Raw genomic sequence first — 72089 nt, 5'->3', positions numbered from 1 at the left:
GTGCATGCGGTTTACTTTTTAATACATTTACTAACAAACACTATTATTCTCTAGGTTTAACTTTACACTCTTTACACATTGCTTTAATACAGGTCAAACAGATGTTTTACATGTCGTGTTTAGATAGCGTTATTGTTCTTGTATACTTGTAGGTTAACATAGCCGATTCAAGTAATCCCCTGATCCCGAGGCCAACAAAGGACAAGGTCTACATGACCCTAACATGTAGCCTGCAGGCAGGTTGGACATTAACTTTCCTACAGAGGTTGAAGAGGTTAAAGCAAGAACAAGAGAACACAGGTCGGCCATTTTAGGCCACAGGGTGACTTTGCACGATAAAATAGAATGGCGGCTTTAACCTAAAATGGAGGCTTGATTCACTTAAGGTCACGACCTTGCAATACAGATTTCCTCGCAAAGCGACTGGGCATAGGCCAACATATACAATGAGGATGAAACAATATTATATCAGTTTTAACAAACCCTCCTTTTGGCCTATGCCAAGCGCTAAACTACCTACAATCACTTTGCGACTAACTCCACATTCCAACGTCTATGCACCCCGAATCATTGTCAGACATATCTATTGCCATTAGATCAGACACTAGAGTTTCTTACAACACATTCTCCTTGGAAACCTTATCTGGGGAGTATATTTTATGCCCTAATACACTTGTTGCTTGCGCGGAACACCCCCCTACTACTGAACATATACCAGGGAGACACTGTATACAACAACAAAGGAACAGAAAACTACCCAAGATAATCAGCAGGGCCGAAAACAACTTCCATCCCAACGACCGTAGGAGGTCCCAAAACCATGCACTAAGTTCCCAGTTTCCCTCAGGAACATGCACTTCTGAACTAAGAACATGTAGATTTTGGATAGCCCTAAAGATCGTTGGAGAGGAGTCTGGTACGTAAACGCAGCAAGCGGACCCCACTAATTTACATACTCCTCCACGCTCAGCCAGAATGGCATCTAATGCCATCTGGTTCTGAAGAGCTACTAATCTTATCGCTTTCTGTTCTAACGTCATATTATAGAGTATGTCAGTGGTCCGGTTGATGGTTCTCTCCAATACTCTCGCTAGTCCCCTGATATCTTCTGAATTCGTAATTTGCCCAAAAAATTGCACAAAGTATTTCATGATGTCTCCTAGAGTTTGCGCTGGAGTATCCCCTGTCACACCTCGTCGTGGACGAGTCTTCGAAATTTCTGCAGTACTGGCAATAAATACCCCAGGTAATAGTATCCCTAAATAGCAGGTTCCTTGCCAATCCCTGGACAACCATGGAAATGCCACATTACCGCAAACAAAATAGACAGGTTCACCTACGTACAGAGGTCTGTTTTCACTAGTCAAATTCGCAACGTTGGCGCATTTTCTAAAATTACCCATTGACTGTGTTCCATTCCTCTGTATGCAGAAGGATACTGAATCGGGGCTATGGTTAACAGAATAAGATGGAGGCATGGCATCCTTATTGCCTATAGGAGCCATTTTGAAAGAGATCAAAGACTGAAAAGGACGAGACAATCTATCAGAGGGCCTAACAGAAGCAACGTTTGGCTTACTTCTATTTGCAAAAAGCGAGCATCCCAGGGGCATCAAAACATGTTTTTCAAAACTATTCAAATTTGTAACATCAAAGTTCCCTGAGATGCTGTCATTCCATCGGCCAAAGAATAGTGCTCTAAGAGAAGCGTAACAGGCAGTTTTCAAAGGTAAAGGATGAATATACCAACCTAGCCCCTTATCCCCATGTTGCGGTAGATGTGAACAGATCCAGCAATTGGTTCTATTTAAATTGCATGAGTGGCATTCATGATTAACATAAGGGTATTATTCTGATAGTTCTGTCTATGTGAAGAATCTCTAGGCGATAAAGTATGCAATTGCACGGAAGGAGTGGGGATAGCAGATACATTTTCAATAGGAAAAAAGTCCTCTAGCGGATATGCTTCCTCCAGATACCATAACCCAAAACCAATAGTTACTAAAAACCCAGTTATTATTACAAAAAGGCAACAATACACTTTCGGGGTCCCATTACATGCTTGATCATTGTCTCTGCTAGTCACATATTTATCTAAAAGTTCGGTACGCGCGGTAGCGGGTGCAGACATCATAGTCTGCAATCGAAAAAACACCAATTGTTCATTTGCTGGCGGCTCCAGTCGCACGTCTTCTTAATGTCTTTCCCACAACCCTTAGCCAACAAAATCCTTTCGTACAGTCGGGCCAAAACGCAAGCTCTCAAATGATTTCCTCAATCGCACAGTCAAACCGTGCTGTACGTCTATTTTCTTGGACATAAATCATATTTCACAATTTCTGGTGCCGAAGGATCGGATAACAATATGTCATCACTTCCCACTGTAGGTGGCGAGTGAACGGAAATGGGATCAGAAAATGATTGATCCGGAAGTACCACTGTTGGAGAGTGTGGAGACAAGATGGCCATTTTGTCTGGCCTTATGAATTCTGGAACGGCCTCCGGTACTCTCTTGTCAGTTGTTCCTGTTTCAGGCACGTTGGTTACAGCAGTGGAAAGGGATTCTGTGTCTTCTGTATCGTATGGCACGGGCTGCGGAATCCGTTTGGTGTGTGTCGCGTGGATCCAGTTCTTTTGCCCCGCTACCCGCACAGCAGTCTGGGTGACTAGCAGGACCTGGTAGGGACCCCTCCACCGAGGTGCAAGGCAAGACGACCTCTCGAAAACTTTTGTGAGGATCCAGTCCCCCGGTCGTAGACTGTGACCAGGACCCTAGTAACGTACAGGTAATGCCTCTCGCACCTGGTGATAAATTGAAAACCGATTTTTAGTCAACTGGTTACAGTAATCTGAAAGAAGCACATTCTCTATATCCCGCAACAAGCGACTTTTTGGCATACCCCAAATATTACCAGGCCTTTCCATTACCACCTCAAAGGGAGAGAGCCCAGTCTTAGTTTGAGGGGTTGGTCTCATCGACAGCAACACGATCGGTAAGGCGTCCGGCCATTTTAACCTGGTGCCAGCACACGTCTTAGCGAGCTTGTTCTTTAGAATGCCGTTATGCCTCTCCACTAATCCGGCACTTTGGGCATGTCTGGCCGAATGGAACCGTTTATCAATCTGTAATCCTTCGCATATTTGTAGGATTACAGCAGCGATAAAGTGTGGCCCATTATCCGACCAGATGACTCTCGGCAGCCCGATCCTAGTAAAAAACTCTTTGAACAGAGTTTTTGCCGTGGTTATGGCCGTTGCATCTCTAACAGGGAAGGCCTCAACCCACTTACTAAAAGCACAAATGACAACCAACACATATTTAAGATTGTTGCAACGTTCCATTTCAATAAAATCAAAGTGGATAACCTCAAACGGAACAGAAGGTGGAGCGAAACTTCCTCTAGGAGTCTAGGTACCTTTTCCTACATTATGCTGCAAGCAGACCATGCACCCTTGGACAAAGCGCTCTGCAATTTTGAAAATATTATCATTGGCCCATACACTGTGTAGCATTTAGTCAAATTACGCGCGCAGACATGTGTCGGACCATGAGCCATCATGACCATCATTGTAATGTAGGCGTCAGGGAGTAACCATTTTCCTTCAACATTGTCCACCCAACACCCATCATCATCCAATCTTCCTGCACCCTCGACCCATTTCTTGGTTTCCTCTATAGTAGCATCTGCTTGAATGTCTTTTACAGAATCGATACTTTCACCAAAAGTGCAAATATTTACAGTTTCTCTTACAGCATACATTTCTGAACTAAAATCAGTGGCAGTTTGCTTAGCTATCTGATCAGTGAAAGCATTCCCTTTTCCTATATCATCTGTAACCTTTTGATGTGCTGCACATTTTACAATAGCTAACTAAACAGGGAGTGCGAGCGCTGAAAGTAATTGCACTATTAAAGTGCCATGCTGGATTTTCGTGCCATGTGAGGTCAAGAAACCTCGTTCTTTCCAAAGTCTACTGAAGTTGTAAACCACCCCAAAGGCATACTGACTGTCGGTATATATATTTACTGTAAGCCCTTCCGAAATTTCCCAAACTCGAGTTAACGCTATAATTTCTGCGGCCTGCGCGGAATTATGCATAATTCTTTTGATTTCCACAATCGAGATTAAAGTAGTGACGGCATAAGCAGCCGTGGATGTACCATTCGAAAGTTTAAAACAAGAGCCATCACAAAATAGCTCTACTTGTGGGCTATTCAAAGGCGTGTCTTTCAGATCGATTCTACCTTTAGTCTCTTGTCCTGTCGCATAAAGGCAATCTTGTGACGTTTCGTCAACATCAACAGTATCTTGCGGGACAGGTAAAAGTTCAGCCGGATTTAATACACAACACCTCTGAATTTAAATGTGGGGAGCAAACAAGATCAATTCGTATCTTGTCAATCGTGCGGAAGTGAGGTGTTGCGTTTGAGTTCTATTCAATAAAATATCTATATAGTGAGGTACCATTAGGGTAAATGCATGACCCAGGACCATTCCCTCACTCTGTTTTACAGATGCAGCAGCAGCAGCGACAGCTCTCAAACATCTCGGCAAAGCGCATGTAACAGGGTCACGGGTGGATGAGAAATAGCTGCACAGTCTATTCTTCCCTCCATGTTCCTGCGTTAACACAGCCAAAGCACATCCATAAGGTTCATGCACATACAACACGAAGGCCTTTTCATAATTTGGAGTTCCTAAAACCGGCGCCGAACACAGCGCGGTTTTGAGCAAGTCAAATGCTTTCTGGTGTCCCAAAGTCCATGGTAATGGCAAAGAAATGCCCTTCTTTGTCAAAGCCAGCATTGGTTTAATCATTAACGAAAAGTTAGGGATCCACAATCTACAGTAAGAAGCCATACCTATCAGGGCTCTAACTTCCTTCTGCGTATTTGGGACAGACATGCCAGAAATAGTTTTTATTCATTCAGGTGTCAACCGTCTTCCCTCCTTTGACAGGAGATTGCCTAAATAGGCAACCTCCTGACAACAATATTGGAATTTTTTGAGTGAATCTTTGTGGCCATGTTTTGCTAGATGACAAAGCAACAACATGGTGCCTTCTTTACAGGCACTCTCAGGATCAGCAGCCAAGAGGAGATCATCTACAGACTGTAGTAACGTGCAAGTAGTAGGCAACTTGAGAGTATCGAGCTGCTCTTTTAATGCCCTACTATAAATACTTGGACTCTCAGTGTACCCTTGTGGTGCACGAGTGAATGTGAACGAGCGTCCACCTAGGGTAAACGCGAACAAATATCTACTATCCTTGTGTATGGGAATACTGAAAAACACGTTTTTGATGTCAACAATGCTAAAATGAGTTGCAGAAGCTGGAATCATGGTTAGTATCGTTGTAACATCAGGTACAATAGGAAATTGAGGAGCCACAATTTTGTTAATAGCACGTAAAACAATTATAAACCGAAAGGGAATCGCATTATCACCTTTTTTGTATGCTGGCAAAATCGGGCTGTTACACAAACTACCCGTAATTTCCTCAATTACTCCACGATGTACAAAATCAGAGACTATACATTTCAAAGCCTGTTCGCCTTCAACTGAGATCTTATATTGTGGGATGCGAGGCAATTTAACTCCATGTTTCAGAATAATTCTAACAGGTTCAATTTGAAGAATGCCCACATCATTATCATCAATTGCCCATAAGCATTCCGGAATATTACTGAATTCTGGTGGTAAAGGTCGAGTCAAAAACTGAGAGGCGAGTGATTGCTGAGGTGAAATATGTTAACCGAACTCCGTCCAGAGAACAATGTATTACTGCATGCAATTCCTTCAACAAATGTAACCACAGTAAATTCTCCCCACAGTTTGTGGTAAGTAGAAATGGACACTGCTCCGTGAAGGGACCCAGTGTTATCGGTACCGGCAAAGAGACCCGACAAACTACAGGTGTGCCTGAAAACACTAAGGAAACGTTGGACTGCCCTGACAGGGGAATATTGGGAACCCGTGAATATCAATGGAACATTTCTGTGCTCCCGTATCTATTAAAAATAGATGCTTCCTATTTCCCATCGCCATCTCAATTTAGGGGCCTTTCTGATGAACGGGAATAGGCGTCGGTTCCAAATCCTGCTTCGGGCAATCCTAGCGAAACAGAATATCGTCAAAAGGAAGCTCTTCAGAGAGGTACGCGGCAGAAGGGTGATCAAAAATGTTTCTATTATCCACATTCGAAACTTGATTATCCTGTGAAGGAGGTTGCTGTGATTCTGGTGCAAGCTGACCTCTGCCAGGGCCCCCTGCACCTGGGCGACCTCTGGATCGTCTACCCATGTTCCCAAATGACCTTTGCTGCAAGGTCGGACATTGTGCATGCCAGTGACCTTCCTGTTGACAATAGGCACACTGGTTAATGGTTACCGGAGCCAGGGGCGTACTTTCCTGTGGAACGTACTGACCTCTAAATTGATTTCCCCTCTCTAGGGTTTCTAACAATCTGTTGTAATAGGACTTTTGTTTTCAGGTCACCCTTTTTATTTCAAGTTTTTCCTTTTCATTATTCACACGATTTTCATAGTACTGAGCCATGTGCAGTACTTCTGATTGAGACTTCGCCTGCCAAGCGCTTTCGGAAGACATAATCTGTAACTAGATGTCAGGCAGCAATCCACGTACAAATTTGTCGACAAACAGCCTTTTCCCTGACTCTGTGCCTAAGTCTTGTCCACTGAAATCTGAAAATACCTGTTCAAACCGATTGAAGAAATCGGTAGCACCCTCAGACTTTCCTTGGACACAGGCCGTAAGCTTGTCCCAAATGATTCTTTTTTCAGGAACTATAGTTTTTAATTTTACAATAATCCTATCAGGCAAAGTTAATATCACTTGAGGTGGTCGCTCGCCAGCTGGTCTTTCTCTGTCGAGCCTAACCATGTTATCCCCTGTATCTCCTAACCTAGGTACATCATCTACAGTCCTAATCTGTTTCCACAAATCAACTGGCAGGAGTACGGGAAATAATAAATCAATATCACTTAAGGTGAATACCGATGATTGTAAAACCAACTCTATTTCTTTATAGAACCCCGTCGGATTCTTTCTTATATCGTTAATAGATTGCTTTATGGTGTTCACTTCCTGTCTTGAAAACGGGACGTGAACAAACTGTGATACGTAATGTGCAGGAATGTCCACCGTGAGTATTCCTTGTGCAGCATCGGCCGCAATCTCAACGTTTGGGACAAATGTCGGAGGGACCTCTCTCATAGGCAACTGAGTAGTAGGGAGCTTCGAACGCTTAGTAAGCAACAGAGCCAAATCAAGCGGTAAGGCAGTTGAAGAAGTATCAATCGAAAAGGCTCTCTTATAAACACTCAACAATTCTGCGGGACAACAAATCTTTCTTTTTACACACTCATTCTGCAGGTATTCTACCATAACCTGTATCACTTTCTTTTGCATTTCTAACGTATACTGACCATATGTGTCATATACTTCATCTGGAGTTATCGACATATCCGAAATCCATCTTATCGCATCCTTTATACAAATTCGCGCTTCCTCACCTTTTAATTCACGGCGAGGAGAAAACCGTTTCTGTAAGAACATAGTGCCTAAACTATCACCATCTGCTTCTTCATTCTGTAACTCTTCAAACTCCTTCCTATACACAAAAATCCTCTCGACATGCTCATATACTTTCTCCGCAGTATCTCTGGACAACGCTAAGGCGTTCAAATCCCGTAACCCTTGTGGGAGATCTACATCGTTTAATCTATTCCACATTATACTCAAATGAATCCCTAATCCTTCAATAAAAACATTTTTCTCAGGAATACCTTTTAAATTTTCGAGTGTGGAAAAAACATCAGCTTGTTCACCCTTCTCCATACAATATTTAGCCCAAGCAATCGATTCATTCTTTTTATCTGGGGACACAGTATTACGAGTTACAACCCTTGATCCCGCTCCCTGGTCTACTACAGGCGATGCGGAATCACTTGGAAGAGGAAGAGTAGGCACATTCTGGATATCAACAGGTGGAGGCAAGGGGGCAGGCAAAGGAGCGACGGCTGGAAGAACAACAGGAAGAACAACAAGGAGGACCGGAGGAACTATAGGAGGAGGAATAACAACGGGAAGGGGCAAAGCGCCAGGAGGAGGGACATACGGAGGTGGCGCGGAGGCATCGGGCCTTCGTTCATGCAAAAGTTTATTAATCAATTCATCTGACGTATGAAAATCTTTTGAAGGGTACATTTTTTGAATGCCTAATTGAAACGCTCTGTCCGTGTTCCTAACTGACTCCAATTGTTTATTTTGATCATATAACCGTGCCTTTTCGACACTTGTCATATGTCGACGCATATGTTTCTCTCTACTCTTTTGTTGCTGCAAAGCTTCTGTTTTCCAACTGTGCAATGCGTCAAATGCTGCAGGTCTAGCCTTTTTCTTTACCAATACAGACTCTAGATATTCTATACAAGGGATTTCAAAGCTACCATTGGCTGGCCACCGAAGATTAGAGTTATGTCTGGTCTGTCTGTGCCAAATGTCATTAAATGCTATACTACCAAAGCCTTTCTTACAGTACATAGTGCATGCCGGCGACCCCTCCTGTGGTGCGGGATGGCTATCTTCCAAAGATTGTCTGTCGCTGTGGAATAATGCCCTAAAGCAGGCAGACAATTTCCCAGGCATATCAGAGTTCTGGTGTTACCTGGTCAAATAATTGTGCTTGCGAGTACAATGCGCCAAATTCAAATTGTCAGGGTTAAATTAAGAATCGGGTCACGATTCACCTGACCAAAGGACTGGGAGGCCCGATCGGGTTACTAAGGACAATTCTAAGGACCCACGTGTCTGGTGATTTCGGCAAATTTACCCACCTCGATATATGGACCCTCGTCAAGACGTCGTCTCGGGCTACAGCTCACCGTTCAGGGATCGGATCGTGCTGTTCTGTCGAGGAACTCACTTCTCGTCCAGAGGGGCCATTTCTGTTGGCACCATCCGATCCCGGTCCGATAGCCGAGCCAACCTTCAACGAGACAAGGGGCCTCATCACGACCTCAGCGGTAACGCCGGCGGCATTAGCACGGGCGCTATTAGCGCGACCGCCATAGCCCCCGGCGCTAATAGCGCGGGATCTCGAGTTGGGCGGACTTGGAAGTCCACATTCCCCATTGAGCCCATTCGGGAATGCCCCATTCCCCATTGGGCTCCATGGGGAAATTTCGCGCTCATACAGCCGGCGGATTTCCCGCCGGCGGTATGAGCGTGAATTCTCGGCGGATTTCACACCAGCTCAGAGCTGGGTTGAAATGCGCCAAGGCCCTGATTCGGCGGACCCTTAAATCCGGCGCTAATACCGCTACTGCCGGATTTAAGGGTTACCGCCGAGGTCGTAATGAGGCCCAAAGTCAATCTTGAGGGTCCCTATTCGGGCACCATCTGTGGAATCAGAAAATACAATATTAAGGCTTTAACACCATGCAAAGAGAAATACACTGACACAGGCTTGTAAAGATTCCCAGAATCTTTATTGCAATTCTGTACAGTTTACAAAACAAAGTACACAAATAGCTATTTGGGCGTCAATACATCACAGAGACCATCAGCAGGGTACAATGTGAGCAGTGAACAGGAATTGCTAGCTGGACATCAGCATATTTATACAGTTTTTTATAACGATGTCCAGCCTCCTACAAGTTAATCATGTACTGGGCTAGGGTTGCGCCAGGTTCGTTCCTAATTTACATATCTCGTGCATGCGGTTTACATTTTAATACATTTACTAACAAACACTATTATTCTCTAGGTTTAACTTTACACTCTTTATACATTGCTTTAATACAGGTCAAGCAGATGTTTCGCATGTCGTGTTTAGATAGCGTCATTGTTCTTGTATACTTGTAGGTTAACATCGCCGATTCAAGTAATCCCCTGGTCCCGAGGTCAACAAAGGACAAGGTCTACATGACCCTAACATGTAGCCTGCAGGCAGGTTGGACTTTCACTTTCCTACAGAGGTTGAAGAGGTTAAAGCAAGAACAAGAGAACACAGGTCGGCCATTTTAGGCCACAGGGTGACTTTGCACGATAAACTAAAATGGTGGCTTTAACCTAAAATGGAGGCTTGATTCACTTAAGGTCACGACCTTGCAATACGGATTTCCTCGCAAAGCGACTGGGTATAGGCCAACATATACAATGAGGACGAAACAATATTATATCAGTTTTAACAGTGCAAGTCATGAAACGTTGGTATGGAATTCTTTACTCTTCCTCAATAATACAGCAACACTGTGCTTCTCCTGACTTGCGTGGAACTCAGGGTGGCAACAGTAAAGACAGACACAAGTGATCACGATTCAAGGGTGTTTATTTAAACAATATACAGGTTAAAAAAACTCCTAATCTAAACCTAAATCTAAGATGCGAGCAAGCGTTGACCATCAAATGAAAAATAAGGCAGTCCTTGTGGCGTCTTGTCAAAGTAAAAAGGGCCTATACTAAAAAAAATACTATTGCCAAATCCTTACAACTAATTATAGAAAGAGTGCGGGATAGGGGTTTCAATAGAGAAGTGTTCAAAATAATAAGTCAGGATGTGATTGCCAGGGGTCTCCCTTCCCCAGGGTTTTAAGCACAGGACAAGATGGATCTCCTGAGCACAGCACACACTCAAGCTTTTCCAGCACGTATGGCAAGATCCTGCGAGGGAGAAAAAACATAGGGCCTCATTCCGAGGTGGGCGGTAAGGGATACCGGGTACCGGTAAGGAGACCGGTGCTGGTAATCCCTTACCGCCCAATTGCGTTTTCTCTTAGCGGGAACAGCAAGGGACATGTAGTCGGACCACACATCCCTTATGGGTCCTGTTAGGGGACCAGGGCGCTAATTACGGGCCTGCTGTTAGCAGGCCCGTAATTAGTGCCTTCCCCATTCCCATTGAGCCTTATGGGGGCTCAAATGGCAATGGGGAATGGCATTTGGAATGGGGCATTACCGGGTCCGCCTAGGACGGAATGTTTCGGTAAGCCCCCACTCCATCAGACCGGACCCGGACACGATTTTATAGGCAGCAATGGCGCTAATAGCGCCATGGCTACCTCCAAAGTCGTAATGAGGCCCATAATGTATAAAGTCCCCTTTTTTATGCCTTAAACGCCTCTTCAGCTCAATGAGACCATGTGACCCATTGAACCAAATTCGCCATTGTTAACAGTCACGAAATCTCAGAAGAAACACAGGAGTAATTCTGGGCAAGGTACCTCTGGTTGAAGGTATAGGGTTTGTTTTTTTCTTTCTCCCTTAAAATTGATTAAATAATCAATATTGTGTTACAAATGTAACCAGTACATAAGAACACTGGCAATTAAAATGCACTAGATGTAGGTGGAACACAGCACATCATAAGTAGGAAAGATTATCCACAGAAGTGAAAAGGTTGTGTGAAGGTGTTTGAATAGCATATAGATCTGATACAGGCCACACATGAATATGAATTGCCGGTCATTAATTTCTTGGTGTTTGTTCCTCCCTGTGGTCGTAGATACATATTGCCTATAGGCGGAGTTCCCGGGCTGGCCACTGGCACTTTGATAGTCTAGCAAAACTGTTTGTCATGGTATCTTGCGAGCTACATTCCCACCTGTCTAATATGAGTTGCTAAGAGTGAAAGGATAAACCTTATCACCGGGTACAGTGCCACCCGGTCATGGGAGGACAATAAGAATGGCATGGCATCCCACCTGATGGAGATTCCTGCGTCCAGCAGGAGGTTTCATCCACGTCATCCTGTCCAGTCCGTAGTGAGTGCACATGAAGAAGTGTTTCACATCCTCCCGCCTGCTCTCTCCGTCCGCAGCTCTGCCGAGACCATGATTTGGAATTGCTTGCTTTGCAACATGGGGATATGTCCCTATTAGCATATTTGGCCAAATTCAACCAGTTGGTGGCCAAAACTGGTTGGCCTGATGAGAATAAGAGGGCCCTGTTTTACAAGGATTTCACGGAATCATTGAAGGACGTCCTAGCTACGGTATCCGTAGTACCTACCACCTTTCCAGAGCTTTTGGATTTGGTTCTCCAGATTGATGCACGCAAAGCAGAATGAAAGGGGGAAAAGAGAAACACCACACCCATGCCGGTTCCTATAAATATTCCTTCTGCCGGCAGTGGAGAACCAATCCAAATAGGGGCAGTCTGTGGTCCTTTGTCATCAGAAGAAAGGGAACATGGTAAGAAGAGCAACCTGTGTTTTCAATGTGGTTCCTCTGAACATTATTTATGGGCATGTCCTAAGAAACCCAAGAAACAGGGAAATGCCAGGGCACGGAAATAGAGGGAGCCCCTTTGCCGAGAAATAAGAACCAGGGCTCCTATTTTTCAGTTCCGTTTGTAGTACCTGCCACACTTGCTTTTCCTTCTAGAAAGCCTTGGTCCATTGAGGCTGGTTTGGATTCCGGGGCTACAGGGAATTACATTGATGCACAGTATGTGCTTGAGTGGAATATCCCGGTTAAACCCAAGGATCACCCCGAATTGGTCAATGCGGTAGATGGTACCACACTGCTGTCAGGTTTGGTCACGGAACACACCATTGACCTATAGGGCCTCATCACGAGTTGGGCTGTATTCCCGGCTGTAATACAGCCGACTGTAATAGCCCTAACACCGACCAGTCCGGTGGTATTACCACCGGATCACGAGTTGGGCCTTAACGGTAAATCCCCATTCCTGATTGGGTCCATTGGATCCAATGGGGAATTTTCGGCGCTCATTATGCGGGCTAATACAGCCGGCAGTAATACAGCCAAAAACAGGGATTTTCACCTCCGGAAAAAAGCTGGAGGTAGAACAGTCGATTTAGCGCCCAACTCGTGATAGGGCCAGCCCTTAAATGCGGCTGTAATACCGTTACCACCGCATTTAAGGGCTACAGCCAAACTCGTGATCAGGCCTGTTGATACAGGACATACAGAGCTTATCAGATTTGATGTTATTGCCGCACCACAGTTTAAAATTATCCTGGGTTTACCATGGTTGGTTCTGCATAACCCACTTGTTGACTGGCAAACAGGCATACTGGTATTCACGTCTGGTTACTGCCTTGCATATTGTATGTCCTCGAATAACAAACCATTGAGTCCATGTCATGCATTAATGGACTCTGCCATGGTGGTTGGCGGAATTTCGACAATCTCCCTTCCTAAGGAATACGAAACATATAAAGATGTTTTTTGACGAAGCTGAGGCAGGGGTTCTCCCACCACATCGCCTATATGACTGTCCCATTGACTTAGTGGAGGGGGCCAAGATTCCATCTGGGCGTCTTTATTCACTTACACAAAAAGAAACAAATTGCTCAAGGAATATTTGGATAAAGCTTTGGATAGTGGATTCATACGTCCTTCTCGTTCCCCAGCCGCTTCGCCTCTCTTCTTCCTTCCAAAGAAGGAAGAAGATTTACGGCCATGTATCAATTACTGTGAACTGAATGCGATTACTATACGTAACCAATACCCAATACTACTGAAATAGGTGCTATTGGATCAGTTGGGTTAATCTACTCTTTTTAAATAATTGGACTCTCAGGGTGCTTATAATCTCGTAAGAATGAGAAAAGGGGACGAGTGGAAAACAGCATTCAAGACAAAATATGGCCTGTTCGCATATCTCGTCATGCCATTCGGCCTTTGTAATGCCCCCGCAACCTATGAGAATTGTATCAATGATGTGTTCAGTGACATGCTAGACCAACACGTCATTGTGTACTTGGACGACATTTTGATTCACTCAGCCTCTTACGAGGAACACGCAAAGCATGTGTCAACAGTATTGCAACATCTATGTGACAATCATCTCTATGCAAAACTGAAAGTGTTTGTTCCATGTGACACAAGTCAAATTCTTAGGCTATGATATCACTAATGTTGGAATTAAAATGAGTGATTCTAAAGTAAGAGCAGTACTGGACTGGTCAACCCCTGCCTTGCAGTCATTTCTGGGATTTGCTCATTTTTATCAACAGTTTATCCATTCTGTTTCTGAAACAGTGGCTCCTCTAACAGCGTTAACCATTAACAAACGTGCCTTTGTATGGATCACAGTAGCCCAACAGGCCTTTGATGCTTTGAAATCTGCTTTCACGACTGCCCCAGTACTTCAACACCCTGATCCTGAACGGCCGTACTATGTTGAAGCCAATGCTTCGGACATGGCAGTAGGGGCAGTTTTGTCTCAGTTGTGTGTTGACTCAGGCCTTTTGTATCCAGTAGCTTATCACTTACGGAAACACACGCAATACGAACAAAATGATACTATAACAGAGCGTCAGTTATTGGCCGTGAGGGACGCTTTTCTTGTCTGGAGGCACCACCTTCTTGGAACAGCCACTCCAGTACAAGTCTATATGGATCATAGAAATCTACTTGCTTTGCATTCAGTGAAATGTACTATGGCTCATCATGCCAGATGGCACAAGTTTTTTTTCTATGTTCAATTTTGTTCTAACCTTTCGACCTGGTTCATTGCATTCTAAAGCAGATGCGTTGACAAGAATGCTTGGGTCTTAGCTGCCACGTACTTGGGAGACTAATATACTTATTCCCAACCAGGTGGTGTGTGACCGCACGTTACACCCCTCATTAAAGTCATGTATCCAAAAATGGGTGGCTAAGGAACCAGCTGAAATAAAAGAATATAATATGGACATCATCCGGTCTCTGCCCTACGACCAAGGACGAGTATACATTCCAGATGCGGTTACTAGACGCATCACCATGAAATGGTGTCATGATTCGACTATGGCTGCTCATCCTGGTCGACGCAAGACTGTAGAGCTATTGAAACGTTGGTGATGGTGGCCTTCACTACGTGAAACATAGCCCTGTATCTCACTTCTTGTTCTATTTGTGCGCAGTGTAAGGGGACCACGTCTAAACCCATGGGTCTCCTACAACCACTTCCTGTCTCGAGACTTACATGGGCCATGGTTTCTATGGACTTTATCATGGAGTAACCGCTGGATAAAGTTTATGACACGATTTGGGTTGTAATTGACTACTTCTCCAAATATGCCATGTTTATTCCTTGCCAATGCTTACCTATGGCTCCTCTTCTAGTAGACCTGTTGCTGCACCATGTGTTTTGTTTCTTTGGGCTTCCCGACATTATCATATCAGACTGGGGTGCGCAATTCACCTCCCGTTTTTGAAAGCATTTTACGACCTCCATGGGTATTTTATGAAAGATTTTCAAGTGCTTACCATCCACAAATGGACAGACAGACCGAGTGTTTGAATGCTACGTTGAAGCAGTTCTTGTGATGTCTCACTTTAAAAAAAATCAGGAGACATGGTTTTCGGTCCTTGTTCATGCTGAGTTTGCCTATAATAACTCGGTGCATGCCTCCACAGGTTTTACACCTTTCTTTGTCTTGTATGGCCAACATCCCAGAACGCTGCCTTTAGATCTGGTTCCCGCTTCAGATAATCCTGTGGTACATGGATGTCTTTGTGATCTCTCTGTTTTGCATGAGGCTGTTAGACTACATCTGACAGAGGCAGAAGACCAGGTCAAGATGTATGCCGATCAACATTGGAAAGAGGCTCCATCAATCTCCCTGGTGCTAAAGTATGGTTGTCCACAAAGAATCTCTGTATTCCAGGACAACGATGCATGTTGCCTCATTTCGTGGGTCCCTACGTGGTTAAGGAAATCATCAATCCTTGAAGCGGTCAAACTTGAGCTGCCCCTCTGTTAGGAAAGATTTCATATTGTAGGTAATTGTCCTTCCATGTGGCAACCCCCAAACTTTTTGCTGTTGTTTTACACCCTGATCTAGACATTGCCAGAGAAGCGCAGCCTTCCGCCGCACTCCTCTGGGCTTTCGCTCCATTCTTACGGGGAAACTGACATGCCCTTAAGACAGTCAGTACCGGGAAACATTGTTTTCCGTAGTTCTTTTCTCATCTTGCAGCTTTCGCGCAACATGACACAAGAGTGCACCGTAACTTACATTACCGCGCTCTTGGGTCTCTAGTCATTCTACACACCCTAGAAACTGTTGATGGATTTATAACGAACTGTGCAAGTATGTCACGGACGGGACTGGTGGCAGCAATCGTTTCTTTGTGTTTTGAACTCCCTTTTGCCCTGTTAACCGCACTTCTCGCGTTAGGCCAAAATGGGTGGCCTGGCTTCCAAAATGTCCTTGCCACGAGGTTCTTTGTCCTGTCCGTTGACCGTCTTGCCCCTTCACCTTCCCCAGGTCGAGCCAACCCGGGGCCATCCTTATTTGGGCATGTACTTTCCCGCGAAACACAGATGCTTTTGCAGGCTTCTGCATGCCTTGTGTGTACCTCCAGGATGTGGGCTGGGATGTCTGGTCCCAATACACATCCTGGTGCCAGAGAGTCTAGTGTGTCTTGAATGCCTGGGACCACCATGGTCCGTGATAGGTCCATGTATGGTGTGAGTGTTTTGTGAGCAGATCTCCCACTGGGTCCTCTCCATTTTGGCGCGAAGGGAACTCTGGATAAGAGGAGGCTGGAAACACCACTACCATGTCGATCTCCTGAGTTCTCACGAACGACGGATAAAGGAGCCAAGTATCCTGCAACTAAGAGGCTGAACCGAGGAATCGCTGGTGACGCGCTGAAGGACTGCTCCTCTGCACTGCTGTCGCCCTGTGACACCATTCTGCCTCTGATCGAACGAGAAGGCCTGTACTGGTACTTCAACCATTTGGAATAGTGGGAACAACTATTCTCGACATCTTCATCATCTCCTGCACGTAAGCCTTCGGAAGCGTCCCTGGGCCATCCAGTGGACTGACCAGCCTACCCAGGAGCCTTGCTCTGTCACCACCGTCAGGTTGCTGTTGTATTCCAAGTCCTTGGCACTCTCACACGATTCGTACACTTGGCATTCCCAGGTCTGAAGTGAGAAGTGTGCATTAGGCTGAAATACACATGGTATTGCTGCGTTGCCCTGCTGTGGTAACAATCTGTGTGGGTTCACTGCGTTTGGGACATCCTCAAATCTCACTTCTGCTGCGCGGAATCTACACGACGCCGAGACGTCCCCTGCTCGTATCTGAACCTGCCAGCACTGAAACTGACGCGGGAAGCCTGGGTCTGCCTGCATCGGGGACCGGTGAGTAGCAACGCTAGGAACCGGTCACCCTCCTGCAGTAGCCTTAGCTTTTCCTTGCTGTGTTAAACAGCACGCCTTTCTCGCACTCGCGCTCTGCTTCTGCCCACAAGTGGAGGCCGCGCTTCAGTAGCGGAGATCTGTTCGTCCTCATTTGTTCACCGCTCTGAACTGCCTGATTTCCTTGAAGAGACTCCCCTTGGCCCATTGGCACCAGCGTGTGCAGGTACTTTTGAGCACAAGGCTCCACTCTTCGTAGGGCTCAGACTTCCTTCTAGTTATGTGGCCTTTGAAGGCGAACTTGGTCTAACGATTACTTGCACTGACTGTTTTCCTCCCCATCTAGGTGGTCTGCATATTTCGTGCTTCTAACTCTTTAGACCCTTCGGTAATTGTATATATATTGTATTTGATTGTGATGTGTTGGTTTACTTGAGTTTTACCGTGATTCTTTACTATGGTCAATGTTACAGAGGCCTTGTAATAAATGTGTCTATATTTTTAATATAACACCTGCTTGGAGTAATTTGTAAGTGTCCTTGCTTTGTGTGCTCATTGCAGGCTTTCAGTCACCCTCACTCCTCTTGAGACCTAGTCTTGACCGCCGCCATCGCTACCCTGATTGGTCTGGCTTGTCCAGAGGTTACCCTGTTCCAAGAAAGTAGTGTGGCCTTCTGAACCTCTGCCCCTCCAGGACAGAGTTCAGAAATCCATCTTAACACCCTCTCCTTGAAAATCCATCCGGTTTTCCACGTGTCTTTGATCAAACCTTATGTGGGCAAAACCACGTCCTTGGACCGTCCTCCTCCTCTCATGGTTCACGGTTCAGAGGAATATGCGGTGATTTCAGTTCTGGACTCCAAAATCTCTAGGGGGATTCGGATGTATTTGGTTGGTTGGAAAGGCTATGGTCCAGAGGATCGTTCTTGGGAACCTGCGACCAATATTCATGCCCCGTCCCTTCTGTCTCAGTTTCTGGCCTCGAAGGGGAGGCTGTATCTTTTAGGGAGGAAACTGTTAAGAAACCAGGCATTCCAGGGACTTACCAGTGTCCCAATCTAAGATGTGGCAACCTCATGGTTCATTCACCAACCTTTCCATTTACCTTGTTCACGTGGATTGGAACAGATGAAGAAACGTTCCTTACTTAAAACTATCGGTAGAGCCCCAACGCGTAATGTTTCCTTTCATAGGCGTTGGGGGTTACGATGGCAACATTGGTCTCCTGTTTCACAATCGTTACTCATACTAGCATGTTAGAGAAGCATACCGATCAGGTGATGCATTTATGTCCTTTTAAGCCCCTCCCATACTAGGGCGCATTGCTTCTAAATTTGTTTTCTTGGCCAAACTTTGCTCCTTGCTACCTTGTGTTACATTTTTTTCGGACTTTCGCTTTGCCTAACGGATTACTGCTGCTCGTCTTGTCCTCTGGCCTATGTAAAGGAACTTCTGGTATTTCGAACCTGGAACGCTACTCGACCTGTCTTGCCTCCCGTTTGGTCCCTGTTCAGTCCGCTCTGATTCTCCAACCAAGCCTCGTTTACGGATTGCTTTTGGATTGCCGCTTCGGATACTTCGCCTGGAAAGTAACGCATTGGAACACTTGGAAACTGCGTTACAAGGACTTCTCCGCATTGTCACATCTTGTTCTCTGGATTACAGTTACCCGGTGCTCGGACTAGAGACTTCAGATTGAGCACATTAGGCGTCCCTGTGCTGGCGGGTTGTAGGTGGACTCTTGCCTCATTCAGCCTGGACTTCAAGAGCTATCCTTGCTTCAAGTTGCCATTTCATTTTGGAAAGTCTTTCCATAATAACTGTTTGTTGGGTGTTTTCCTGTATGTATTTGATAACCATAATCCCAGAGCTAGAACATTAACCTCCTGTATCCTATGCTCATTGGAAAACGCCCATTTAATCAAGAACAGGATTTCTGTTGCCTAAAGGAATTCTTGTTTACTACCAGGTAGTTTACTTAGCCATTTCTTGCATCATTGTTATCAGTACACATTGAGGTGTTAACGCTGTGTTTTCCCTTGCAGCCAGCTGATTCTTGTGGCGTCCATCCATCTTTTAGTCAATTGATCTCTCAGTTAGTCCTTTTGTACTCCTGAGAGTTATATTGGCAGAAAGAACTTGTCAGCTACACTACAGGTTCAAACTGCCTGAGACAGGACACCATAAGGAGAGTACAGGTGGTTCTGACAGAGGGCACCACATCCCCAGACTCAGGTGGTAGTCAGCAATTTCCATTCTTAAGAATGAGCTTGGATCAGCCTATGAGGGGCCACATCTCCAGACTCAGGGGGTATTCAGCGATTTCTAGTCTTGAGAAGGAGCTTGGATCAGCCTGTGCGGCACCCCATCTCCAGACTCAGTTGGTAGTCAGCGTTTTCCAGTCTAGAGAAGGAGCTTGGATCAGCCTGTGCGGCACCCCATACCCAGACGCAGGTGGTAGTCAGCGTTTTCCAGTCTTGAGAAGGAGCTTGGATCAGCCTGCATGGCACCACATCCCCAGACTCAGGTGGTAGTCAGCGATTTCCAGTCTTGAGAAGGCGCTTTGATCAGCCTTCAGGGCACCAGATCCCCAGACTCAGGTGGTAGTCAGCGATGTCCAGTCTTGAGAAGGAGCTTGGATCTGCTTGAAGGGCGCCACATCCTCAGACTCAGGTGGTAGTCAGCGATTTCCAGTCTTTAGAAGGAGCTTGGATTAGCCTGCGAGGCGCCACATCCCCAGAATCAGGTGGTAGTCAGCGATTTCCGGTCTTGAGAAGGAGCTTGGATCAGCCTGCATGGCACCACATCCCCAGACTCAGATGGTAGTCAGCGATTTCCAGTCTTGAGAAGGAGCTTGGATCAGCCTGAAGGGCATCACATCCCAGACTCAGTTGGTAGTCAGAGATTTACAATCTGCGAGGGGGTGCCACATGCCCAGGTTATGGTGAGATCCCAAAACCTGAATGGAGACACTAGATCTGACGGTGGCCCTGTACCTACAGAAAAGTCAGAGTCTGAGGGTGGTCTCAAATCTAGTAGGGATACTGGAGCCTGTGGTGGGCTTGATCCTACACAGGAGGAATCAAAGGCTTTGGTGGTCTCCTAGCAAATAAAACCCTTTCTGGTGTGTGGGGAAAACGCACCTAGGCAGTGAGGCAAAACCACTGCTTTCACTTAAGGTCAGAGGGATTCATAAGTACTCACTAGGAGGCGTTTGGTGTCTACTACTTTGAGGCCTGGGGGGCCACCCAGCATCTAATGGGAAACTGACCAAGTAAGAAGCATAGCGGGTGATTTCAATTGCCTGAGGCTGTGGGTAGAAGGCAACCCTGGGCTCCTGCGCTTTGATTAGCAAATGGATATCGCGCGACCCTCACGCTTCCTGGGTAAAGAACGACCAAAAGCAACTTGCGCATGCAGTGGTTTTCAAAAAGCTTTTTCAGTGTTTTATTCGTCAATTGGTGATGAAACATTTCAGGTTATATTATATTATATGCCATTATATTAATAACCGCAGCATTAAAGGACAGACCAGCCAGCGCGTTTTCGCCCAATGGTCTTTGGTAGGGCAATGGGGTGTGGCTTATGAGGTCCACTCGTTAAGATGGTCCCGGGGTTGAGGGCTCAGGGGGGCTCACCCACCCTTACCTCACCCGCTCCCTGCTTAGAGGCGTAGACAGGGTAGGGCATGAGCGGGCAAGGCCCACCCAAAATCTGTAAATGTCTACGCTGGGCATTTACAGAAGTTAATGTCACTGCGGTGGGCTCAACTACATTAACTTCGGGCCAACGGGTTAGACGATCCTGGCTACGCCTTTGGCTGTCCCACTTCCGCCCTGTCCCTTTATCCTCACTGCATACACAAACACACGCGAACACAGCCTCGTGAGCACATGGTCCACATCGCAGCATATGATATGATATTTTATTTATATCGCGCTCATACACAGTTGTTTCAGAGCGCAACAAGGCAAGGGAGGGGAACAGGGGTGAACGAAACAATGATCTTACTAGGCCCTGTGACATTGAGAACGCGCAAGTGCATGGGAGAGGGGGAGCAGAAAAGTGCATGGATGGGAGGGAGAAAGTGGAAAGTGCAGAGCGAAGGAGAAACAGGATAAATAATAATAATAATAATAAATAAATAATAAAATCAGCACAAAGTGGTAGTGCAGCCAAGTGGCATGTGCTAGGTTTGAGGCAGCAGATCAGGTGGGTCTGATAAGTGCAGGAGGGAAAAAAGGGGGTGGGGGGGCTGTATGGGTACAGATACAAACCCAGTTAAAGGGGTGGCCCGGGGCAGTGCGGTAGGGTGGCAGGGTGAGCAGGAACCTGGGATCAGAGACAGAGGGTGTCTCGATGCAAAGTGCCAAGAGAGCAGATCAACAGCGGACAGGGGGGCGAAGGCAGAAGCAAAGAGGAAGGTCTTGAGGTGCTTCCGGAACTGGAGATGGTTCTCCTCAAGTTTTAGAGTTTTAGAGTGGCAGGGAGGCTGTTCCAGAGGCCAAAGACAGAGATCTACCCCTAGCTCGTTTCTTTGAAAAATGACTGACCCTGAGGAAGTTAGAGGTAGAGGAGCAAAGAGCTCGAGAGGGGAGGTATTTGCAGAGGGATAGCTGAAGGTATTTTGGACCCAGGCCCCAGAAAGCCCTGTGGACAATGCAGAGGGTTTTAAATGTAATCCTTGTACCCACTGGGAGACAATGGAGAGATTTCGGAGCTGGAGAGATACGATCCCAGGGCTTGAGGCCAAGGACAAGTCTTGAAGTCCTGTTCTGGATTAGTTGCAGAAGGTGGAGAGAAGAGGCAGGTAGATTTAGAAAGAGGCTGTTACAATAATCCAACCTAGAGAGAACCAGAGCTTGGGAGACAGTGAGCTTCTGGGGGAAAGAGAGGAAAGGTAGAGTACCTCTGAGGAGGTGCAGTAGGACGTTTTACTTTTTAGAGACCTCAGAGATGTGGGCAGAGAAGGAAAGTGTAGAATCAAAGATGATCCGAGGTCCTTACCCTTGCAGGTGGGGGTAGGAGGAGGACCAAGGGAGGCAAGCCAGAGAGTGAGGGGAAAGAATGGAGAAGGTGACCCGATGAGGAGGATTTCAGTCTTGCTGGCGTTCAGACAGAAATCATTGGGGGAACACCAATCTTGAATGGCAGTAAGGCAATCAGAGATGGGAGAAGGAGAGGAGGTGGCCGAGGGTAGCCTGAAGATGAGTTGAGTATCGTCAGTGTAGCACTGGAAATTTGAACAGAAAATGGCAATGCAGTGGCCGAGAGTTGCCAAGTATAGGTTGAAAAGCCAAGGTGAGAGGTTAGACCCCTGGGGAACACCACAGGAAGAGAGGGAGAAAGATGATAGGGGGGGCCCAAGTTTTGCCTAGGAGGGTCAGTCAGAGAGGTAAGAGGCCAGCCAGCCCAGAGCCTGATCAGTGATACCGAGGGTATCACGGAGACGGTTGAGCAGGATGGTATGGTTGACCGTGTCAAAGGCAGATGAGAGATCGAGGAGGATGAGGACAGAGGGAATGTTAGCATCAAGGTTGGAGAGCAGATCCTCACAGATGTTCAGGAGAACAGTTTCCGTGCTTCTGGCAGCTCTGAAGCCAGATTGGTGGTCATGGAGATTGCCAACAGTTTCAGAATGAAGGTTGAGCTGAAAGATGGCTAGTTGTTCCAGGGGAGTTTGCCCAGAAAGGGAGTAATGGAAATTGGACGATAGTTAGCCAGACAGGTGGGAGCAGCTGTGGGTTTCTTGAGAAGAGGATGCACAAGGGAGTGCTTCAGAGGGGAGGGGAAGGATCCTGAGGCAAGAGAGTGGTTGCAGAAGTCAGCAAGGGCTGGAGCAAGGGTGTCAATGTGGTCCTTGATGGTTTGAGAGGAACAGGGATGAACCTGTTGTGATGAGGTTTTCATAGATCGGACTTGTCTAGCAACCTCATCAGGGGAAAAATGAGGAAAGGACGAGAACAGGATTGGGGGGTTGCTGAAGGAGGGTCAGCGAGCACAGACAGAGAGGGGAGAGAAGGGAAGGGGAGGAGGGGGTGGACAGGATGTCCTGGGATTTTGAGATAAAGTGAGAGGCAAGGGCATCGCAGAGAGCCTGGGAGGCAACAGGAAGGGTAGAGACTGCAGCAGGGTTGGCCAGCTCCTTGAACATTTTAAAGAGTTCGGCAGAGTTGTTACATGCCGCCGAGACACAAGCTTGAAAGTGGGCTCTCTTCTTAGTGCGGACAGAGATTCGGTGTTGCCTTTGTTGCAGGCAACAGGCCAGTTTGTCAAAGGATGAACAAGAAGCGCTCCAATTCCTCTCAGCCGCCCTACACTTACGTTTAAGTGTAGCTACGTCAGAGTCATACCAAGAATTGCACTTAGCTTTGGACTTCAAGCGGATCCTCATGACAGGGGCAAGAGCATCAAGAGCATCGGAAATAGAAGAGTAGAGAAGGGACAGGGGTGTATAAGGGTGTGATTCAGCTAGAGGAGGAGGAGCTAGGGAGAAGGTGGCAGCGCAAGCCTCAACGGCCTCAACTGTCAATACCTCTGCACGTCTCCCTTCTAGTGATTGGGTGGTGTCTGGAGGGCTCAGGCCATGCAAGTGTTAAAAAGATACGAGAAGGAGAAGCGAGTTCATGTTCTCCAGAGTGATTGCTCTCAAGCTGTGTAAACACGCTCTAGTTAATGAAACGCTCTGAGATGCTATCGCCAGCCCGCAGTAACAAAGCGTGCAGCCTGACTGTGCAGGTGGGCTCCCAATCACAGGAGGTAAAGGGCTCCCAGATCCTTGAAAAGTAAACATGCTTTCAAGAAATAAAGAAAGGACGGCTTTAGGAACAGCTGTCTGCAAACCTACCATTCCGATCACTTCTGCTTGTGTGTCTGTTTGTGTCGTATTTGTTAGCATGTGGTGTGTATGTATGTGTGCGTGTGTGTGTGTGTGTGTGTGTGTTTATGTCTGGGTATGTGCTAGCTGGCATGATTCTGTATGTGTGTTGTGTATGCATGTTTTGTTTGTTTGTCTTGTCTGGGTGTCTGTGTGAGTGTGTTGTGTGTCTGTTTTGTCTATCTGTCTATGTGCATGCACCTTTATATGTTAATGTATGTGTTGTATGATCATCTCTCTATATATGTGCAGTGTGTTATGCCTATACGTGTTGTTTTGACATGTCTCTATATATGCGTGTCTGTGCCAGAATGTGGTTAGAGAGATAACATTAGGTCACTGATAGACTTTGGCAGCACTCCCTCCCTCTCGGCCATGACCCCTTTAGCAATGAATGACTAAATTAGTTATGAGTGTCCTCATGGCAATCCCTGTCTTCATCTAGGGTCAATAACAAAACTCAGGCCCTTCGCGATACAGGAAGTGGGGGTGCGGGGGGTTGGGAGGTGTGGAGGAGGGACGATCAAAGCACGAAATAAAGGGTGACACAAGTACATCTTCAAAGGTATCTCTCGTGGAGACCCTCAACAAATATGTCGATGCCTGAGTAAGATGACTAAGGGCACAAAGAAAAATTATCCAAGACGTGATATTGATCTAGCCGCCATTATCTACACGTAGGATGACGCGTAAGATGCCAAAGTCAACTGCCACGGTGGAAGGGTTCTGAGCCCCACCCTAAATGATACCTGTTGAATGGTGAGCCCAGGCTCAGGCACAGGTCCTTCCTGATGGTGAGGCCAGGCTCAGCCACACGTCCTTCTGGATGGTGAGTCCAGGCTCAGCCACACGTCCTTCTGGATGGTGAGTCCAGGCTCAGGTGCGAGTCGTGGATGGTGAGTCCAGGCTCAGGCACAAATCCTGGATGTTGAGTCCAGGCTCAGGCACAAGTCCTTAATGGTGAGTCAAGGCTCATGTACAAGTCCTTCTGGATGGTGAACCCAGGCTCAGGCACACGTCCTTCTAGGTGGTGAGTCCAGGCTCAGGCACAAGTCCTGGATGGTGAGCCCAGGCTCAGGCACAAGTCCTTCTGGATGGTGAGTCCAGGCTCAGGTAGATGTCCTTCTGATGGTGAGTCCAGGCTGAGGCACAAGTCCTTCTAATGGTGAGCCCATACACAGGTCCTTCTGGATGGTGAGCCCAGGCACACGTCCTTCTGGGCAGTGAGCCCAGGCACAGACACAAGTCCTTCTGGATGGTGAGCCCAGGCCTGGGCACACATCCTTCTGGATGCTGAGTCCAGGCTCAGGCACAAGCCCTGGATGGTGAGTCCAGGCTCATGCACAAGTCCTTCTGGATGGTGAGTCCAGGCCCTGGTAGATGTCCTTCTGGATGGCAAGTCCAGGCTCATGCACAAGTCCTTCTGGGTGGTGAGGCCAGACTCAGGTGCACCTTCTGGATGGTGAGTCCAGGCTCAGGCACAAGACCTGTATGGTAGGTCCAGGCTCAGGCAGATGTCCTTTTCGATGGTGATGCAAAACTCATGCACAAGTCCTTCTTGATGGTGAGTCCAGGCTCATGTACAAGTCTTGGATGGTGAGTCCAGGCTCAGGCAGATGTTCTTCTGGATGGTGAGTACAGGCACAGGTCCTTCATGGTCTGTCCAGGCTCAGGCTCAGGTCCTGGATGGTGAGTCCAGTATCAGGCACATGTCCTTCTGGGTGATGAGCCGAGGTTCAGGCACATGGCCCTCTGGATGGTGAGGCCAGGCTCAGGCACAAGTCCTTCTTGATGGTGAGTCCAGGCTCAGGCACAAGTCCTGGATGGTGAATCCAGGCTCAGGAACATGTCCTTCTGGATGGTGAGGACAGGCTCAGCACAAGTCCTTCTGGATGGTAAGTCCAGGCTCAGGTGCATGTTCTGGATGGTGAGTCCAGGCTCAGGCACAATACCTGGATAGTAGGTCCAGGCTCAGGCAGATGTCCTTCTTGATGGTGTGGCCAGGCTCAAGCAGAATTCTTTCTGGATGGTAAGGCCAGGCTCCGGCACAAGTCCTTCTGGATGGTGAGTCCAGGCTCAGGCACAAGACCTGGATGGTGAGGCCAGGCTCAGGCAGAAGTCCATCTGGATGGTGAGTCCAGGCTCAGGCACAAGTCCTAGATGGTGCGTCCAGGCTCAGGTAGATGTCCTTCTGGATGGTGGATCCAGGCTCAGGCACAACATATGGATGATGAGTCCAGGCTCAGGCAGATGTCCTTCTGGATGGTGAGTCCAGGCTCAGGCTCAAGACCTGGATGGTGAGTCCAGGCTCAGGCACAAGTCCTGGATGGTGAGTCCAGGCTCAGATAGATGTCCTTCTGGATGGTGAGTCCAGGCTCAGGCTCAAGACCTGGATGGTGAGTCCACGCTAAGGCAGATGTCCTTCTGGATGGTGAGGCCAAGCTCAAGCACAAGCCTGCAATCTGGTTTGCGGTTGATAGCAGGGTTCACGAAGGTGGAAAGGTGGGGAGGATCACTCTGTGAGTAGCCAAAAAGGCCTTCTTCCAAGACCTGCGAACTGTCCACATTTAGACTCAGAATTACGATGTGCCGCAAGTGCTGCCAGGTTCCGAACACTACTGATTGCAGTGTTCAAGGCTCATGGATGGACAGCTGGCCACAGATTCTGCAGGGACTGGGATGAGGAAGGAGTTCCCGCTCTACCAGGTGATCAGATGGTCAGAGAGAGCCAACCCTTTGTAGAGGTTTAAAGTAGGCAGGGCCCTTGACCTCTGGGGTTACTCTTTGCCAGGGCATACAGTCCAACTGATGAAAATAGTGAACCAAGACAGCATACTGGTCAACCCACATTCTAGTGTCTTCTCAACCCGGCAAAGTGTGAGCGGGCAAACTTGCAAGCTTCTTCTCTGTGGACAAGGTGGTAGGACAGATGGCACTAGCTGGTAAACTCACAGCTGCTCTCCAAGCGGTTGTCCAGGCAGGAGCAGGCTGAGACCCGGCACACTCCAGCATGAGTCAGGCTAGAAAGCTTCGCCATTTGATGTGGTGGGCAATCAAATGCCCCTTGGCAATGGGACATGGCAGATGGGCAATCTGTGTCATACTTTGTTAACCAGGCAGTCTCTGACTCAACTCTGGAAGAGTTGTGAGATGGCAAGGCTGGCACTACCGAGTGCCAAAGTGGGAAGCCAATATCCCTGATGGCAACAGGCTTCGGAGACCAGCTCTCAAGCTCCTCTACCAAACAAAAGGCAAATTCTTCATACTCGGCTGGGGGGTTCTGCAAGGCAGCAAAGCACCAAATTAAGAGAGCGGGAAAATGTGAGAAAGCACTGCCAACTGGTGTCTTCACTGGCTTTTGTGGCCTGCCTGAAATAACTCATGTTATGTTATGTTATGTTATGTTATGTTATTGTGATTTATAGTACGCACCGCTGCCATTTACTTGCTCCCCAGGCGCCAAGGCGGATCTGAAAAGGAAGGGTGTTGGGATGAGCTGGTTAGTCGGATGGAGAGGGAAAAGTGCAAGAGAGCTTTGATGTGCTGTTGATAGCTTCAGTTCATCAAGACTGATCACTGTGTGCTGGTATGTTTTTAGTTGATCAATATTTGTGTATGGTTTGGTGGATGGCTGTATGCAGGTTTTCTTTGTGCATCCTGGGTATTGTGGAGAGTCGGTAGAGTACTTGCAGTTTGGGGTCTTTTTGTCTGGTTTCTTCAGTGTTGGGTGGTGGGTATGCAGAGTGTTAGAGAGTTTTTAATAGGGTTAGTCGGCGTTGTCTCTGTCTTTTTCTGTGCGATTGGTTGATCCATTGAGTTAATCTTATTCTATTGAGTTTGGAGTTGAGCTTTTTTGGGGTGAATCGGTTTCGTAAAGATTCTTATTGTGTTGCGTTGGTGGTTTTTCTCTCTCCGGTATTCTTTCTTTAGGTTGGTGAGTTATGGGTGGCCCACGTACCGCACTTCCACGCACAGAGTTATTGATCCACTGTCTTACTTTTCAGATCCCGTTACTGCATATGTTATCTCTTCCCTTATACTCTCAGCATCTGTAGGGAAGAGCAGAGAGCTTGGCCAGGCTGGGGAACTTCCCCCCCGCTCTGCACCCCCAGAGGCATACAGAAACCTGGTAGTGCGCAGGCCTGTGAAATTTCCTTGTTTTCCCTCCGCTTGTAGAGAGAGATGTTGCATGGTGGAGAAGAAACAAATGTCGATTGTCCTTAATCTATGTATGTCCACCCACGTATTGTCCCCGGTGACTGTTCCATTTACTCGCCTCCACAACCTGGTCAGAATGTCCATCAAACTCACCCCATTGCAAGAAGCTCACTGCTTCCCGTCAAAACAAATTTCTTGTCTATTGGACATTCTTTTGTGATCAAAAGAGCAATGTTCCTTCCTTTATATATACATAAATAAATATATGTCAGAAAAGACTGTTTTCTCTGCAGTCCGTGGAAAGCACTCCCCCATTCGAAAAATGTTACTCCAGGAAACCGGTGTTCTGTGTCCAAACAAATGTTCTTTATTGATTAAAATTGCGCAGCATATGGCTCATAAAAAAACCCACTAACATTGTGGTCCTCCCAAAATATATGGCCCTTGCATAGCAGATTGACGCGTTTCGCGGTTACCTCACCGCTTGTTCACAACAAGTGATCCATGTTACCAGTACTTTAAAATAGCTCATGTGGCATGGTTTTAGGCAAAGAAAGAGGACTCACTTTAGCGTGTGGTCGTTAATTTTCGGCCATCTTTACATAGTCAAGTCCCAAACATAGACATCAAAAAGGGACTAATTGGCCGTAATTCCAACTCTTTATACAATCATCCCTTATCTGCTTTAGTGGAACCTCTGAAAATAGTTATAATTAATATTGGTTTCCCCAACATACATAGTAATGGCACAGTGCCTGTACAGTTATTTCGTGGGGGAATGCAATATGCAGGAGTACATAAGAGCAATATGTTGTCGTTCACATTGCTTCATGCTTTTTATTTTTTCAATCGTATCATCTGTGACCTTTATATTTTTGCAGTTAGTATGCTTTTAACTTTCTTTATAAAGTAAAGTGCATAGTGCAATTCCATTAAAGTGCATAGTGCCTATAAAGTGCCACATTATGATCTAACATTAGATATTCCTATGTAAACATTAAAGTGCATAGTGTTAATAATGTTCCTATGTCCATAAATTAAAGTGCCTTGTGCTAGCTGCCATAGGGCATAATTATACTTAGACATATCATTTACATAACACATCAGTTGTTCCTATAGTTTAGATACTGATAAAAGGCCTGCAATACAACTTTTTTTAATATAAACACCAATTTTTTAAAAAAACAGAGTTTTCATAGTTTAAGGGCCTGGCCATTCCAGTAAAAAGAGTGAAAAAGAGTTTGCTAAAAATATATATCCACGCTTCTCCTCTTTGTGGCCTATCTTCACCATGCATATGTATAAATTCACCAACATTTATTAAAATAAAAAATCAAAAAATCACCAAAGTGTACTGCTCTAAAGTTTAAAACCCCACCTGGGGTAAAAAACACCAAAATACCAAGATTAGCACCATATTTTGTTATCCTAACTGCAACCAGAGAAGCTTAGACCAGGTCACACCCTTAGGAAAAATAGCCAATAGAAATTTAAAAAGTGAAGGGAAACAGATCGTTTTCTCATTAGAGTGAATCCTTAAGCAAAATTATTTTCAATAGGTGTGTCCGCCTAAAAAGGTATACATCTCTTCATCTATGTTATGTCCTTTGGGACACTTGGTCTCAAAGTCTATAATGCAACATGTCTCTTTCTGACGGAGTGTCTTTTCTCTATCTCCGCCTCTCACATTCTGCTCAATTCTGTGAATGCCAAAGAAATGAAAATCCTCAAGATTGCAGTGATGATAGTCATAAAAATGTTTGGCCATTGGATAATTCGGATCTTGGTGTAAAATGGCCCTCACATGTTGCTGAATTCTTATTCTAAGTTTACATTTGGTGCTTCCTATGTACCATTTTTGACAGGTACATGAAAGTATATACACCACATATTCAGTCTCGCATGTGATTCTATCTGCAATCTTGATTGAGTCACCTAAAATCGGGTGTATATAATTTGAACAACTCTTGGCATATTTGCAGATGTTGCATTTAGTGCATTTGTGGAAACCTTGCTTCTGTTTGGACAACCATGTCTCTTTTGTGGATTTTATCTCTTGTGGTAGAAAACTCTGGACCAGAGAATCTTTAAGCGAGCAATTGCGTCTAAGACTGATTTCTGGAAAAGTTTTCAAAATGGGTGCAAGGTCTTTATCTGCTCGTAAAACCTTCCAATGTCTTTGTAATATGCGTTTTATTTCAGATGTTTCATTGTTATACGTCAGAATTAATCTTGTAGCATCATTGTCTTTATTGGACTCATTTGTAGAGCGAGTTCCTGTTAGCAGGTCAGATCTTTCTTTCTTCCTTGCTTTTATGTATGCTTTGGCAATTACCTTCTTTGGATAACATTGACTCAGGAAACCCTTTGCTGCCATTTTACTCTCATTGTCGTAGGCCTTCAGGGTCGAGCAGTTCCTCCGAATCCTTATAAACTCACCATATGGAATACTCCATATTAGTTTTTTAGAGTGGCCACTCGTTGCATGCAAGGGTGTATTTGTACCAGTTGGTTTCCTGTGTAGTTCCGTGGTCAAGGTTTCATCCACAATTCGAAGATTCACATCCAAGAAAGTTAGAAAGGTTTTGCTATGTGTTTCTGTGAACCTTAGATTGTGGTCATTGTTGTTTAAAAGCTTTACAAATGTTATCCATGCTTTCTCCGATCCTTTCCATATTATAAAAAGGTCGTCAATGTACCTGAGCCACAAAACGATGTTATCATAAATAAATATATATGAATGTTTTTTTTTTTAATGCACGTGACTTTTATTTGCTTTCTGCTACTCAGGGGGGTGGGGGGAGTGCCATGTATCACACCAACACCCCATTAATTTCTCAGCCCGAACAAGACCTCAGAAATGTTTTTCCCCAGTGGATGTACCGGGTAGAGGGTGGGAAAGGATTGCCTCAGGAATGCCACAGCATGTAAGATGAATCGCCATGATTGCCCGGTCGGTTGTGCTGCTGCGGTGGGAGTCACGATAGCTCAATGGGCAAGGCGATGCACATTTGCCAAATACCTGCTTGCTCGAGGCAGCAACAGATGCAGGTGTTCAGTTCCAGTGGCTTCTTCGGGACCCTGGCCCTCATTACAAGTTTCCCAGTATCCCACTGCTAATACTGGTGGGATACTAGGAAACTGCCCTACTGTTTTCCGCGACTGATATTCCGGTATTACCGGGATATTACAGGTGCCGTCAGCGGCGAGAAATGCCCAATCTATGGCGTCCAATAGGTCTCCATGGAGGGTATTCCCAAAATTACACGCACCTGCATTACCAGTGGCGGTAATTCTGTCATTCCAGTGGGACCCTGATTTACCTCCATCTTTTAGCTCGAGGTAAATCCCTAACCCCCAACGACAAACTTGAGTTTCCCCAGTGCAGTAAAAGTTCCGGTAACAGGTTTATCAGCACTTTTACTGGCATTTTTACCACCCAGGGCAATTGTAATAAACAATTGTATTACTCTTTGCGGGTATACACCGACTCATGCTTAGGCCGGTTCCTACAGGCTTTATGCAAGAGCTTTAAACATTTTTAGTTTCACTCTAATTATTTTATATAAGCAGGACTAGGGTGTTTGGAAGTATAACATAGGATTTTTGAAACGCGCATACCACACAATGTTAAGTGAATTATTTCAAGTGTGCACCTTTTTTTCACTGTAAGAAAAATAGGTCATAGTTAGGTAAAATGGTTTGCTTATGATCACACAATTTGGTTAAGCGTTGAAGCTGGGATTTTAGCACATTATTTCTTGTTGGTGGTAGCAATAGTAATCGTAGTACAAGCTCTGTTTTAGATCAGCCTACTAAACCTTTTTCATATTCAACTACAAACCCCTACAACGCATCAGGTGGTTGTATCCAGTAAAGATGGCGCCCAGAGTGCACACGACTTGTGAGAACTGGAACATTGTCAGACAAAACCACTACTGCGTAATTCTAAGACCTCAAGAGGGATGAGATTGGGGAAGGAAATGAGCAGCTGCAATATAGCAATTATGTTTTACATAGCATCAGTCTAAGCGCTTAGAAGCACGAGGGAGAGGTGGGGAACTAGGGTGAAGAAGGCGGGAGGCAGGGGTTAGTCAAAGGGGTGGCCATTCCTTGGCAACACTTTCTAGTATTGTAAATGAGCATTAAGAGATGAGAGTATAGGGGAGGTCAGCTAGCGCGGGGGGTGGGGCGGTGCTGCAGCAGAGCATCAGAACGCCAGACGTCAGATTAAGATGGGATGTGGTGGCAACAGGCCATTCTGGCCTTTACCTGCAGGAAAACGCTTGGAATTGCAAGAAGAAACGTCCTGCAGTCACAGTCGGCACACAACTGATTACAATGCCCTGGTGTGGCATCCTTCTTCTATCCTGTATGGGTATAATTATCCAGGGATGCCCGTGCCTTGGGACTGGGCATATACACAGAGACGCAGTACACCCTCTTCCAAAATTCTCCAAAAACAAGATCCAAGTCAGGCCAAGGACCTCAGTACGCTAACAACTGTTGCAGCAATGTTATCATCCAATGCGAATCCATGGTTCATTGTTACAATTTAGTGTTTGAATATTGTGAAAAATTAAGGGAGCACCACACTCACCGTGATTCTGTAATTTATGGATACAACCTCCTATATCACATACATATTTGTCAAATATAAAGATCTGTGGTTATTTGTATGCATGCAAAATACTCTTTGATTTTGTGAAAAGTAGCCAGGAACCCTCATTGGTTCTATTGACCCTTTCCTAATTCCCACAGGTTTATTTTGAAAAAGTACAATAGTAGTGTAGCAGAATGTTCATGTTGGAATGATAATGTTTTACACAGCAATGTTCCTATTATTATTATTACTACAATATATATGGGAAGTGGTCTCGGGAGGATAGCTCAGGGCAATGTGTTTGCCTTGGAAGCAAGACGACACAGAGCAAACCAGGTTCGATCCGCGGGTCCGCGCTTAGAAACCTCTGCGTTTTAAGCGTGTTATAAATAACCTATCATATCAACACATGAACATGTTTTACAGAAAAGTGAAGTAACAACTACTTGTACTCCCTAAACAGTGGCTCATTAACCCAACAGAAAAATAGGGAGTAACACTATTCCCAACAGAAAAAAGGAATAGAAGATACACATAGAAGGGAAGCCTGTCTATTGCTTCCACCAACACAGCTCCACAGATATGTTCAGGTGAGTGCTTCCAAAAGAGCATGACCCCAGGAAGGATCTCTATTAATATCACTTCCTGATCTGAAAAGGAACTTTATGCTCCTTTTAATTTACATCAATTACTGGGTGCAAAGAAGTATGGATTACACAAAGATATGAGTACCCAGAGCCTCTCAGGTCGCACCCACTCTGCAGGTCCACGACTGCATCTCGTGTTTGATGTTCATGTTGAGCTATCTGGTCCAGTTCTAGCACCCCTTTCCGTTGTCTGGTCCAGTTCTAGCACCCCACCCCTTTCATAGTCTGGTCCAGTTCTACAACCCTTTCCATTGTCTGGTCCAGTTCTAGAACCCCTTTCATGGTCTGGTCCAGTTCGAGAACCCTTTCCATGGTCTGGTCCAGTTCTAGCACCCCTTTCATGGTCTGGTCCAGTTCTAGCACCCCTTTCATGGTCTGGTCCAGTTCTAGAACCCCTTCCATGGTCTGGTCCAGTTCTAGAACCCCTTCCATGGTCTGGTCCAGTTCTAGCACCCTTTTCATGTTCTGGTCCAGTTCTAGCACTCCTTTCATGGTCTGGTCCAGTTCTAGCTCCCCTTTCATGGTCTGGTCATGTTCTAGCACCCCTTTAATGGTCTGGTCCAGTTCTAGCACCCCTTTCATGGTCTGGTCCAGTCTTAGCACCCCTTCCCTAGTCTGGTCATGTTCTAGCACCCCTTCCATGGTCTGGTCTAGTTCTAGCACCCCTTTCATGGTCTTGTCATGTTCTAGCACCCCTTTCATGCTCTAGTCATGTTCTAGCACCCCTTTCATGGTCAGGTCCAGTTCTAGAACCTCTTTCATGGTCTGGTCATGTTCTAGCACCCCTTCCATGGTCTGGTCCAGTTCTAGTTCTCTTCCATGGTCTGGTCATGGACTAGCACCCCTTTCATGGTCTGGTCCAGTTCTAGAACCCCTATCATGGTCTGGCCCTGTTCTAGCACCCCTTTCATGGTCTGGTCATGTTCTAGCATCTCTTTCATGGTCTGGTCCTGTTCGAGTACCCCTTTCATGGTATGGTCATGTTCTAGCACCCCTTCCATGGTCTGGTCCAGTTCTAGCTCCCCTTCCATGGTCTGGTCATGTTCTAGCACCCCTTTCATGGCCTGGTCCAGTTCTAGAACCCCTATCATGGTATCATGGTCTGGCCCTGTTCTAGCACCCCTTTCATGGTCTGGTCATGTTCTAGCATCTCTTTCATGGTCTGGTCCTGTTCGAGTACCCCTTTCATGGGCTGGTCCAGTTCTAGCACCCCTTCCATGGTCTGGTCCTATTCTAGCACCCCTTGCATGGTCTGGTCCAGTCTTAGCACCCCTTCCCTGGTCTGGTCATGCTCTAGGGCCCCTTTCCCCCTTTCATGGTCTTGTCATGTTCTAGCACCCCTTTCATGGTCTGATCATGTTCTAGCACCCCTTTCATGGTCTGGTCCGGTTCTATCACCCCTTTCATGGTTTGGTCATGTTCTAGCACCCCTTTTATGGTCTGGTCTGGTCATATTCTAGCACACCTTTCATGGTCTTGTCATGTTCTAGCACCCCTTTCATGGTCCGATCATGTTCTAGCATCCCTTTCATGGTCTGGTCCAGTTTTATCACCCCTTTCATGGTGGCTATGTTCTAGCACCCCTTTCATGGTCTGGTCCAGTTCTATCAACCCTTTCATGGTCTGGTCATGTTCTAGCACCCCTTTCATGGTCTGGTCCAGTTCTAGCACCCCTTTCATGGCCTGGTTATGTTCTAGTACCCCTGTCATGGTCTGGTCCAGTTCTAGTGCCCATTTCATGGTCTGGTCATGTTCTAGCACCACGTCCATGGTCTGGTCCAGTTCTAGTTCCCCTTCCATGGTCTGGTCATGTTCTAGCACCCCTTTCATGGTCTGGTCCAGTTCTAGAACCCCTATCATGGTCTGGCCCTGTTCTAGCACCCCTTTCATGGTCTGGTCATGTTCTAGCATCTCTTTCATGGTCTGGTCCTGTTTTCGAGTACCCCTTTCATGGTCTGGTCATTTTCTAGCACCCCTTCCATGGTCTGGTCCAGTTCTAGCTCCCCTCCCATGGTCTGGTCATGTTCTAGCACCCCTTTCATGGTCTGGTCCAGTTCTAGAACCCCTATCATGGTCTGGCCCTGTTCTAGCACCCCTTTCATGGTCTGGTCATGTTCTAGCATCTCTTTCATGGTCTGGTCCTGTTCGAGTACCCCTTTCATGGGCTGGTCCAGTTCTAGCACCCCTTCCATGGCCTGGTCCTATTCTAGCACCCCTTGCATGGTCTGGTCCAGTCTTAGCACCCCTTCCCTGGTCTGGTCATGTTCTAGGGCCCCTTTTATGGTCTGGTCATGTTCCAACACCCCTTTCATGGTCTGGTCCAGTTCTAGCTCCCCTTTCATGGTCTGGTCATGTTCTAGCACCCCTTTTATGGCCTGATCCAGTTATAGCTCCCCTTCCATGGCCTGGTCATGTTCTAGCACCCCTTGCATGGTCTGCTCCAGTTCTAGAACCCCTCCCATGGTCTGGTTCTGTTCTAGCACCCTTTTCATGGTCTGGTCATGTTCTAGCACCCCTTTTTTGGTCTGGTCCAGTTCTAGCACCCCTTTCATGGTCTGGTCATGTTCTAGCACCCCTTTTATGGTCTGGTCCAGTTCTAGCACCCCTTTCATGGCCTGGTTATGTTCTAGTACCCCTGTCATGGTCTGGTCCAGTTCTAGTGCCCATTTCATGGTCTGGTCCTGTTCTAGCACCCCTTTCATGGTCTGTCCAGTTCTAGCACTCTGTCATGGTCTGGTCATGTTCTAGCACCCCTTTCATGGTCTGGTCCAGTTGTAGCACCCCTTTCATGGCCTGGTTATGTTCTAGTACCCCTGTCATGGTCTGGTCCAGTTCTAGAACCCCTATCATGGTCTGGCCCTGTTCTAGCACCCCTTTCATGGTATGGTCATGTTCTAGCATCTCTTTCATGGTCTGGTCCTGTTCGAGTACCCCTTTCATGGTCTGGTCATGTTCTAGCACCCCTTCCATGGTCCGGTCCAGTTCTAGCTCCCCTCCCATGATCTTGTCATGTTCTAGCACCCCTTTCATGGTCTGGTCATGTTCTCGCATCTCTTTCATGGTCTGGTCCTGTTCGAGTACCCCTTTCATGGGCTGGTCCAGTTCTAGCACCCCTTCCATGGCCTGGTCCTATTCTAGCACCCCTTGCATGGTCTGGTCCAGTCTTAGCACCCCTTCCCTGGTCTGGTCATGTTCTAGGGCCCCTTTCCCCCTTTCATGGTCTTGTCATGTTCTAGCACCCCTTTCATGGTCTGATCATGTTCTAGCACCCCTTTCATGGTCTGGTCCAGTTCTATCACCCCTTTCATGGTCTGGTCATGTTCTAGCACCCCATTTATGGTCTGGTCATGTTCCAACACCCCTTTCATGGTCTGGTCCAGTTCTAGCTCCCCTTTCATGATCGGGTCATGTTCTAGCACCCCTTTTATGGCCTAATCCAGTTATAGCTCCCCTTCCATGGCCTGGTCATGTTCTAGCACCCCTTGCATGGTCTGGTCCAGTTCTAGAACCCCTTTCATGGTCTGGTTCTGTTCTAGCACCCTTTTCATGGTCTGGTCATGTTCTAGCACCCCTCTTTTGGCCTGGTCCAGTTCTAGCACCCCTTTCATGGTATGGTCATGTTCTAGCACCCCTTTTATGGTCTGGTCCAGTTCTAGCACCCCTTTCATGGCCTGGTTATGTTCTAGTACCCCTGTCATGGTCTGGTCCAGTTCTAGTGCCCATTGCATGGTCTGGTCATGTTCTAGCACCCCTTTCATGGTCTGGTCATGTTCTCGCACCACTTCTATGGTCTGGTCCAGTTCTAGCTCCCTTTCCATGGTCTGGTCCTGTTCTAGGACCCCTTTTTTGGTCTGGTCCAGTTCTAGCACCCCTTTCATGGTCTGGTTATGTTCTAGCACCCCTTTCATGGTCTTGTCCAGTTCTAGAACCCCTTTCATGGTCTGGTCCTGTTCTAGCACCCCCTTTCATGGTCTGGTCCAGTCTTAGCACCCCTTCCCTGGTCTGGTCATATTCTAGCACCCCTTTCATGGTCCGATCATGTTCTAGCATCCCTTTCATGGTCTGGTCCAGTTCTATCACCCCTTTCCTGGTCTGGCTATATTCTAGCACCCCTTTCATGGTCTGGTCCAGTTCTATCAACCCTTTCATGGTCTGGTCATGTTATAGCACCCCTTTCATGGTCTGATCCTGTTCTCGCACCCCTTTCATGGTCTGGTCCAGTTCTAGCACTCTGTCATGGTCTGGTCATTTTCTAGCACCCCTTTCATGGTCTGGTCCTGTTCTAGCACCCCTGTCATGGTCTGGTCATGTTCTAATCAGATGTTTTTGTTTGTTTAATCAGAAACCAGTGAATGAATTCAGTGTTCATGCAGCTACGCGGGTAGGTTTTAGATTATCTCATAGGACTGACATGGTGACAGATCATTTTAATGAGGCTTCTTACAAGGCCTCTACATTATTTTTACATTTCAGAGATGTTGCTTTCACAGGTTATTTCAGTGCTCAATGCTTTACTACCTGTTGCGGGAACCTCATGAGGGTCCAACTTCCAAGAACAGATGACATAACACAGGGAATGGGTATGGGAAAAAGAAGCTGTGGGTCCCCGGGCAGAAAGGGAGGAGGAATGCAGGCAATAAGTCACAACACACCTCCCTCCCTTGCAAGGAACCCAACAAGACAATGTTGATGTTAAGGCACACAATAAAATCAAAAATGATTGTTATATAAGATTAACACGAATCCGAAATAAATGAACATGAGCATCAATGTTCTAGGCAAAGGATCACTTAAGCAAAGCCAATCTTTCTTTGGTCCAAACCTCCCCTTCAGACACTCTGATAGTATGCCCATAGTCTTTCTCAACAACTTTTTTAGACGAGAATCTCATGTCACACTTCCTTCCCTTCCCTGGAAGGTGCACTTTAACCCTAGCCCAACTCACAAATTCTGAGCAAACGCAACCCCTTTTCTCATCATGCCACTTTTTAGATACTTCCCCCCCCCCCCGCCTGGCCATCCTTTCTCTTATACTGTCTGAGTCAAGTTCAAGCAAACTTGACCTCTTTAACCCCCAAGGGTTAATAAAGTGTTGGGTTTATGACCCCTACACAACTCAAAAGGAGATACTCTTGTGGTGGGATATGAAGATATCTGATACTGAAACACTCTTTCCAGTAGAGCATCTTTCCAACACTCATTGTTGGTAACAGCGATTCTGACCCCATCCATAACAGTCCTATTTAATCGCTCAACGCAACCATTGCTTTTGGGGTGATATAATGCTGTCTTCTTATGCTCCACCCCAATTGATTTTAACCATCCTTCAAACTCTCTTGATGTGAACTGTGGTCCATTGTCACTAATCAGAGAAGTGAGAAAACCTTTCTCTCAAAAACACCCCCTCTAAAAACGTCACAATACTGGAGGTGGTAACTTCACACAACACTCCCACTTCCACCAACTTGGAGAACATGTCAACAACCACAACTACACAGCTGTCCCTCACACCTCACAAATTCAAAGGACCCCAACAAATCAATGGCTATCTTTGGGAACGATCATTGGCGGAACATGAGTCTTATCACTACCACAGCAACTCACACACCCCTCCACTTTCCGTTCAATCTCTGCATCCATTTGAGGCCACAAAAAATCAGCCCTTAAGGCCGATTTCACTCTTGAAACCCCATGTGGCTCTTGTGCCCCAGTTCAAGCACACAGGTTCTGATCCCTTCCAGGACCAACAACTGATCAGCCCTGTATACCATATTTCTCTGAACGGACAATCCATCTTTAATTTCCTTAAACTTTTAATTACAGACACGTCACATCCAGCCACGTCACCTCCCTTCCAGCGTTCCAAGGCATTGAGCTTGACTGCTTGATACTCTTCATCCTCCTCACAAGCTTTCAATCACTCTTCTTCTACCAACGCATCAACACTAAACATTTCCTTTATCTCTTCATCCCGGTCATCCTCTGGCACACTGTTATCTCTCCTGACTGGAATGCGTGACAATGCATCAGCAATGGTGTTGCTCCTTAATTCGACATGCTCAACTGTGAAATTCAAGCCCTGAACTCACATCACTTACTTAATGATCCTCCAAGAAAAACCATCAAACCAACCTCTGTTGAAGTTATTGATCCATCTTGATTATGAAACTCCTCCCATACAAATACACTTTGAACTTCTCGAAAGCCCAGATTACAGCCAACATCTCCTGCTCAATCACTGAGTACCTCCTTTCCACATCCCTCAAAGCCCTCGAGGCAAAAGCCACTGTGGATTCATACCCACTGCTATCCTCCTGCTTCAACACTTCACCTAGTCCAAGGTCACTGGCATCAGTGTATCCTATGGTCTTCAGCCCCTCCTTGAACCCCTTAAGTATGGGTGCATGCACAATACTCTCCTTCACATCACAGAATTCTTACTCACACTTGGCAGACCAAGCAAACATCGTCCCTTTACTCGTAAATTTCCTAAACTCATTGGTTCTACTCTCTACAGACCTCTAATAATTTTGGAATAGTACTCAACAAGTCACAATAATGAGGATACCTCAGACTTAGATTTGGTAGCCAGCATATCCAAAATCCCTTCTGCAGCACTGACTTTGGGCCTCACCCCCTCTCCTGTGCCCTTATACCCAAGATACTCAACCTCTTTCTTTCTGAAATCACATTTCTCCAAGGTCAAAGTGAGTCCTGTCTCACTCAACTCCTCCAAAACACTCTTCAATCTCTTATCATGACTTTCTACATCCTGACCACATACCAGGATGTAATCCTGGTTAAACCTCACTCCTGACAAACTACCAAGTAAAACATGCATAACTCTCTGGAACACCCTCCTGGCAGACACCAAGCCGAATGGCATTCGCACACATCTGTACATCCCAACGTGGGTAATGAACGTTATAAGATCGAGTGAGTTTGGGGATTTTGGTATTTGGTGGTAAATTGACTTCAAATCCAGCAGCTAAAATACTTTTGCTACCGACAGATCATATATAAACTCATCGATCTTGGGCAATGGAAACCTTTCGGCAATCACACAGCTGTTAAATCCTCTGAGATCAATACACAACCTGACAGAACCATTGCCCTTGCATGCTACAACAATGGGACTAACCCACACCAATAGTGGGTTTTATAACTCCTTTCAAGTTCAACCTCCACCTCCTTCTTTAAGGCTAATGGATCTGGCCTCACCTTAGCTACTACCAGAACAGATCCAGGCTTAAGTTTGATTATGTGCATAAACTTGATCAAACAACCTACCTTGTCTTGAAATATGTGGGGTGCCCAAGCAGGAATATCCCTATAACATTCACTTTGGAGAAAACATCAATCACATATTCATGATTGACAACGGTTGTATACACTGGTTGACTGGCATCGGGGTCAATTTTGATTCTTAGGGCAGCTTGACTGCTCCAAGAAAGAAAATCTACACCAACGTTTGTTACATATACCTTCCCATCAGCCACCCTTCCTTGGAATTCCAGAACTGCTGGCATTTGTCCAATTATGTGAATGGGGTTCTCCCTTTAAGCATTCGCCTTAACGGATGCTTCTTTGAGAACACATTTCTGGAAAACTTTGCCCCCTGTATCTCTACCTATGAGGTCGTAGTCGGCTCCACTGTCAGCCAAAATAAGAACTTCTTTCCCATTAACCTTATCCATGGAACCATGTTTCTGTAGTTTCACTCCAATGACCACATTTATCACTTGAATCACTTGCACTCTGCCTACAAATTCACAATCCGAATTGTCTTCATCGCCCTCTTTTTCATGTACACTTTCCTCTGAGAACCCCAATCTGCTGCATTTGACCAAGGTCCCTCGCATTCCGCATATCCGACACTCCACATACACAGCTATACATTCCCTCGAGTTGGCAAAATGAAGCAAACTCCCACACTGAAACATCTTTTCTGCAGTGAATCACGAGAATCTTTTTCGGGCATCATTTTCTCGCCCATCACTCCTACTAAACCCTAAGTATTCTTACCTCCCCTCAAAATGTCTGGGTTTGCTTGTGTCAGCAACTCTTGAGTCACTGAGTTTCTTGTTCCTCTGTCTGCAACTCCTCCCTGCAGAGACGGCTAATCCCAGCAGTATACTTTTTGAGGCTAACTCTCTCACGCTCTGTGCTAAGTTGTTTGATGCATTCTGCTGTATGCTCCACCTGCTTGTAGAAAAACAAAGGGCTCCTGGCTTGGCCCTGATCTGCCCAGTTAGGTTTGGAACTATATAGTGAAATGATCAGGGTGACTGAATTTATGTACACTCATACCATAGGCCCTATACAAAGAACAATAAAGCGCTCTGTCGAAGTATGAACAATTTGGCAATTTGCCCAACTATTTGCCCAACAGCCGGTCAAGTGGCACAGCGAGTAGAGCGCTCGCTTTAACATTCGTGCAGAGCTTGCTAACGCAGGTTCGAATCCCGGCGGGGCCAAACACAGCCTTTCATCCTTCCGAAGTCCATAAATGAGCACCACACACCGTGGGTAATAATAAGCAGCGCTCAGATACCTGAGGGTCTGTAGCGCTATATAAATGTGAAATTATTATTATGTGTCGGAAGCGGCCTCTTTCTGTGTATGCATGAGAGCACGTACGAAAGGTGCGGTTTGACACGTTTTTGCAGGTCCTCTCTTCTTACTTCAGCAGAGCGGAGTGGCGAGCGAGCGAAGAGCGGAGAGCGGCCAGATATTCGGCACAACTTGGTTCCAGGTCTCGCGTGGCTCCTCCGAGGCGCTGCCCTAGTCGTTCGGGTGATTCTGCAGTGGAGTGGAGCTGCAGAGCTACGGGGACGCAGCCGAGCGGTGGGTGAGCTCATTGAACGTTCTGGGGTACAGTGTTGTGGCTGGCATCACTAGGTAGCAGGTCAGACGGGTAGTAGAGAGCCTATGAGCCCGGGTTGACGACGGGGGTGGAACCCCGCGGCCGGATTGTGGCTGGACCTGCTGCAGGCCACTCCGGTCGAGGTCACAGTTTACTGCTCCCTACGACCTCTCCAACGCTGGTTGTTTGGCCCATGAGTACACTCCTTGCGGTGTCGGAGGCGGCCTCGCGCAGCGCGATATCGCACACACTGGGTGGAGGTGGAGGTGCGGCCTGACACGGCGTGCTATGGTTGTTTGATCTCCCTGCCCCAGCTTAGAAGCGGCGTGCTCCTCTGTATTGTCTTGTGTATACAAGAGTTACAGGTGGAGCTGATCAGTGCCATGAAGAACGGACGCTAGAGGTGGGAGCGGGAGCTCTCAAGGACTGGGATTAACATTATTTGTCACAGCCTTAAGGGCACGACTACAATTATAAAACGTGATCCGAGTCCTGGTTTTGTGCCTGGCTGGCCGAGCGATTGTGGGGGGCCTCGAGTAACTTCCCAGTGGTGAAATCTTGCTGAATAGGGTCTGTCCACTACCTTGGAGGAGAGCAGGGAGTCGGAAGTAACACTGAACTCAGCCCATTGAGGCCTATTAGCTCTGTACAACAAATAACCAGCGCAGCACATTAACAGTGCTAAACCCGGTGGATCTACCGGAATTGTCAGCCCTCTATTGTTCCACTATATAATCTGTTATCTATCTAAGTGGATAATATCTGGAGACTGTGGGCTGATGCCTTTGACCCAGGGATAGAATAACAACAGTGCGCAAGCTGGAAAATAAAGTGGGCTGAACCCTGCAAATTGTGTGTTGCCGAAGCAAGCGTACTTGGTACCTGTAGAGAGTCCACTTGAGTCGTCTCTAATGCAATCAGACAATAACCTGAATCACCCTGTGTACAACCTAAGGAAGACCAAGTCAAGAACAGTTGCTTGGGGCCCCGCCAACAAGAAGGTTGAGATGGATAATCTGATACCCAAAGTAAAAGCAAAAAAAAGCTCTCCAATTAAGCAAGGTGTGATTACTTCCTTTTTTCCCCCTCGAGAAATAAACTCAACTACAATCGAAGAAGTTACATCCGACCAACAAGAAAATCCTCTATTGAGTATATCTAATTTTGAAGATATTGACAACAATTCACTATTAGACCTATGTCTAAATATCCAGAGAAGCATGACTCCACAACCTGAAGTAAGATTCAATTATTATTATTATTTAATGCATAAAACGTCTTTTTCTAAATTGTCTTTCAGCACAGGACTCAAATTGATAACAAAACAATATCTGTAAACAATACACAGATGTTCTGTCCAGTTAAACTAACTGGATTTTAATGTAGATGGACATGTATCATCCCTTACGGAATCTAGGGATTTTTGGTGAACAGATAGCATGTGAATATAGTACAAAACAGTACACAAATAACAATGTTGACACTACAAAACTGGGGACAACAAGGTAGTCGACACTACTGTGTTTCGGCCCATTCAACAGCTGATCCATAAAGCTGGCAAGTGGTTGGCCTTCATCAGGACGGGAAACAAGTTGAACTGAAGGTGTCCTACTGTTCTCTGTCAGATAATGACAAGAGATGTGTACGGTTTAGAGTGTACACTGGTTCAGTGTTTAGTACAATTATTTATAAGAAGATTCTAAATGCTAATTCATCTTGCTGTTAACATAACTACTCTAGAACCTCATGAGGTTCCAACTTCTAACAACACATGACATAACACAGGGAATGGGTATGGGAGAAAGAAGGTGTGGGCCCCCGGGCAGCAGGGGAGGAGGAATGCAAGAAAAAAGTCACAACGATCTACTCTTCACAATCTCTTCTGAACGGACTCGCTCATTTTATTTCTTTAAAACGATCGAATATTAGAGAGATGATATCTCAGCGAGGGAAATGTGGTGCTTCACCTAATTGTGTTTGAAGTAAAGCCCCCGGTGAGTTCACCACCCTTCAGCTACTGTCTAGCACTCATTTAATCTACAGGTTGAATAAATATTAACACTTTTAATCTTCTTTAGACCCTGAACCTTCTAATTTTTAAGAGCTATAAAGGCTTTGGCAATAACCTTATTATTTTCAAGAGTGCCTAAGTGTAGAGCAGGTTAGCTCTAAAATGCCTAAAAGAAGCAGTGTTTTTTCGCTTCTTAAAAAGTCTACTTTAGACCTTTCGCACGGCTTTCCAATTACAGACATCTCTCAAATCTCAGTGTTGTAGTTGCCAGTGGTGGCTGCCAATTTTAGACAGGTTTGGGCATCACAATCACAGCAGGTAATTGTTTTGGTTGCGGTTGCCAGGGAGATACAAATGCACACTGGGATGTTAAGCCCCCAGCAGGTGTAAGCACCTGCAGGCTCTGTGGGGAAGGTGGGAACACATCCTTTTTTTCAAACCACACATCTTTGAATCTTGCATTTTTGTCATACGGCGTCCCACCTACTAGACTCGTTTTGCTTGAGTATTCGGACGCATTGCACATTACCTACAAAATTTTGGGTGAATAATGTCGCTCTGCTTGAAATATATTTTGCCTGCACCGGTGTTAAGAACTGTTTCCCAATAGTGGTGTGTGGCTGTTTCGGCCTAGGTGCATTGCCCTGGATTCGGGCTACTCCCAGGACTGAATTCTTTGTTTCTTCTTCCTGCAGCCAATGGACTGAGTTCGTCCAATAAAAGGGATCAAAACTATTGTTTGATTTTAACAGGCCTCATTACAACCTTGCCGGTATCCTGGCGGTATATACGCCATGATACCGGCAAAGGTTGTTACCATTTCCGGGACCCGGTCTGGCGGCATTGCCGCCGGATTACGGGTGCTGGCAGAGCAGTGTAAATCCCCATTCATGGAGTCCCATAGGACTCTAGGAGGGGATTTGCTGTCATTACCGCCGCCGGAAATGCGGGTGGTAGTAACAAGCACTTTTTTGGCCGGTAGGACACCTGGCTTACCTCCAGCATTTAGTAGTCGGGTAGTCCGATAAAGTGCTGGTATCTTCGGATACCAACACTTTCTACCGGACAGCCACACTCGGAATGAGGCTGTCCTCAAATCTCTGCTATACCAGTAAATCTCCCGTTTACCAGTAAAGTACTGGGGGGAGAGGATAGTGCTCAGCTTTCCTCCTTTCTCGAAAGATCGACGTTACTATGACATTCCTAATCAGATTCCGCCCCGAAATGAACACAGAGAGACCGGCTCTTGGAACGGGCGAAGAGGTGCTTGATCGTTGTGATCGGAGAAAGACCTGCTGCTTTCATCTTGCTGGATCCAGCGGTAGAGTTTTAAGGCATGAGCCATGGAAAAAGGCACATGTACCCCGCAAAGCCCACACGACGAAAACGACTTTGGGCGTATGTGCGCAAATACGAAAATCTGCTTGCTCCACGTATTCACAGAATTTCCCACGCAATACAACCCTATGCGCAAGGAGCGGCCGGTGCGCCCACGACACGCCCCCACGCAAATCACACAACAACCTTAGTGCCTACCTCTGCCCGACCATCAAGCACCCCGTAGAAACTATATGCGATCGCTCCGTAACTTGTGTGCACCCTGAATGTTACGAGCACCTCGTAACTTGTAAGTTACAAGGTGAGGTTTGTAACTAGTAAATTACGAGGTGATGATTGTAACTTACGAGTCACAAGGTGATGTTCTGCCCCCTTCCCAGCCCTCTGTGCAAGCAACGACCACGCTCTGCGTGGTGTCTCGTGCAATGCACTCGGCCGCTCGCAGAGACATGCCTGGCCGGCATGAAACCCACATAAGTCCTGGAAAAGTCCTGTGCAGTCGATTCCATGAATCTACAAACAGGGATTTGCACGCAGAATGGCGTGCAAATCCCTGATTTTCCATGCAATGAATTCCATGAATCAGGGGCTTAATCTATAGAGCAAAAGATTCTGCTTCACTGCCTGGAGCACAGATTAGGGATGAAGAGGGGAGCCCTGGTCTGGACCTACTCTTTTTTTAAGGAACGGGACTCAGGGAAGGGTATTTGCCCATTTGATATCGTCCCCCCCTCTGTTCCTTTTGGGGTCCCCCTGGACTCCGCCAATTCTTTTACTTAACACCTCCACACTCCCTTTAGTTCAGGTTCTGTATGGTGTTGGCCTACAGCGCCCCCTATAGTGTGACGGCACACATATTCTAGCAGACTTGCAGAGCAGCTCTGGAGAAGTCCACAGTGTTATTTACTGGTTTCATGTTGCCAATTGCAGGGATTTCACTAATGGGACAGAAATTCCTACACCGATCGAAGGGAGAACCCATTTTAGAGCAGATTTTCCAGCAAGATTTGTGGGAAAAGCCACATTTTGCGGGCAGACATAAACAGATAACATTTCAGCAACAGTCGCGTAACCTGCTGAGCTGTCTTTACTGAGCATTCTGGTTTTGGCTCTCCACCCTCCCCTACCTGTTCTGCACCTGCCAAACAGCTTTGGCCTGCCCAGCCCACGCCTTCCCCCACTGCCCGGCAATTAAGGCTCAGGTCGTCCATCGATGAGGTCGGCAGCACTTGCTAATTCTGCAAGATGCATGAGAAGGATCTGTGTGAAAAGACGGAAGAAAAACGCCTGAGTCCCAAAAGGCTACTTTTTTAAATTCTTTTTTCCCATTTGTCGGCATATATATGAGACCCCCGCAGCCTCCTCACCTTACCCCTATGCACTTTGTATTAACTTTGCCCCCTCCCCCCACAAGGCCTATTTCTCTGAATGATTTCACAGCACTCAATCCTTTTCTGTTTCCGTTTTTCGTCAGCCCCCTACAAATACATGCAGAGCATCCACGGTGGCACAATGGCACTCCTGCCCCTGTGGTTCAAGGGGTACAGAGCCAGATCTCCCCTCTACCATGTACTTGGCGCCTATGTGCACATCTACGTCTCTTGGAACACGTTCCTTTTGTCTTCCAACCCCTGACTGATGCCCACTCCTGAAGGGGCCAGCAGCTGTGCTTGATTGCCATCTGTGCCAGGGGGCTGCCAAGGTTTGTGGAGATTGGAGGAGAATAATGCTATGCGGCAGAGGGGGCCAGGCTTTGTGGGGCCCTTGACGGCAAAAGATGCGTGGGGCCCCCTTATTTAAATCACAGAAAATAATGTCACAATATGAGTCTTTATTTTCCAGGGGAATCAAATAGACTGTTTCAGTATATGAATTTTAACTGCTAATAATACGTATTTGGCAATTTCAGGAGGGAGGTTTATGTCGTCAGAGTAATCTGAATCGTTTGTAGACATGTCTAAATTTGGCAGGTAAACCTCAGAGAGAAGAATTGAGCACTTACTTTATTTATTTATTTATTTATTTGAGTTGGTTTTTCCCAAACCTTTTCAAAAACACAACACATCAAATCAAATAAAACTACATTTCCATTAACCAAAACATTCTCCAGAAGACGAAACATTTCAATAATACAACATAATAAACACCTAAGATTAATTCTGCAAAAGAAGAAAAAAATAACAATGCTAAAGTATTCAAGACAACTAGCCAATGATGTCAATAGGTTAGACTATAAGTCCGAGTAAAATTTAAAAAGAACCAGTTAAAATGCTTACAAATGTTTTTTAAGAATCTAACTACAGTTCAATTCAATGGAACTGATTTGCCATGCATTTGGCTCCACCAGAAATAATCCAGAGGAACCCAATGTACACTAGTAACATGTGTGTACATTTGTTTCATTCTCTGAGTCTTTAAAGCTGAATAATAGGTGAGATAGCGTCTCTATTTCATCCAAACATTTACTAATCGACACTACAATTGAGCATCCGGGAGGCCACCTCTAATACATATAATTTAATTAGTGGGGAAAACATTTAAGGCCTGATTTATTGAACATTTTCCTACGGGATTGCGCCATTATAAAACACTTATGAGTTAGGCCCCTAGTTTCAATCGCATACATTGTTTCTCAACTTCCTGTTTGCAAGACCTTTCCGATATGGTTCAATGTGGCCTGGTTCCTTTTGTGCAAGGATAATCTGTGCATACAGGCGTGATCTTAATACTCTGTCATTAGTCTGAGCCCAATCATGTCTATGTATTAACTTCTTCCTTGCATGTTTCATCTCATCATCTCCATCTCACATGGATGGGTGACAGTACTTATTCACTGCCAAATGGCTGTAGTTGTCAAATGTACCATGGCAATGCTACATGACATCTGTGTGATGGCATGTGTCATGTATGTGTATTGGACATGCCACGCACAGGCTAATGTGGGCTGCCAGTGCTATCCAGCATGCTGCACATGTGTTGCTTTTCCATCTTGGAGTCCTCAGTGTGTGCTTTTTGCCTCCCCTTCCAACTCATTGACAGTGCATGAATGCCAGAGTTATATTCATGTGGGACATGTGCAATTTATGTACTGGATCTCTGCCTCGTCAGGTTATGTGTGTGCTATGGTGCTCACGCCTGTTTCCATTTGTTGTCTCATGTTTTTGCAGGTGATGACGCACTTGATGCTGTTGAGGAGGAGGGGATGGTGCACACCCAGGAGGGATCTCAACCACAACCGGGCACCAGTGGAGGGCGTGGGGTGGTGGTTGAAAACCCAATCCTCCTGCAGACCATACGGTCCACGGGTGTCTCTGGGAACACATCCGGAGACCTCTATGAATCAGGTGCTGAATCGGACAGTGAGACATATATGCCATCGCAGGTGAGTGTTTCTGGCAGGGATGCTGTTGTGTCCAACCCACCTGCACCGGGGGTAGACCCTCTATGGGGATGTCAGTGTTGGAAAGTCTGCCTGTGGCGGTTACGGATGCAGGGTCACACTCCACAGCATCTGATCCTGTTCCTGGGCCAGCAGATCAGAGGGGGAATGCAGTCCTGCAGCCTCAGGCAGTGCCAGCACAGCAAGGTGCAGATCACCTTGCCCCGAACAGGTGTGGTGCCCTGTAAGAGGATTCAATTCAACACCACAGCTAAGTCAATGCCTAGTCTGGGATACTGAATGGAAACCCTTATTGAAATATCTTTATGTCCAGTTCATGCGTTCTGGATGACTACCCCTATATAACACCCCTCCCTTGGAATCCCCCTGACCCCACTGAGCCAAGAAGTAGTTCTGTTTTGCAAGTTAAAAGGTTTATTTGAGAATTTAAACAATATAGATATATATCACACTTTATAATAAATTAATAATTGGATATCACACTGAATCTGAGCAGTAATCAATAATGGATAGTCTGGCACTAGCACACTTCTTTATAATCAATGATGAGTGGTTATAGGATGGATAAGATAGCAACAAGACTTTATGGTTTCAAATGGAGGCAAGGTGGAATGAAAATGCAGTACAGAAAATACTCAATATGCGTTCAACAAAACAATGTAATCACTTTTCTCTGGCAATCCCCTCCCCCCTTTATGCAATGCAAGGAAATGGAAGGAAAGCACACAGTTCTCAGAAATGCAATCAAATGTGATTCAGTTCACCCCAGCAAGCTTAGACTACAGAAGTTTGAAACACAGGCCCAAAATGCTTTTATATGTGCTGGCAATGAAGTGAAAAATATGCTAAAATGCTTTTAATTCCCTCTAGGAGGTTCAGGGTGAGTGAAATATACTTGGGATGAGTTCAGGCTCACTTTAGCAAGGATCTAGGAGTAATTAGCAAGTTAAACGAATTTTTGGCAAATGAAAGCAAGAAAACTGCTGTTTTCACACATGAAGAAATTTTGCAAATCGCAGCAAATTCGCGAGTGCGTTTTTCGCGATTACAGCAGAAGTATCGGGGGTAGGAATGCGGTTCTAGGTTCGTAGGAAAGCCACGATTCTCAGCTTTCAGAGGAAAGTTACTTCAGATTTGAAATTTTAAAGTTCAAAAAGACAAGTGACAGCTAGCAACTAGAAAATGACAGGTGACAGTTAGGAGGCAGCTCTACTTAGATTAAATAGATTGCATTATATTATTTTAACTAAGAGATTGGTTCTGCACAGTTCTACTAGGTACTCACACTATATTCTTGAATTAAATGGGCCTCGCCACGGATCTGGTCAGGTTTTAGACTGGACTCTGGTCTGGTCTCTGCACCTCTCCACTTGTCATTGGCCAAGCTTTCATTTCTCCCCTGATTGGGGGAGCTAAATTGTGTCAGAGTGATGTCATTTTACAGCCTGCAGAAAGTCCACTCCTCCTGTCAACTTGCACACAAATCTAGATTTGAACCAAATACATATTTGCAGAGGTACATATTGTTTTAAAATCATATGCACCCATCATGCATTACAGGAGGTATACCCTGTCCAAATCTGCTCTTCCTGAGAGCTTGCATTCAGAAATGGCAATATTTTGCACTTTTTAACTGGTTTGCAATACCGGACATTACCCCAAATTTACACACATGTGCGCAAGGAGTATGGACATTAGTTGATGAAGTGTCAGATTTTTCACATGCACACATTTTGAGTAATATCCTCTTTTCCGCTAAAACCCCCCTGAACATACCACCGGGTCCTAACACGTCTTAAAATGTGGGCAGAAAAATCACAAGAATTATGGTATCATTTAAATAATTTTCACAAGTCCGCTCTATGAATGATCCATCTTTTTCTAAAACCATATTCTGGCTATAGGGGTGTGTCTTTTCAGGTCACATAGTACAGAAACGAGTCTTTCCAGTTTCTGCCAAGCTCAGAGACCCTGCCCCTCCCAGCTTCTGCCAAGAGGAAGCTGTTTTACAACATCTGCAATACACCATCTGCCTGGGTGAAGGGGGTTGCATTGTTCAGAGCTCCTGTATTCTGTGGGGGCTCCCCTTAATTCAATTATCAGAGAGATGGCATATCCTTAGTGTGGCCAGCAGGAAACAGCCAGGCCTGGGAAGTTACTTGTGAATCAAGTTTCACTCCTGATGGGGGTAGTTGCCAGGTAAAATTGGAATCTCTTTAAGCCAGTTTTTAGCCACATGTCATTTCTGTTCCCCAGTTTTCTGCATTCAAATAACTAACAATTTTTTACATATGCAGCTAGAATGCTGATTCTAAGTTTAAAACTATGACATTTAAACAATTGCAGCCTATGTGACACTCAAAAGTAGGTCACTCATTTCTTTTAAACATTTAGATTTTTAGTGTCTTTCAGTCCAAATTTACTTAAACTGCTGAAATCCACAGCTCAGCCAGTCTTGTTATAAACCTTCAAGTCACTTCAGAATATAACTTTTCATCCTCTTTCCAGATTTTGTATGCCCACAAGACTTTATTCTGCCAGATGTCCGCTGGTGCTCAGTGAGATTTTTGGATGTGTTGCAAATAGGCATTTTGAGCTGGCATTCAGAGAAACAAAAGGTGATTTTAAAGTGCGGTTTTTCCTTTGGCACACATTTCACTCATGGCACCCCGGCCCATCCTGCTCGCACTGGTGGGTGGCAAGTTAGGCAACCATTTTAGTGTGCACAACTGCGCGGTTTTCATAGATTCTGGCGCACATGTGGGCTTTTTCGGCCATCTTGGATTTCCTAATCCCACAGCACCAAATGTTGTAGCCTAATAGTCCAAACGTGGGTCAGAACACCCAACAAATCCCCCCACATGACTGCCCTTTGAATTTGAGTCGATGGGGAGTCGGGTGCACAAGGGTTTTGACCCACGCACCGGTCTGTCCGCATAATCTTCTTCCAATTCTGCAAATGGCACAGTTCAGCATCTTTTCCTCCATCCGGTCGGATCGATCGGTTCTCCTCGCCGGTCCTGATGGGAATATTGGGCGGTACCCTGGGCCCCCTTGCGTCATCCTCCCAGTCTCCGGATCATCCTCCTTGGCCGGTCTCCAGATTTTCTTTCTCCTAGGACGACAAAGGAAGAGCGGCAATACCTACTCATAGACGTCTTTCCACCACTGTTGAGATAGTGGGGCAGCATATGCATTTCATCATAACGAAACATTACATTCTTATTTTGAAAAAAAACAGTATAACTAAGAGACAGTTTCATGCAAATCACAATATTTTAGAGACTAGATGTGGTATGTTTTATGGTTGGAACTGAATTAGTCTGAGACAGTACCCGCTAGGATTCCAGAGGATTCCTCCAGTTGTTGCAGAGTGTGCCTGGGATGGCAACATTTCAACTGGTCTATGTGGACCCACTTGTCTTCCCCCGCTGCCAAAGGACCTTTGGGGATGTGGATTTTGTAGGCCACAGGGGAGATTTTGTCTATAATCTCAAAGGGTCCCTTCCATGTAGGCAAACATTTTCGCTGTTTGGCCTGGTTCCTTTGGAAATTGTATAGATAGACCCGGTCCCCCACCTGATATTCCTTCCTGGAAGTTTTCAGGTCATAGTGGGTCTTCATGCTATCAGCTGATCTTTCTAGATTCCGCTGAGCATAAGCAAAAGCATGTTGAAGGTGTTTCCTCAAATTCTCCACATACTCATGAGTTGTGGAGGCATTTATCAGTGTCTGCTCTTGGGTCCTGTAGAGCAAATGCTGCGGAAGCACCATCTTGCGCCCAGTCATCAACTCAAATGGTGACATTTTGGTTGCAGATGAAGGGGTAGATCTGATGGCCATTAGGACCAGAGGTAATCGGATATCCCAACTTGGCCCAGAATCTGTCACAAACTTCTTTAATATGCTCACAATGGTTCGGTTATATCTCTCTATTGCCCCAGAAGAAGCTGGCCGGTAAGCAATATGCAACTTCCTTTTGACCCCCAGTATCTCCCACATCTTTGTCATTACTTCACTCGTGAAGTGGCTACCCCTGTCTGACTCAATCCTTTGAGGTAGACCGAAACGGGAAAAGATGTGGTTAATCATCAAGGCAGCTGCGGTTTCTGCCTTGCAATTTTGGGCTGGGAGACATTCCACCCACTTGGTAAACAAGCATGTAACAGTCAACATGTACTTATTCTCCCTAGCAGAGCGAATCACGGGGCCTACAAAGTCGATTTGTAAATCTGACCATGGCAGTGTCATCCCCCTCTTTTGGAGAGGCGCACGGTGCGTGAGGGATGATGGCTGAAATTGTGCACACACAAGACATCCCTTCAAGTATTGCTCGAGGTCCTGCCCCATGTGTGGCCAGTATGCAACCTCTCTTAAGATTTCCAATGTTGTGTGAAACCCCCTATGACCGGCGGTGGCCGCATCATGGGCGTGACTTAACATCAGGCTTCGGAATGAGGTAGGAACCACCCACTGATCGTGGCCAGCTTTGGATTTCCTTACCAGCAAACCGTCTTGGATTCGGAACATTTTTGGACATTTCATCAACACTCTTAGGTCCTCTTTCCCAATATAATCGGTATCCGTCAAGGGAAAGTTCTCAGGGTCCTCAAGGTGTTGGTAAAACTTACCAATTATTGGATCCCCCTTCTGAGCTGTAATCAAATCAGCATCAGGGGTCTCCTTGCTCCATTGTGCAATTGAAAGGTCATTGTGAGCATTTGTCTGGGACCTAGTGATAGCAGTGACCTGGATTTCCCCCAACAGGGACTCAATATCAATTAGATCCCCTTGGATGGCCCCGGTTTTGGCCAGCTGATCAGCTAAGTCATTTCCAGTTTTGTCTGGTCCTTCTACTTTGGAATGACCCTTGATCTTTTTCCAATAGATGGTCATCTCGTTCGAGGTGACCAGATCATCAATGTTTTGGATCAACTTCCCATGTTTCAAGGGTTTGTTGTTAGCACATAACATGCCTCTGGTTTTCCAATTAACCAGGTGCTCCACGAACCCGTTCCGTGCATAATCCGAATCTGTGATTAAGACCAGTTTGTGGAGTTGATGCTGGACAGCAGTGAGGATGGCCTGATGCACAGCCATCAATTCTGCCACCTGACTACTTCGGGGACCAATTTTGTATCCAGCGGAGGGTTCTGGGGACTCATTCACCCATGCATTCCCTACGCCAGCCACCAGTTCTTTTTCCCCGTCGTTGTCAACATGGTAAGAGCATCCATCCACATACACAGTGGGCATTCCCTCACACTTGTCTTCTTCAAAGACTTTGTGTGGGGAATTAAGGTATGCCTCCGTGTTGTCCTTGATTTTTAGACTTTCGTCCTCGAGACAGTTTTCTCTGGCACAATCATGCAAGTCAGCCAGACCTTGCGCGAGGGGACTCTTCTTGTTTTGGCCATATCTGACCTCCACAGGAAAGCCTTGCATTGACAGAATCCAGGAAGTAATTCGGGAATTACTCACATTTCCGGCCCGGATTCTGTCACTTTGGAGATATTGCAGAGGCTGGTGTGGAGTCTCCACTATCATGTGTTCCCCCTGGATAAACGGGCGGTAATTCTTCAATGCCCACACGGTTGCCAGGAGTGCCTTCTCACAATCGTTGAATTTTTCCTCCACAGAGGATAAAGTTTTGCTCGCATAGGAGATTACTTTATTGACCTTGTCATGCTTTTGGTATAATACTGCCGTCAAGCACGTATTAGAGAACCCCGTCTCCAGGAAGAACTCCTTGTTTCTGACAGGGTAAGCTAGGCAAGGCGCTTGTGAGAGGCTTCTTTTGAGTTGTTTTACCGCCTCAGATTGTTCTGGACCCCATTCCCACTTGACCCCCCCCTTCAAGAGATGAATCAGGGGTCTGGTGATCTCTGCGTAGCCCTCAATGAACTTTCTGCTGTAATTAGTCATTCCAAGGAGGCTCCTTAGTTCCCGCAGAGTTGTGGGGTCTTTCAATTTTTGGAGGGCTTCCAATTTCTTTTCCTGGGGACAGAGACCCTGAGGAGTAATCTCATGCCCGAAGAAATTAACACGGGTTCTACACCACTGTGCTTTCTGAACGGAAAGTTTTGCTCCGGCGGCCCTCAACTGCGTCAGAACATAACGGATCTCCGCTATGTGTTCCTCCACAGATAAACTTTTGATGAGGACATCATCTACATAAGCCAGGTTACCCCTCGCACCCAGGTCGGGCTTGGCCTTATGTAGGAAAATGTTGAACTCATTACCGGAGTTAAGGTATCCGAAGGGAGTCCGGTTCCATGTAGACTGCTGGCCCCCAAAGGTAAAAGCCAGCTTGTATTGGTACTTCCTACTGACAGGCACGGTCCAGTATCCATTGGTCAGGTCTATTGCAGTGAATACCTGTGACCCCTGGATCTGGGCCAGCCCTTGGTCAATGTAGGGCAGAGGCCATCGGGAAGTATGGACCCGTTTGTTGAGCTCCCTAAGGTCAGCGCAGAGTCTCCACTGGCCGTTTGGCTTTAATATTCCCAGCACCGGATTATTGAAGGTGCTGTGGATGGGACGGATTATTCCCCTGGACTCAAGGTTCTTAATTATTTCAGTAAGGGACTCCATTGATGCGAGAGGCAAGCGATATTGCTTCACAAAATCTGGAGTCATGCCAGGGTCCGTGGGGATTGTTGTTGTGTGGATGTCGGTGCGACCACAGTCATATGAGTCTACCGCAAAGAGATCTTGGAAATCCAAGAAAACTTGTTTCAACTTTTGCTTTTGTTCCAGAGTCACACAGGCATCAGCTAGGTTGACTCTCTCTTCCACCATCTGCCTGAAGCCTGGAAAGACTTCTGGTTTGGCTATCTCCGCAGCCTCCTCCAGCTGGGTGGAGAAGTCCCTGGTCAGAGTGCTGATTTGGACCGGAGGCTTCAGGTGGGACAGGCAGCCCTCATGGACCTGGAAAATCACCTCATCCCTCCTGAAGTCACATCTTCCTTACCATAGGGGCAGGAAGTGTACACCAGGAAGTTCCCCCCATGCCGGGTAAAAATCCTGTCTGGTGTTGTATTGTCATCACTGTCACTGTCAAAGCAGTCCTTGGGGATTGGCCCTAACAGTTCATTACCTAAATCTATGGAAAAATGTCGGTCATCAACCGCCATTCCAATAATGGTGCCTGCGGCTAGAGTAATACTCTTTAAGTCGCTGTTATCCACCTCTATTAGAATGGTGTCATGTTCTATGTTGACTAATGGAGTTGGGTTTACCCCCAACCCTTGCTGTTGGAGAGAAGCATTTAGATGTATGTAAGCATCAGGGTTTTGCAAATATTGTCCTCTTTTAACTTTCACTTCCAGGGAGAATTGTCGGGTCCTTTCTGGGATGGTGACTTCCTCTTTAATCTGAATTTCAACTGCATAAGGTAGCAATTGAGCTGACCTAAATGCTTTTTCTGGATCATCAAAGCCCATGGGATTATCCGCTAATCGGGACCAAGCTTTGAAGTTTATTAGGTCCAAACTAATGGCAAAGCGATTGAGAATGTCACTGCCTAAGTAAAAGGCGACAGGGACGTCTCGCACGACCCAACAATTGTGGACTATGCTCTTGTTGCCAATGGAGATTTTGAGCATACACCTGCTTGGCAGGAGATGTTTGGAATTGGGTGCTTCCAGGTCCATTTCCCATTTGTCTATCAGTTTGAATGTGGGAATGGCTGGACCTTTTGGGAGTTGGCGGAACATGGCTTCGCTGATGAAGCTCTTACCGTTGTTCACACACACTCGAGCGAGAACAGAGTCCTTCCCATCATTTAATTGGACAGGGATGAACAACTGCTCTCCAATTTGCTGAATATCAGCCAGGCTCTGAGCTGATTTCACATCTTACTGGACTATAGGAGTGGGAGTTTCTGATTGTGGATTAGTAAAGAATCTCAGAGTGTTTCCTTCCAGCGTGGAGTACCACTTTAGACGGAAGGAAGGTTGATTTTCAGAAATAGAGAGGACCCTCCATCACCAGTCTGTTGTCCTACTGCTATTACTGTCACGTCTGGAATTTGGTTATTCTGGAAGTGGAATTCTACTTGGTCAGATTTTTGTTCAACCATGTGGCATGTGCCGTTTAAACTAACATGGTTGACACTCTGTTTTAATTTTATAGGTCGGCTAGTCTGGGTCCAGAGGACCTTGTTTACGCAATCTATTAGGGGTGACAACCTTCTCAGGAGGTCATTCCCTAGTAAACAAGGGGTGCCCTCTGGAGTCACAACTATGACCGGGTGTTTCAACTTGTGTCGCCCAATTTTAATGTCCAAGTCTGCAGTCCCCTCAACGGGAATTTCCTTCCCGTCAAAGTTCTGCAGTTGTCCAGGAAGAGAGGTGAAAGGAATTTGGTAATTCTCTCCCCTTCCTGCATTCAGTTCATCAAAGGCCCTTCTGGACAGAAGGGTAGCTTGAGATCCCGTGTCCACCAGCGCTGAAATCGTACCCTGCCCCTGTACTTGTACCGGGGCATAATATCTTCCCTCTTTCTCCTCAAGGGGGCACAGATAATGCACATTTTTGGACAACTGGCGGGCTAACTTTCTGGTTTTGGACATCGCTAGCGAAGAGATTTGGGCAGAATTCTGTGGAGAGCCTTGGGAATCTGAAAGAAAAAGTTGGCAACTGGAGATCAGAGCCATTGTGGGTTCCCCTGGCTCCGGTTCTGGGCCGCCCCCCCTTTTTGGAGGCAGTCATCAGGATGGGTTTGAACCAGGGGATTTTCTTGCGGTTGGTTCTGGGATGAGATGGTGGGCGGCGGTAGCTCAGTCTCCACATCTTCCCAGTCTGGATTTGCATCCCTAGGGACCCATTTTTCCTTGGGAGGAGTTCCCCCATCTCTGAAGGAGAAGATCCTTTTCCCAGGATCTTCTGAGGATCCCTCTCCCTCAAATTGGAAGATCTGTACCTCCTCCTCAAACTGAATCTGTTTGGGTCTTTTGTTTCTCCTAACCCCCTCTGCTCCTTAGGAGGCAGACTTTCAGGGGCAGGAGATTTTGTTTCCGGTTCCTGGGTTTCCAGGGGCTGTTTACAAGTGAGGAAGGAAGCTTCCTCCAAGGCTTTACACCCCCCTTCCCTTTGTGCCTCCTCCCTGGGAACCGGTGAGTTATCGGGGTGCTGCCCCTGTCATTGTTCTGGGGCACCAGGTCCAGAGTTGGGTGCGTTCTGCGCCGGCATGCCGATCTGAGGGTTCTGCTGAGCCCTCAGTATGTGACTCAGATCCTGCGCCATGTTTTGAACCTGGCGCTCTAACTGGGAAACCCGCTCAGGCTGATACGGGGCCCTGTTTTCTCCCCTGGGCTGATCCCGGGAAGGGTAGCTATCCCTTCTTTGGTAGTACCCCTGGTTGGGAAGATTTGGATACCCCTCCACCCTTGGCCTCCCCTCTCCCGGATTCGGTTGTCTGGGCTCAGGGAATTGGGGAAAGAAGGGTGGAGGATTTTGGGGCTGGAAGTTGGGTGGATACCTGGGGAAAAAGTTCTGCCCAGGATTTGGAGAATTTCTGCCCTCCGGTGGGAAGTTAGGAGGGAAGTTCCCTGGGTTAGGTGCTTGGCTGGATCCCCCCGCTTGGGCTGGAGGAGTCCACACATAACCCAGGATGGGTTTGTTTCCCTTGTAACGGGGGCATACATAATCAGGAGAGCGAGGGACCCCATTTGTGGGACTACCTCCCTGGCTCCCGGTCTGTGACTGGCCCGAGGACCTTCTGGGCCTAGCATTATTAGGTGCAGGTAGGTTTTTAGGCCCCCCCATCTCCAAATCTAAAACGGGGGTGACCTTTACCTCTGCCACCTTGGCAGCAGCAGGGGTGCTGTTGGTTTTGGGGTTTTTAGGCTGGTTTTTGTTTTCCACCGGTTTCTGCACCTCGTAGATGCGGGTGGCTTGTTCAATGACCCAGTCTAAAGATCTTTTCTCGTGAAAATCCCTCACGAGCTGGGTCATTATGTATTTGGGCAAGGCATGGAAAAACGTATTAACAAATTCTCTGCTGTCTGTGCGCACCCTTCTGGTGGTCTGCACAAAGGCACGATTTAACTCCTGCACAAATTCTTGTGGGGCCTGATCCTCCCCACACTGCAAATTGTAGGCTGCCTTGCGAGCCTCTTGGGGATTTCTGTGAACAGAAAAATGTTTTAATATGGCCGCCCTATAGGTGGACCACCTGGAATGATTTTGGTCCTCCAGCCCTGCAAAGAAACTGGAGTACTCTGGGGAGAATGTCCACTTTACATATTGGATACAGCTTTGGCTGCTGTCCTTCAAATGGAAAGTCTCCATCATTTGCTCAAACAACTCTAAGTGCTCCCAAACAGAATACTTGGCATTCTTATGATACGGCGTGATGACGCTCCTGATTGCCTTAATCTGCTTTAAGGGGTCCTTAATCAAGGCCCTTTTTGCCTTATTGGCCTTTTTGGTTCGGGTAACCCTGGTCCATTCATCTTCTGACTCAGAGGCACTGCTCCCAGAGGTTCCCGTCTGTTCTTCCAGGTTTTCCCGGATTCTGCGAGCCTGGGAATGGCTGGCAGAATGTGGGGACCTGGTCTCCTGTGTCCTGTACCGCTCAGAGGAGTCTTCAGATCCCTCCTTGCTGCCAGGATTTGATGGGTACCCCCCCCACTGACCTAACTGGGCAGAGGTTTTCAGGATGCCCTTAATGGGCCTACTCACCTGGGGTTCCCCATCAAATTGCACCGTGCTTGGGTGCCCATACCCGGATGCCCGCCCCTCCATTCCTGGGTGGTACTGGCCTATGAGCCCCATGCTTCTGGCTGGATAGTAATCTGCCATCCCTGTGGCCCTGTGCTCATGTGCGCCAGGGGACATGGGGGTGGCAGAGTCCAGGGACTGAGAGAAATAAAGGCCTCTGGTACTAGGGCTCCTGGGGTTATGCTCAGGAGTTTCTCTTTCCCAGCGAACCTCATCTCTATCCGCCCCTGCTCCCTGTTGCAATGCAAGAGCCTGCGCCTTCAGTTCCTCAGTTAAGGCCTTACTAGACTCTATCAGTCTCTCCTGCATCGCTACCTGTTGTTGGAGTCTTTCATTGTGCTGGCAGAGAGCCTCATTCTCTCTCTGCGTTTCCTGATTGGTCCTGGAGCACTGGGCCAGTCTTTGCTGCAGGAGGGTTACCTCCTGAGCTGTGTCCCTATTGGCCTGCTCCTGTCTTGCCAGAGCATCCTCCACCCTCCTGGTGTGCTCTAGCAAGTCCTGGTGTTCTTTTTGGAGGTCACCCAGCCCCTGGAGGGCCAGGTGATTTTCTTCCATTTTCCTTTTTAAGTGGCAGACTTCCTGGTCTAAGGTATCCCTTTCCTGACTAAGAGCCTGCATCTGTGCCGCCAGGTCGTCCCTTTGCCTTTGGAAGGCACCAGCTTTCTGGCGCTCCTGATCAAACTCTGCCTGGGTATCCAGGTCTTTCAGAATCAGCTTGTTGCTCTCTGCCTTCACTCTATCTAGATGACTTTGCAGGGTGGCTACCTGCTCCGTGCATGCCCTGTTAAAGTCTAATTGTTGCTCCAGCTTTTTCTGGCTCTGCAGTAGGGAGTCCAAACCTTCTTGGTACTCCTTCTGCAAGGCCAGAAATCTGGTATCCTGGTCAGCCTTTTCCTGTTGCAGGACGTCCATATCCCTCTTTATTTTAATGATGTGCTGTCTGCTCTCATTTTCTGACCCTGCAGCCTCTGCTCAGAAGAGACCAGGTCAGATTGGACCTTCTCTAACGCAATCTGTCGCTTATTCGCCAGATCTTGGCTTTTTCATTTATCCTGCATGTCTCCCATATATAGGTACAGGTATGCGGCTATCCTAACCATCTTGTCTTGTTCATCCTTAGCTTTAGGAGCCATGTATAGTTCACTCAGTGCCACATGTAGGGGACCCTGATCTCCCCATATATCTGACCCTGTTTCAGTGACCTGTTGCGTGATGGCCTGCAACCAGACCATGCGGTCCTGGTGAGTCCACTCACCTCTCACAAATAACTTATGTAAGAAGTGCTCTCTGGCTATTTTCATGTCTACTAAGGTCGTCATTCTAGAGATTGGTCTCTGTCCTGACTTACAGAAGTTTGTATTTTATTTTTGCAAAACAGACCTTTTTCTTAGAGCGTTCCTTTGAGGAGTGCTTTACAGCGTAACACAGCGTGGTGATCCGACCGGATATGTGTATCTGGTCAGCTGGCACGCTGTATTAATCTGCACAAGTGATAGATCTAACCCAAACGTCCGGCACGAGCCCCCAATTTGTAAGAGGATTCAATTCAACACCACAGCTAAGTCAATGCCTAGTCTGGGATACTGAATGGAAACCCTTATTGAAATATCTTTATGTCCAGTTCATGCATTCTGGATGACTACCCCTATATAACACCCCTCCCTTGGAATCCCCCTGACCCCACTGAGCCAAGAAGTAGTTCTGTTTTGCAAGTTAAAAGGTTTATTTGAGAATTTAAACAATATAGATATATATCACACTTTATAATAAATTAATAATTGGATATCACACTGAATCTGAGCAGTAATCAATAATGGATAGTCTGGCACTAGCACACTTCTTTATAATCAATGATGAGTGGTTATAGGATGGATAAGATAGCAACAAGACTTTATGGTTTCAAATGGAGGCAAGGTGGAATGAAAATGCAGTACAGAAAATACTCAATATGCGTTCAACAAAACAATGTAATCACTTTTCTCTGGCAATCCCCTCCCCCCTTTATGCAATGCAAGGAAATGGAAGGAAAGCACACAGTTCTCAGAAATGCAATCAAATGTGATTCAGTTCACCCCAGCAAGCTTAGACTACAGAAGTTTGAAACACAGGCCCAAAATGCTTTTATATGTGCTGGCAATGAAGTGAAAAATATGCTAAAATGCTTTTAATTCCCTCTAGGAGGTTCAGGGTGAGTGAAATATACTTGGGATGAGTTCAGGCTCACTTTAGCAAGGATCTAGGAGTAATTAGCAAGTTAAACGAATTTTTGGCAAATGAAAGCAAGAAAACTGCTGTTTTCACACGTGAAGAAATTTTGCAAATCGCGGCAAATTCGCGAGTGCGTTTTTCGCGATTACAGCAAAAGTATCGGGGGTAGGAATGCGGTTCTAGGTTCGTAGGAAAGCCACGAGTCTCAGCTTTCAGAGGAAAGTTACTGCAAGTCTCTAGGTCACGGAGATATGAGCGATTAAATAAAGGTCGTTTTTCAGATTTGAAATTTTAAAATTCAAAAAGACAAGTGACAGCTAGCAACTAGAAAATGACAGGTGACAGTTAGGAGGCAGTTCTACTTAGATTAAATAGATTGAATTATATTATTTTAACTAAGAGATTGGTTCTGCATAGTTCTACTAGGTACTCACACTATATTCTTGAATTAAATGGGCCTCGCCACGGATCTGGTCAGGTTTTAGACTGGACTCTGGTCTGGTCTCTGCACTTCACAGTGATCTGGGTCAGCTCTCTCTGGTTCTGCTAACAGCGGTCTGGTCTGGGTCTGCTCTCTCTCTGGATTCTGGAGATTGATGGATTTAAAGTCTGGATCTTTCTGCACAGCTTTCTCTAGAGATTGATGGAGGTAAAGTATGGATTTTCCCGGCAGAGCGTCCCGCAGCAAATGGATTTGAAGGTCCCTATCTGTCCTGTCTGTCTGCTTTTATGTGTTTTGAAAATGGGTGTGTGTGCAGCATCACTAAGCTCTACCCCTCTCCACTTGTCATTGGCCAAGCTTTCATTTCTCCCCTGATTGGGGGAGCTAAGTTGTGTCAGAGTGATGTCATTTTACAGCCTGCAGAAAGTCCACTCCTCCTGTCAACTTGCACACAAATCTAGATTTGAACCAAATACATATTTGCAGAGGTACATATTGTTTTAAAATCATATGCACCCATCATGCATTACAGGAGGTATACCCTGTCCAAATCTGCTCTTCCTGAGAGCTTGCATTCAGAAATGGCAATATTTTGCACTTTTTTAACTGGTTTGCAATACCGGACATTACCCCAAATTTACACACATGTGCGCAAGGAGTATGGACATTAGTTGATGAAGTGTCAGATTTTTCACATGCACACATTTTGAGTAATATCCTCTTTTCCGCTAAAACCCCCCTGAACATACCACCGGGTCCTAACACGTCTTAAAATGTGGGCAGAAAAATCACAAGAATTATGGTATCATTTAAATAATTTTCACAAGTCCGCTCTATGAATGATCCATCTTTTTCTAAAACCATATTCTGGCTATAGGGGTGTGTCTTTTCAGGTCACATGGTACAGAAACCAGTCTTTCCAGTTTCTGCCAAGCTCAGAGACCCTGCCCCTCCCAGCTTCTGCCAAGAGGAAGCTGTTTTACGACATCTGCAATAAACCATCTGCCTGGGTGAAGGGGGTTACATTGTTCAGAGCTCCTGTATTCTGTGGGGGCTCCCCTTAATTCAATTATCAGAGAGATGGCATATCCTTAGTGTGGCCAGCAGGAAACAGCCAGGCCTGGGAAGTTACTTGTGAATCAAGTTTCACTCCTGATGGGGGTAGTTGCCAGGTAAAATTGGAATCTCTTTAAGCCAGTTTTTAGCCACATGTCATTTCTGTTCCCCAGTTTTCTGCATTCAAATAACTAACAATTTTTTACATATGCAGCTAGAATGCTGATTCTAAGTTTAAAACTATGACATTTAAACAATTGCAGCCTATGTGACACTCAAAAGTAGGTCACTCATTTCTTTTAAACATTTAGATTTTTAGTGTCTTTCAGTCCAAATTTACTTAAACTGCTGAAATCCACAGCTCAGCCAGTCTTGTTATAAACCTTCAAGTCACTTCAGAATATAACTTTTCATCCTCTTTCCAGATTTTGTATGCCCACAAGACTTTATTCTGCCAGATGTCCGCTGGTGCTCAGTGAGATTTTTGGATGTGTTGCAAATAGGCATTTTGAGCTGGCATTCAGAGAAACAAAAGGTGATTTTAAAGTGTGGTTTTTCCTTTGGCACACATTTCACTCATGGCACCCCGGGCCATCCTGCTCGCACTGGTGGGTGGCAAGTTAGGCAACCATTTTAGTGTGCACAACTGCGCGGTTTTCATAGATTCTGGCGCACATGTGGGCTTTTTCGGCCATCTTGGATTTCCTAAGCCCACAGCACCAAATGTTGTAGCCTAATAGTCCAAACGTGGGTCAGAACACCCAACAGCCCGCCGACGCGGTGGCCGTGCGCCACCAGGCAATACTGTATAAGAAAACTCTGTGTACGGTATGGCAGCCCAACAGGCAGCATCAGTTGAAATGATGGCTCAGGCAATGGAGAGGGTGGCCATTTCCATTCTCCCCCCTGAAAGGCAGATGGAGCAACAACAGCAGGCAACAGAGTCCATTTGCCACTCACACAGGGAGGACATGTTGCCGTCCAACAGGGACCGACGGGCTGGACTGGAGGCTCTGTGCAAAGCCATATCTGTAGAGTCACAGGCCCACAGGGAAGCCCTGAGGTTAGAACACGGGTTCCTCACAGATACTCTGGGTGAACTTGAGGCTTCCTGGAATTTTAGGTCAGAACAGCAGCTGGAGCAGCTCACACGTTCACTCTCAGCTGAGCTCCAGGCAACCTGTGCGGAGATCCGGGCATCACGCGAGGCCATGCAGGCAGAAATGCAGGCAACCCGTGAGGTGCTGCATGGGGATCTCCGTACCATCATCCTGCAGAACCAAACCTTCCAGATCCGCATGTTTGCTGCCATGGAGGACCATACCAGGGCTTTGCGTGGGCTGCCTCCCATATCACGGCCACCTCCTGATGTAGCAGCAGAGGGTGAAGAGAGCGATGAAAGTTCTACCACTGTAGCGTAGCCGTGCAGGCCATGAGCCCATGGAGGTATTTTTGTTTCCAACATCCACGCATGTGGGTGTTGGGAAGCACGCACCCTGTACCTCGTACCTCCTGGTCCACACATGGCCATTTTTTTTTATTTTATTTTTTTTACAGTGTGTTGCTTTGTGTGGCTCCCGTGGGCATCCACTGTGTATTCCAGCTGGGCACATGCAGGCTTGTCCTGTCTTTGGGTTAGATGCTTGGTTTCCTGACACACACACCCCTCCTGCTTCCCCTTTCTATGGGCTTGCAAAGGGTGTGACCAAGTGACAGTAACTTACACAGTGACATTGGGCTCCCATGCGTTGTGTGGGCAGTCTGTGGTCAAAACTGTGTGTACATCCCTAGTGGGGATTGTTGTTGGATTGTACACTGCATGGTGTATTGATATGTGCTTGTGCATCCATGTCCTTCTCCTTATATACATGTAGGTTCTTCATGTCTTCAGAAGGCCATCGCCTTTGCAGATGCAGTTCATGTTGTATGCAGTACACTGACACATGACAGCGATACTCTGCAGTTGGAAGGGGTCCATGTGCTGCCTTGGTCAGGTTGTGAGACTTGCACTACTTTTTTCCTGTTTTATATTGCCACACTTTCTTCCTGTACTGTTGCTGGTTGTTTTGTGTTGCTGGTAAGTATTTGTTCATGTGTGGTGCTTCTTATTGATTGCTGAGAGCATATTGTCTGTGGACTGTTTACATTAGGAACATTGCACTTTGTGACACTTGTGTCATGTGTTGTGCATTCATTTAGTTGCTTTCACATTGCATGCCATGCCATGGTGTGTTGGGTAGCTGAGATGGGGAGGGGTTGGGTGACATGGCACTATTTTGATGTGGTATTTTGCAAGGGGGTAATCTTTCCTGCTGCATGAATGTGTGTCTTTTTGTGACATAGCATTGGGTGTCTTTGAGTAGTTTAGTTTATTTGATAATGCGCTCCAAACCCAGGGGTAGCCGGGCGCAGCAGTCACAAGAATACTTAAGCTTGGGTTGCATACATACAGAGGATAAATACAGAAGGTGCACTATATGTGTTATAAAAATATATACAATACAAATATACAGATATACAGGAGATACAAGATGTGAGTCCCTCACATCGTAATAGCAATGAGATAGTCTGTGGACCGGTATCGGAAGAATCAAAGTAGTCATGTGCAATGATTAGTCCGGGCCTGGATCAGTATGTTAGTTGTCATTGATCCAAAGCCAACTTTTCACATTGCATCTGAATCTGGAGTAGGGTAGATTAGCTCTCAATGCGATAGGGAGTGCATTCCAGGCACAGGCAGCTCTAACAGGCAAGCTTGCTCCACCCGCTTTAGTTAGTCTAAATATGGGAGTTTCAAGTAGGGAGTGGTTAGAGGCTCTAGTATAGTGAGTAGAGGATTTTATGGTCAGTCTAGCCGAGATGTATGGGGGTGCAGTGTTGTTAAGTCCTTTATGTGCGAGAGATAGCGTTTTAAGGAGAACTCTGTCACTGATTTTTAACCAATGATGGACTTTCCTGATGTTGGATATGTGTGCTCTGCGGGATATGTCCAAGGCTGCTCTAAGAGCATTATTCTGCAGTATTTGCAATTTGTTTATGACAGTTTTATTAGCGCCCGCATATAGGGCGTTAAAGTAGTCCAGTGCAGACATTACTAGGGCATTGGCTAGTGTGATACATTTAGTTTTGGACAAGTAAGGTCTGCAGGCCCTGATTAATTAATTTGCAGGTGTAGGCTGTGGAGGAAGCCAGGGAATTGACTTGTTTTTTGAGAGATAAAGTGGAATCGAGGTAGAAACCTAGTGTTTTTACCTCGGTTGCCACTTTGATTACATTGCCATCTATATTGAAGGCGAGATAATTAGGGTTGGGTTTTTTGAGGTTAGATTCGGAGCCCAGGATCAGTATCTCTGTTTTGTCGTCGTTCAAGCAGAGGCCGTGGGAGGCCATCCATGCCTGAATGATGAGGTAAATCTTGTTTACTAGAGCTGTGTCTTCAACAAAGTTACCAGATAGTGGTATGAGGATCTGCGTATCGTCCGCATAGTTGGTATAGGTTACCCCCAATCTGTCAAGTTTGTCGAATAGTGGCTTAGTAAAGATGTTGTACATTGTGAGGGAGACACATGAACCTTGTGGGATGCCACAGGTGATATGTATTGGGTCCGCTGAGGCTAATGGGGAGAACACTCTCATCGTACGGTTGGCTCGGAAGGATTGTACTCAGGCTATAGCTTCACTTGAGAAATGGGCGGCAGACGCTAGATGGTTGCATAACACTGCGTGGTCCACTAGGTCGAAGGCCACCGATAAGTCAAGGAGGAGGAGCATAGCTGTTTTTACCTTTATCCTTCAACTCGTCGATTTGTGTCTTAAGGTCGATTAGGCCGTTTCAGTACCATGTAGTGGTCTGAAGCCAGATTGGCGTGATCCTAGTAGTTGATTTGTCTCCAGATAATTTTGGATCTGGAGGTAGGCTACTCTGTCAATGATTTTAAGGGGAAATGGGACCGTGGTAATGGGCCTATAGTTGGTCGGGATGGCTGGGTCAAGGGTCTGTTTTTTAAGGAGAGGCAGTACCCAAGATTCTTTGAGGTTGGGGGTACCGTGCTGGATCTAAAGGAGGCATTTATTAATTTAGAAATGAAGGGCGCCAGGTCTCTAGCTGCGTCCTTAATAACGTGTGCTGGGCAGCTGTCACCTTGGCAGTTGGACGGTTTCAGGGATAATATCACCTTTTCAGTTTCCAATATGGATATGTTGGTAAGTCTGAATGGTTTGCAGTTGCTTTGAGTGACTGACTATTCCAGGTGTATCTGTCGAGTGGGAAGTATGGGTTCCAGTGGAGTTCAGGGATGCTTTCTTCTTTGCTATTTTGTATTGTAAAGTTGTGATTTTATTAGCTAAGGCCTTTTGGATGCTGGTGCATCATTGTTTGTCCTTGGGGACATTATCTGTGGGAGCAATCGGGTTTTCCATTTCCCGGAGGATGGCAAAAAGTTCTTTGGAATTAGAGTTGGCTCTACTAATTATCTCATTAAATGTGTTCTTTTTGGTTTGGATTATTTCATTCTCATATTTTTTTGCAAGGTTGTCGAGTAGAGATTTATTCTCAGCTGAAGGTGTATGCCTCCAAATAGCTTGGAGTTTACGTTTTTGGATCCGTAATTCTTTGAGGTGGGGGGTGAACCATGAGTTGAGATGAGATTTTCGTTTGCTTTTACGCAGTTTGATAGGGGCAATTGTGTCCAAGGCTTTGGACATGGTGTTGTTGAATGTCTCAACTAGCATATTAGGGTCAGAATTAATAGCGCTAGCAGTGAGAGCTGGTAGGAGGAGTGGGAGTAGTTTTTCAGTCGTGATTTCTTTTTTGCTTCTGGTAGGCATGGGTGGTGCGGTTTCTGGCTTATCTAATATAGGAGTCTCTATGGTGGATGAGAAGCAGATGAGGTGGTGGCCGGTCCATGTTTGTGGTAAAATATTAGAGATGGTAGTGACACAGTTTCGGTTAGCTATCCAATCTAATGTCCGTCCTATTATATGTGTGGGGGCTAAGACTTTTTGGGTAAGGCCATGATCGACTAAGATTGATTGGATGGAATGGGCCTGTTTGTCCTCATCGTCATTGAATCCCGGGTTAAAGTCGCCTAGCAGAAGGAGCTGGGTGGAATCTTTGATGATATTCGTGAGGAGGCTAGATAGGTCTTCCTCAAAGTTACCTAGTGGGCCTGGTGGTCTGTACACCAGAAGGACAGTTAATGTACTGTTATTGGAGATGGGTATTTTGGCAGAAAGAAGTTCGCAGGATTTGATCGCTAGGTGTGGGGTAAGTCTTACAGCTAACTTAGTTTTGGCGATGATGGCTGGGCCACCTCCCCTAGAGTTGGGCCAATCGACTCTTAGTATATTGTAATTGTCTGGTATGGCAATCATGAGTGCGGGGCCAGCGGCATCATGGAGCCAAGTCTCAGTGATAGCTAGGAGATCTAGGTTGTGGCAATTTCCGTATTGTGTGCTATGAGGGACCTCGCATTGATGAGGGCTCCTGATAAGGTAGGGGTTGTGATTTTATTTTGGGTGAGTCTAGGATTTGGAAGGTTGGGTCTCTTCTGGTTGTGAAAGAGGTCAGTAGGTAGGGATGCACACAATGTAACACTTCCAGATGAACAATCTCAGGCTGGTATGGTTGTGACTGTTGACTGTCCCTTTTGCCATCATCATTGATTATCAGCTGGTATGTGCCAGGGCTGTGTGCACTCCGCAGGGGTGTGATTTTAGGTGAAGTAATTTGCCACAAGCTGGGTACGGGCTGCCTCACAACATGCCCTTTCACCTCACATGCGCAGCGGACATGCATGTGGTTGGGCATGTGGGGGCACCACCATGTCCACGGGCAGGCCCCGGCGTGTTGCAACGTTGTGCAGGACACATGCTGCCACTATGATCCTGCACACTACTGGGGGCGTGTATAGCAGCTGCCCACCAGAGCGGTCAAAGGAGCGAAAGCGTGACTTGAGCACTCCGAATGTGCGCTCCACTATGCCCCGGGCTGATTATGGGCTGTGTTGTATCTTACCTCGGGTGGTGTGGTGGGGTTCCGAATTGGTGTCATCATGTGGGTGCTCAGTGGGTAGGCACTGTCCCCTGGGGAGGTTGCGATGGGGATCATTAGTGGGGTTGTGACATTACTCAGTATCTTTTGCAAGCATGTGCAGGGGCATTTATACTCACCAAGAAGCCATGTATCGCCATGCCGCCCAGCTTCCAGGTCCCGGTCTAGGGGTGACATTCTGTAAATTAAACTGTCGTGGGTGGACCCTGGATAGTTGGCATATACTGAGGTGATGATTCCCTTGGCATCACATACTGCCTGGACGTTGATGGAATGCCAGTGCTTGCGGTTTCTATAGATGTGCTCAGTTGCCCTGGGAGGACGTAGAGCCACATGGGTGCAATCTATGACACTGAGCACTTTTGGGAAGTGTGCCACCCCGTAAAAGTCCTGGACCACGGCCTGTCTTTCTGCAGGTGTTCTGGGCAGGTATATGTGCCTGCGGACTGAGGAGCGTGCAGTCATGATTGCCAACACCTGGTGTAGGCAGCGTGACTGCGTGGCCTGTGACACCCCCACCCACTATGGCAATTGTCCGCTGAAATGAACCAGTGGCCAAGAAGTGCAGTACATTAAGGACCTTTTCCAAGAGGCTCAGTGCTTGGGAGCACAGGGTGGGTGTACTGTCACCCATCCATGTGAGATGGAGATGATGAGATGAAACATGCAAAATAGTGTGACAAAATACGCATGTGCCACACGCTGCAACACATCCAGTGTTCAATTACACAGTGATGGCAGGCAGATGGATACATCAATGGTTGGTCACTTCAACATGACAGAAGACAACAGTCATGTTCTACATTCAAACAGGGCCCAAAAATGATTGTGTGCAGGCCATTACTCAGTCAGCCTGAATGGTTAAATCATTCCCATAACAAGGTAATAAATGTGGGCCATTATGGGGTGTAATCTATGACAGAAGCATGTCACATATGGGGCAGTAGGGTAGAAAAATGTGTCGTAAAAATGGCAAGGATTGAAACAATCAGGCTGAATGAACAGGATTTTTTTTTAGCAAGGTTGTTGCAAGATGACAGTTGATGCGCAACTGCAGTAATCTGGTGCAAATTGGCTACTGTGGTCAGAAGGGATACTGTCATACCCAAAACCAAGGCCGGGAAATGGTTTGGAGGAACAACATGGGTGACCCATACCAGTCATGACTACACACCCTCACCTGGCACTCAATCAGAACACATCACCAAAGCAACATACACATGGATTACACACACATGCATGGACACTCACCGGACAATGCTTCAAGATCTGGTAGGTCTCCCACGTCTCGGATCTGTTCCTCTGTGACGAAGGTTCCAGCGACAGACTCATGTTCAGTGAGTTGGTCATCCTCTGGTGGAGACCCACCGCCAGTCACCAGAGTAGAGGCATGATTGGAAACCAGCTTGTTTTTTGCTCTGCGTTTCAGGTCATTCCACCTCTTGTAGCAATCATCAGCTGCGCGCCTCACAAATCCAAGGGCACTAATGTGGTCCGCAATGGTCTGCCAGTGGGCCCTACGTTGAGCAGGCGTAGTCTTGCACCCTGCAGTCACCACCATTTCGTGGCTATGTGCCAACACATAGGCCACAAGTGCATCTAGTTCGGCGTCATTGAAGCTAGACTTCCTTGAGGTGCCAGAGTGTGTAGCCATGTCTGGGGTCCCAGCCTGTAGTTCAAAACACCCTTCTTCTTCTTGGAAGGTGGTGCGGATCCTGAGTGGCTTGTGCCGCTCTGATTGGTAGGGGCAGAAGCGCAGGTGGACTGGGTGCTGTAAGTTTGCGAAGGCACAATGACCAAAGGTCTCGGTGCAGGCATTGGCTGCAGGGTGATGTTGGCAGGACCAATGTCGGTGTGATGGACTTGGACCGACACTGTCCCAGCTGGGAGACTCAGAGCTGGGGTGGATTGAGCTGCAGCTGCCCCTGCAGCCTCCTCACCCTGGCACTTGGGGCAGCAGATGGCATTGCTGCCCCAGATCCACATGGCCTGGTGACAGCAACTTTCACCGCCACCCGTGGCTTATACTTGGTGACCTGGAAGTCAGCCTGGGAGTCATCCTGTGCCGGTTCAGTTGACAATATGGGCCAGTTTAACAAGCGCTGAGCTGGGATGGTGTCAGCTAAATTTCCCACAACCATTGGGGGGGGCATAGGTGGCCCCGATTGGTCCTCCACACACTAGCCTCTTGGGGCACCCTGCACATCCTGCCCACGTCCCCTACCGGACCCACCTTTTAGAGGTCGGCCACCTTTCCCTCCCTTACTGCTTGGTTGCCTCCCAATCATGGCACTGATGTTGTTGTGTGTATGGGAGTTGCCGTAAACAATTGCCCTGGGCAATTGGGGTGAAAGGGGTAGGGTACTAGATGGAATTCATACCCTAGTGCTCTAGCAAGGCTGTCTATGACTCCTGGGGGAAGATGATGGGTCTCGCAACGCACAGGCACCCCAAAAACAAAAGTAAACATGCACGCAACCCCTGGTAGACCACGTGCGTGGAAAAATGAACCTGCACTACGCTGTGGCAGCCAGAAACACAAAAAGAAGTGTACGCGTGTTACACGCAG

Source organism: Ambystoma mexicanum, chromosome 2p (assembly GCF_040938575.1).
Source record: "Ambystoma mexicanum isolate Mex_15411 chromosome 2p, UKY_AmexF1_1, whole genome shotgun sequence".
Taxonomy (NCBI): Eukaryota; Metazoa; Chordata; class Amphibia; order Caudata; family Ambystomatidae; genus Ambystoma; species Ambystoma mexicanum.
The sequence above is the reverse complement of the archived record's forward strand: the minus strand, read 5'-3'. Positions refer to the sequence as shown.